Source organism: Thermobia domestica, chromosome 10, assembly GCF_964235325.1.
Source record: "Thermobia domestica chromosome 10, izTheDome1.hap1.1, whole genome shotgun sequence".
NCBI classification, from domain to species: Eukaryota; Metazoa; Arthropoda; class Insecta; order Zygentoma; family Lepismatidae; genus Thermobia; species Thermobia domestica.
In genome coordinates, this window is record NC_137463.1 from 152,421,354 (window position 1) to 152,493,442 (window position 72,089).

Below are 72,089 nucleotides of genomic sequence, written 5' to 3' on the forward strand. Positions count from 1 at the left end.
TCAATTAATCTACTCATTTAATTATTTGTGCTAAAGAAAATAAAGGTTTGTTCTCTTACTTTCCCGTTCCACCATTTCTTTCATCATCATTCACTTGCAATTTCATCCATCTCCTTTAGCAGTTGCATAACTCTGGGGCGCTAAACTAAAGATTTCATCTTTTCTTTCATTACTACAATCTTAAAGTTTGCACGTATTAAAGTATGCACGACATTATTAATTGTTGAATTGGTGGATTTATAAAAGTCAGTGCTAAATCATTTTAGGCTCGATAATCTTTCCAAGGCCCCTGGAGGCGCTAAGCTCTGAGCGTGCCATTTAGGGAGGAACGGTGGCTCAGCGATAGAGAAATTGCCTTTGTTCGAAGGGTCGCATGTTCGATTCCCGTCCAAGTAAGTTCGTGGTGGAGGACATCGTGTTCGTGGGTTTTCTGGGGATTCTCCAGTTTCCTACCACATTCTCATTCAACTATTTCTTTCATCATTCACTTCTGTCTCCTTTAGCATTTAGCTTGCATAATCGTGGAATCTTAAACTAAAGATTTCATTTTTCATTTGACTTTACGTATTTGTAGTGTAAAGAATCCTTGAGACAACGTTTGAAAGATATCATTTCATAATTGTGGGAATTACTGAAAATAAACTTTCCAACAATGACAGCTGCCAAAAATGAACCAAGACCAAAGTGATAAAGTGCACAAATTGGCCCCTAGGGTAGTTTCTTAAGACAAAGTTTCATATTTATGGCAATTATTGAAAAAAATTAAAAATCTTAACATTGTTAAGGTAGCACAAATGTATCTCTATTAGTGCTGAATATTAACAATATTTGAGCATCGAAATTAACCTTACAAGCACATTGACACATTTCAGTTTATATTTTAAAATACCAATTAACTTAGATTCACATTCAAATCAATGAAGTCATTCATGTTATAGGTTAGAGTGGGTATAGATTTCCGAATGATAATTCAACAATAGTGTTCTGAAGTGTTTTATTTGTTTGCTGACGGAGTTTCAAAATTAAGCTCTTTAGATCTTTCCCTTTGAATTTGTTCAAATTCCTCAGTTACACTACATACATCAGGGATGGCCAACGTGTTGACTGTCAAATTCTGACAGATAGTCCGCGGCAGTCACTCTACCGCCACTCATCAAACCTTGATTTCACCCTTACCCTCATGAGAGCCGCCCTTGTGTGGCTGAATACTTATACTTGCATCGTAGTTCAAGGAACATTTTGAAGTAAAGGCATTGGATACTGTTGATAAATGATGTAAACGTCACTATCGACCGAGATCTCCATTGTAACAGTTGTTCCATTTTAGCTGTTCCACAGTAAGTTACACGATGATATGTTTAGTTTCCTTTCTTTAGGATGTATGTTAAGCAAGGGCGGATCCAGGACGGACTTCTGGTGGGGGTGGTGGGTTGTAATACTGCTACTTAGAGCTACTTTTAAGAGCTTCAAACTCTGGGGTGCGTTTTATTTGTATATATAAAATAAAGAAGTTTCCTCTTCTGGGGGGGAGCGATCGCCACTGACGATAAGGAAATAATTCAACAAATAGGTTGAATAATTGATGCTCTGATCCTCAGGAAGGAGGCCCTCTCGAGGCCTCCTCACCCTCAATTACCCTCGCCCTCAATGATATGAGGGCGAGGAAAAGTTTTGAGCACGAAGGCGAGGGCGAGCGAGGATAATGGACAACTCCTATCGCGAGGGCGAGGGTGCGCGAGGGCGAGGATAAGCTTCGATGGCGAGGGTGAGGATGCGCGAGGGTGAGGAAAAGCTTCGACGAAAAGGGCGAGGGTGAGGAGAAGCTTCGACAGCGAGGGTGAGGGTGCACGAGGGCGAGGAAAAGCTTCGACGAAGAGGGCGAGGGTGCGCGAGGGCGAGAACAAGTTTCGGCAGCGAGGGCGAGGGTGCGCGAGGACGAGGACAAGCTTCGATGGCGAGGGTGTGGGTGCGCGAGGGCGAGGACAAGTTTTGGCCGCGAGGGCGAGGGTGCGCGAGGGCGAGGACTAGCTTCGATGGCGAGGGTGAGGGTGCGCGAGGGCGAGGAAAAGCTTCAATGGCGAGGGCGAGGGTGTGCGAGGGCGAGGACAAGTTTCGACAGCGAGGGTGAGTGCGCGCGAGGGCGATGGACAATTCCATTCGCGAGGGCGAAGGCCAACTGCTACTGCGAGGGCGAGGGTGAGTGAGGTCGAAGTAAAATGAACATCTATGCTCTGAACTCGAGCAGGAATATCATCCTCAAAAGCCACAGTCCGTACGGTTCTAATTAGGGATGGGCAAAACCATTTTTATATAAAACCGGAAACCGGTTTCTAGAAAAACCGAAATCCAAAAAAACGACATTTGGTTTCCTTCAAAACGGTTCGGTTTTCATCATAGAACCGAACATTACTACTGTTGTCACGAGACGAGACGAGACAGTTTAAAATCTGACGCTCCCGTCTCGTGAAAATGCTGTCTCATTATGAAAATGTTATGACTGTCTCGTCTCGAAGTATAACTACTTAATTAAATGGATCATAGAACTTTCACCTTAATACATGTTTACAGAGAAAGTTAAACATGTAATAGGAGAGTCTGTTATGAAACAAGTAGATAGAGGGGAAAGTCCTATAATGCATTAATTAAGTAGTGATGCCACGAGACGAGACAGCCATAATTTTCGAGACCTATATCTTACATACTATACATCTGTTCTACTATAAGACATGATTTTCATTTATGGTCGTGTTCCAATTCATCCCCTTTGATAGATAATTTTCACTTTTTACTTTATTTATATGGAGTCTCCAGCAGGGATGTAATGGAGGGTATATGCGGGTATACGGCATATACCCACCTCTAAATTTTGGAAACTATCGTATAGCCACCTAAAATTAAGAAAGTACGTGGGTATACGCTACATTCGGTTCATAGTATACTAACTTAATTGAAAAAAAAAACTTTTCATGTATTTCAAAACAAAAAATTTCACTGAAAAGCTGGTCGTCAGGCTGTGGTAGCGATATATATATATATATATATATATATATATATATATATATATATATATATATATATATATATATATATATATATATATTTCGTTTTCGGGGTGTGGGAATCGAGTTTTCTGAGAATCTCTTCTATAATGGAAAACATCACTCTGAATGTTTCTGGGTCGGTAAAACCAGGTGCTCAGACAAAAGACGTTGTGTTTCCTTACGTCCACAATCAAAATTATAATAAACATGACCAGTGGCGGCCGGTGGATTGTGGTTTCGGGTGTTGCAGCACAAACGATTGGAGACAGAAGATACAATGTGGACTCATTGACTAATCAGCATAATTTAAGATACAAATGCTATGTGACATGTTACATTAAATAAAATTCTGTTTTTAAAAAATAAAAAATGCAGAGCATTTTATCCGATTAATCACCTTATATAATTAGTAAGTTCATTCTTCTCTCTTTGATGGGAGCAAATCTGCCTAATACATGCTGGTTGAACTCTAGTATTCTTATTGTCAGGTCTTTTTCGATGGAAAGCATAACCAATGGTGATAACCTTTCTTGGGATATTCAATTCCTTGAAAGTGTCAATTCTTTTTGATGTGAAAAAAAACTTTTCTTCTTTTGCTAACGCCATAGGTACAGTTAATATTAATTTCAGCTTTGTAGATTCACTAAATATTTTTTCTAGATTATTGCGAACAATTCATTCTAGCAAACTCAGTCCCTGACAGTGATCCTAATTCCTCTTCAGTGTAGACTGAAGAAAGCTCGTAGCAGAGATTAGTGTTATAAAAAATGTACATTGAACACGCTTTATTCACAATTTGTCTAGGAAAATTTAAAATAAATTGTGGAAATGTATCTAATGCATACAACATTACTGCCATAAGATGTCCTGTAAATTTAAACCAGTGTTTTTACGAACACTCGCCTGAATTGCACTTTGCCTGTTTTGTCTAAGCCTTAATTGCAAGTTTTTCCTCAGTTGAAAGCTGGGCAATTTTTTGCAAATTATTTACAGAAGTCATGGTATACAATTCATTCAGAATTTGTAGGTTATTTACAGAATTAAACCCAATAACTAATAACCAAAACAGCTGATACAAAAGAGGTACTGGTATATGAATTGCGAATGTCACATATTCATACATAGGGCTGCTATCTGGCCGGCCGGAAAAAAATGCTGTTATTTTGATTAAAGCCGGTGACGGGTACAAACTTCTCACCAGCCCTTTATGACCGGTTTTTTCAAATTTGTATCTAACTCGAAGCAATTTTATCTAGTTCGAAGTATAGATATTGAATCCCCTGTCATTCTTTAAACCCAAAACTGTTACCTTTCACCATCTATCAACGATTAATACATTTTGTTCACCTGTTTAGATAATTTTAGAGATATGACAGGGACTGTATCAGGGAAAATTTGAAATTTACTTTCAAGGAATTTTATACACTTATTAAGTTAGGAAAAGGACTTCTTTAAGTAATTTCCTGTAGTTGAAGTAGAGACAGAGTCGTTTTGACGTGTGATTAGCGTCATATTAAAAGCCTGACTACTGCAGGAAACATATGTTAATCGAACTCTTTAGTATAATACTAATCACACGTCAGAACGACTCTGCATAAGGCCCTATATGTTTAAAGAGTGAATTTCATTTTCCAAATCCAAAATTGTCACATAAAGATTATTATACTTTTGTTCATCTGTTTCGATAATTTTAAAGAAATGGCAGTTACTGGTAAATACAATAAATTGATCAATGCCGATTGATTAATTTCAGTTTCTCATTTATAGCACAATGTATCTATTAAGCTTATTAGTGAATGTTCTAAGGATATACAGAATATATGTGCTAATGTACTTTTGTTCATGATAGTACATTTCCCTGCCATGGATAGATCCGAACAGAGATACTTCACGCTTTTACCTATATCATAGGGAATTTTGAGAAGGTGCCGTTTTTTTTTTTATTTTACAGAGTTGGCAACCCTATTCATACATCAACACACACACATGTGCGTAAAACAAAAAACTACATTCCAAATCATCCGTCTTGGTTTTTACGCAATGCACGACGGACACAATATATTTCCACACGAGACGAAACAAAGTAGTAGTCCCCGACGTATGGCTCGCCGAGTCAGCAAAAATTCCTCGATTCTGATTGGCTGAGAGAGGTCACGTGACGTTAGGCCCCGCCCACGCGGGAAATTCAAATTTTCCAGGTCACGTGGTATGACGTCATGAGTCACCCTGCGGGGAAATCCCTCACTAATTTGTTCCCTTTTACGGGTAAAATGTGTGTTTCTGATTGGTTGATAGCTGTCACGTGATTTTAGACCCTGCGATATTTGAAATTCGTTCCCTTTTACGGGTAAGATGAGTGTTTATGATTGGCTGACAGAGGTCACGTGATCTTAGGCCCAGGGATTTTTTAAAATTCGTTCCCTTTTATGGGTAAGATGAGTGGTTTGGTACCTTGAATTTGATTGATTGATAGAGGTCACGTGATCTTAAGCCCCTGTGACTTTTGAAATTTGTTCCCTTTTTACGAGTAAGATGAGTGCTTTGGTACCTCGATTCTGATTGGTCGACAGAGGTCACATGATCTTAGACCCGCCACACGGTGAACAGAATACGTGGGAAAACCCCTCACTTATTTGTTTTATTTTATGTGTAAGATGCGTGTTTTGGTACCGCGATGTTGATTGGTGGATAGAAGTCACATGATCTTAGCCCCCACCCCCAATGCTAGACATTCAGAGTGCTATGACGGCGATCCATCCTAGACCGGGATCTTAGAATTTAGTTCCCTTTTTATGGTTATGCGTAAAGTTCCCATGAAGGGTTCAACCTCCTCCTTAAATAACCCTTTTTTGGTATCATGATATTGTACTGAAGTTTACATTAAATATTATCGTTCTCTTTGGCAGATAAGATGATTACCAACTTTCTTACCTTGATGGAGATCCTGTCCTTGAATTAGTAGCCTATGTCTCTGGAAGTAACAATGGTGAAAGAGGGTTGTCGCTTGTAGATTTCTTATAACACATTGTTGTGAGTTTAAGCGATTTTTTAAACGCTCAGTAAGCGCTTCAATTATGGAAACAGTGTTGCCAGATTTTTTTTTTTACCGAAACTGCTCCGATTCTTTTCGAAACGGTTCCGCAGAGTGCAAGAAATTTTAAACTAAAAATTTTTTCGAACTAAAAAAAATTGTAACTAAAAAATTTTCAAACAAAAAATTTTCGAACTAAAAATTTTGAAACAAAAAAGTTTCAAACAAAAAATTTTCGAACCCAAAAAAAATTTCGAACTAAAAAAATTGAAACAAAATTTTGTCGAACTAAAACATTTTTTAAAACAAAAGTTTCGAACTAAAGATGTAAATCACATCTAAAAATTTTCAAATCAAACTTTTTATCGAACTAAACTTTTAAAATTTTCGAACTAGAAATTTAAACCAAGTTTTAGAAAAATCCTAAGAAATGTTTCTCCAGGAATCGAACTCAGGTCTTTCAAACCAAAGATGTGTATGCTAACCGCTTAAATGAATTCGGTTTTAATCGATCTTGGTGGGTTTCGAACCATGGTCCTTGAAAAGGATACACATATACTTTAAGAAAATAAATCTGACAGTGTAACGCTTCTCAAATCAAACTTTTTATCGAACTAAACTTTTAAAATTTTCGAACTAGAAATTTAAACCAAGTTTTAGAAAAATCCTAAGAAATGTTTCTCCAGGAATCGAACTCAGGTCTTTCAAACCAAAGATGTGTATGCTAACCGCTTAAATGAATTCGGTTTTAATCGATCTTGGTGGGTTTCGAACCATGGTCCTTGAAAAGGATACACATATACTTTAAGAAAATAAATCTGACAGTGTAACGCTTCTCAAATCAAACTTTTTATCGAACTAAACTTTTAAAATTTTCGAACTAGAAATTTAAACCAAGTTTTAGAAAAATCCTAAGAAATGTTTCTCCAGGAATCGAACTCAGGTCTTTCAAACCAAAGATGTGTATCCTAACCGCTTAGCTATGAATGAATTCGGATTTAATCATGCTTGGTGGGTTTCGAACCATGGTCCTTGAAAAGGATACACATATACTTTAAGAAAATAAATCTGACAGTGTAACGCTTCTCAAATCAAACTTTTTATCGAACTAAACTTTTAAAATTTTCGAACTAGAAATTGAAACCAAGTTTAGAAAAATCCTAAGAAATGTTTCTCCAGGAATCGAACTCAGGTCTTTCAAACCAAAGATGTGTATCCTAACCGCTTAGCTATGAATGAATTCGGATTTAATTATGCTTGGTGGGTTTCGAACCATGGTCCTTGAAAAGGATACACATACACTTTAAGAAAATAAATCTGACAGTGTAACGCTTTCGTTCGTGGATTAAAATAAAATGCTGATAGACTTCTTTGTGTGACGACATAGAAGCACATATGATTGAAAAAATGCAAACGTCAGCGGATCGCATTACTTTTTGTTTTACTACGAACGTGTCAGCATGATTCATGGAAAAAAGCAAACATTGACATTCTCGTATGGAATATGAGGAAAATGAAATGTCGTCACAGTTACGACAAGTAGTGACATGATCCTGGCAGAAGGGAATTGGCATCGGAATTGCGATACTAGATGTTGTAACTATTGAGAAACGTGAATGACGTCACGATCGATTGTTACACATCGTTTTGGTTCGTGATTCATGACAAAAGCAGCGAGCGTTTTGATTGGTTCGTTGTGATGTCATTTTATAAATTTCCTCGTTTCTGATTGGCTGACGGTGACATCGTTTTCGCAGCGACCTAAATAAAAATCTAAATTTCATTTTTCAAATCCTACATCGCTCTCAACTATCGTGTGAGAAGGTTTGTTCTTGAAAAGTGTCTTTATTTAAGAAGCTTTACTGCACCGACTTTGTGTTCATTGAATTTGAGGTAAGTTCAGTGAGATTTTATTTTTCACACAAGATTCGAAAATCATTTTTATTTTATATTTGTGGGCGGATCACGAATACACTGTTTTACTTTTAGTACGAAATATTTAGACTATGAAGAAATTAGTGGAATGGGAAAGTGGGAGTACGAATCAGGAACCTCCACACATTAAAAGTAAGCACGAGAAAATGATATGGTTTAGCGTCCCTTCAGCGAGCACCCGTCGGGAATTGAACCATGGCCAGAAAAATGTGTGCGCTTAGTTTTGAAAAGAATACATTACAAAATTTCAGAAACTATGCCTGAGAATAATATGGTTCGATTCCCTTTGAAAGCATTAGCGGCCCCTTCAGCTTAACGTGATATTCGAGCAATCACCTGGGATTGAACCAAGGCCAGAGGCGTGTACGTCAACCATTTAGCTTAGTTTTGAAAAGAATGTATGATAACGCATGAGAATATTAAATTTCAGAAAAGACTTGACAGCGATCCGATGTGGAAAGCAAACCCACCGAGGATTGAACCAGGACCTTCCACGTTAGAAGCATGTACGCTAACCGCTTAAATAAAAAAGAGTGCATGAATATTTGGTTAAAAGATTTACGCTATACAGATTTTGTTTTGACAATTACGTATGTATAACGTTAATGGTTGGTGAATCTCTTCAACTTGCAAACGCATCATTTAAAGGTCGTTGTGAGTAGAAAAAACATTCATTCATGCATTCTTTTTTTATCACTATAGAATGGTAGGTCAGTTACATGCTGATGTAATGGTTTCGAGTTTGACAGCAATAAAACACTCATTTCAGTAACATAATTATTTTTTAAAAAACTTTGATTTCTAGTACATATGCTTTCATAATGAGATTCTGAACGTCACCGCCAGGAATCAAACTCAGGACCTTTACATGAATTGCTTAGTTAAGAATTTATCATGAATGTTATGATTTCCTGTTTATCAGATGATTAAGATTTTTCTTTCTTCTTTTCTTTTGTAGTAAATTCACGCTGCTCAATTCCTTTTTCCCATTACATATTTGTTTTACCGTACCTGTTTGTTTTCATTTTTAACCATGGCCGAATCGGGTTTTACTGTGCGCAATGAAATCACTCGTCATTATAGACGATTTAACATTGAGGGCAGAATGCTCGAAATTCAATTCAACGCACCGCCCGTAGGAACCGATATTATCCAATACGTGCATAATAGTTTCCAAGCAATGCTGGACCATTTGTTAGCCAATGTCGACGATGAGGCGATGGTTGGTTTATCAGTAATATCGCCACGTAACACGAATAAACCGTTTTGGGTGAGTTTTCGCCAAGCACGAAACTTGACACTGGAAACGATGTGGGCCTCATTCGAAAGAGTGTTACAAAGTAACAATGCATTTCTCCTGCACGAGCCATTCACCGTGCATTTCCATCGTGTCGATATTCCACGTGGCTATGGCGGTTTGCGGCAAGGAGTACTTCAAAATGAAGAATTGTTACGTTGCAAGCGTGGGATTGTACGTGTAAAAAATCAAGATTCGAGGTGTCTGGCGTACGCCCTTGTTATTGCTATTGGCCTGAAAAAATACAAGAATGTAGATGTAAAACGATATACACAGTATCAACATCAGAGAAAATGTATTGTGGACGATGAAGTCGATGCGTTATGTGCAAATGCAGGAGTGAATTTGGATCATGGTGCCAGTGTAAATGAAATTCGACAATTTCAGTCATACCTCAAAGAATATAAAATTACAGTGTATACCAGTTTCACAGGCCGTGATATCATGTACGAGGGGCCCAACGATGAAAATCGCACTCCCATAAATTTGATTTGTTTGGCTGGCCATTTTGACATCATCCAATCTTTAACTGCTTGTTTTGCAACCAAGTTCTACTGTGAAGCGTGCCATAAAAAGTATAGTAAACGTAATGAGCATGTGAAAAATTGTCCTGTAACATGCTCCAAATGTTTACAGAGACCTCTATGTGACAAGAACCAAACGCGGATATTATGCAACGACTGCAATCGTCAATTTTATGGCGAACAATGTTTTAATAATCATCGTAATATTGTATATCATCATGGGGAACCTATATGCAAAATGGTGAAGCAATGTACTAGATGTTACAGAGTATATTCTTTTGTACGAAGTGGACAACGTCTTCATGATTGCAATGAGATCTTTTGCAATGTTTGTAAGAAGATTGTTCCAGGATCCCATCAATGTTTTATGCTTCCTGATCGACAATGCTTGAAACCTGGTGTTCCTTCACTCATGCACGCAAAGAAAGCCTTGTTGATATTCTATGATATAGAATCTATGCAGGACACGAATATTGGCGATAATACGTATGTACACATTCCAAATTTATTGGTTGCAGAACAAGTATGTTATGCATGTGTTGAAAACAATAATATCCAGCAGTCTTGCAGTACGTGTGGTCAGCGCCAGCATATTTTCCAAGGAGAGGATCCAGTTTATAATTTTCTCCAGTACTTGCGGGAACGTCGTCCCAATATAAATAGGATTTTCTGTGTCGCGCACAACGCTAAGGGATACGATGGACATTTCATCCTAAAGACCATGGTAGAACAATGCCAATGGAGACCTGACGTCATATTAAATGGGACCAAGATACTGAGTTTAACCTTGAATAATCTGACGTTCATTGACTCGTTGAACTTCCTACCTATGGCATTAAGTAAATTGTCAAAAGCGTTCAATTTACCCGCAACCAAAGGCTACTTCCCGCATTTCTTCAACACCAAGGAGAATCAATCGTATATTGGACCACTTCCAGAAACGAAGTATTATGGTGCAGATGAAATGGCCGTCGAAGACAGAAACAAGTTCATGCAGTGGTACAACGATCATCGTAATGACACGTTTGATTTTCAGAAAGAAATTATCAAGTATTGTATTCAAGATGTCAATGTACTGCGACAAGCATGCGTTTCGTTTATGACGTCATTTGAAACAGAAACCAAAGTGAATCCCTTCTTGGAGACGATCACGATTGCCAGTGCTTCCAATCTAGTATTCCGCCGGAATTTCCTTAAACCCAACACCATTGGAATTCTACCGGCACATGGCTATCGATGGAGAAGTACCCAATCGATCGCTGCAATGCAATGGCTGGCCTACATTGAAAAAAGCGAAGGAAAACAAATCTTACATGCGGCCCGACAAAAAGAAGTGTTTATTGCGGGATTCCATGTTGATGGTTACTACCAAGATCCTGAGACGTTAGAGGAGCACGTCTACGAGCATGCCGGCTGCTTTTATCACGGGTGTAAAGTATGTTTTACTACAGGCCGTAATCAGCCCATCTACAGCAATCCAGAAGACACCATGGAATTCCGTTATGAACGAACGCAAAGAAAAAATGCAAGACTGCGTGAATTGGGGTACATTGTACATGAAAGTGGGAGTGCGAATTTAATCAGTTCTTAAAACAAAATCCTGCAATGGCGACGTATCTGAAGAATCACCCGTACATGAACCGCAGACCATTAAATCCAAGAGATAGCTTTTTTGGAGGAAGGACCAATTGCGTGAAATTGTACCACCAAGTCGACGAAAAAGCAGGGGAAGTAATAAAATATTTCGATATTGTCTCGCTTTATCCTTACATCAATAAGTGTGCTAAATACCCTGTAGGCCATCCACGAATTTATCTACAGGGTGATGAAAATATACCACCAATAAATAAAGTCAATGGTCTAATCAAAATGACGATATTACCAAGTCGCCATCTTTATCATGGTCTCCTGCCTTACCGATGCAACAAGAAACTACTCTTTCCACTGTGTGCTGCGTGTGCCGAAGAAATGAACCCAGACCCTACAGCAACGTGTACACACAACGATCAGGAGCGATGCCTCACTGGAACATGGGTATCATATGAAATCCAGAAAGCAGTAGAATTAGGATATCAACCAGTGGAAATTTTTGAAATTTGGGACTATGACATTGAACAATATGATCCCATCACGAAAACAGGTGGCTTGTTCACGGAATATATCAATACGTTTTTGAAATCAAAAATGGAAGCGTCTGGCTGGCCTAGTTCCTGTGTGACCGAAGAAGACAAATCAAAATTCATACAAACCGTCCTGGAGCGTGAAGGTATTGCATTGGATCCGTCCAAAATTGAAAATAATCCTGCACGAAGAAGTTTATCTAAGCTTTGTGTTAACTCTCTATGGGGAAAGCTTTGCCAAAGATCAAACTTTAGCCAGACCACAATTATTGATCGGCCGGAAGAATTTTATGAAAAACTCACTTCCCCCGACATTAAACTCCATCAAATTGTACCCATCAATGATACGATGATGTATGCGTTCTGGGAGTACAATGAACATGTGCCTGTTCAAAACCGAAACACCAATGTCGTGTTAGGTGCATTTACAACATGTCAGGCACGTCTGGAACTGTACAAGTACCTGGAAATGTTGCAGGAACGTGTTTTATATTTCGACACGGATTCTGTGATATTTACGGAGAAGCCCGGGGAGCCAACCATTGAACCTTCAACGTACTTGGGATGCTTATCGAATGAGATGGAGTCTTACGGACCACGAGCATACATCAAAACATTTGTCAGTGGAGGACCGAAAAATTACAGCCTAGAAATATACAATCCGGATACCAACGTCACCAGTTACATATGCAAAATTAGAGGATTTACATTAAATTACAATGCAGGACAACAATTAAATTTCAATACGCTAAAAGAAATGATTACAAATCAATGCCGTGGACAAGTCACCATCACTATCCCCCATAAGATATGCAGGACCAAAGACCATACCATCGTCACACGCAAAGAAGAAAAAAATGTACAGTATCCAGTACACAAAACGTCGATTTAAAGAATTCAATTCTTATGATACGGTTCCGTACGGGTATGTTAAAAAACAGAAGATGGAACTGGAAAAAGAAGATGAAGAAGAAAAAACTGTAAATACCCAATAAGGCCGCCATTTCTTTTTTCCTTTTCCTTTTCTTCTTTCCCTTCCTTAACCACAAAGCAGCAACACCAAGAAGAAAATGAAGTACCCACAAGAGTTCATAAATCATCAACATCACCATCAGTGGAAGAAATGCAGTCATCTCGTACCGAAGGAAGAACCTTGACCATAAAGCAGCAACACCAAGAAAAATGCAGTACCCAGAAAAAGTTCGTAAACATCCATCAGTGGATGAAATGGTGTTATCTCGTACCCGAGGAGGAAGATGAGCCTAAACAGATCCATCATTTACGAGTAAGTTTTATTTCTCTCTTATCAATATTGACTCATTTTTATTGTTTCAGAAAAAAGAAATTCTTAAAGTAATCCGTCGTTTCTTCTTTTTCTTTACAGGATACGTCTACAACATTCGAAGATGATGACACGTCCAACATATTCATTAAACTAGATCCTGTATTTATTATGTTAATAAACTTGTATGAGAAGAGCACATACCTTTCGTTAAAATACAACAAGTTGAAAAAAAATATGTTTTATTATTTCTTGAAACCCTGAACACTTGTTTTCAAATAAATGGTAATCTTGAAAATTTAAGGTGGAAAATATATCCAAGATTTGGTTTACATGATTTTGTTCGAAAAAATAATTAGTTCCTTATGCAAAGATCGTTTGAAAACATTTCAAAAGGTACGCTATGACTATTATCAGTTAATTGTCAACAACCGATATCGGGACAGATCCACGAATTTTTGATGGGGAGGGGCACAGGTCTGAAAAATAAATTTGAGACATTTTTCTATATGTGGTTCGCTAACCAAAAATGTGAGCTGAAGTGCTTTCTAATACGTATTTATCGCCCTTCTGGAGACAGCATTGAGGAAAGCCATGTTGTTCAACACGAGAGAATCCAGGATTACCGTAAAAAAATAAAACTTTTTTATTACCATCTATTTATTATTGCATTATTTTATTTTATTATTATCATTATTTTTCTTATACGAGAATGTCAATGTTTGCTTTTTTTCCATGAATCATGCTGACACGTTCGTAGTAAAACAAAAAGTAATGCGATCCGCTGACGTTTGCATTTTTTCAATCATATGTGCTTCTATGTCGTCACACAAAGAAGTCTATCAGCATTTTATTTTAATCCACGAACGAAAGCGTTACACTGTCAGATTTATTTTCTTAAAGTGTATGTGTATCCTTTTCAAGGACCATGGTTCGAAACCCACCAAGCATAATTAAATCCGAATTCATTCATAGCTAAGCGGTTAGGATACACATCTTTGGTTTGAAAGACCTGAGTTCGATTCCTGGAGAAACATTTCTTAGGATTTTTCTAAACTTGGTTTCAATTTCTAGTTCGAAAATTTTAAAAGTTTAGTTCGATAAAAAGTTTGATTTGAGAAGCGTTACACTGTCAGATTTATTTTCTTAAAGTATATGTGTATCCTTTTTAAGGACCATGGTTCGAAACCCACCAAGATCGATTAAAACCGAATTCATTTAAGCGGTTAGCATACACATCTTTGGTTTGAAAGACCTGAGTTCGATTCCTGAAAAAACATTTCTTAGGATTTTTTCTTAAACTTGGTTTAAATTTCTAGTTCGAAAATTTTAAAAGTTTAGTTCGATAAAAAGTTTGATTTGAAAATTTTTAAATGTGATTTACATCTTTAGTTCGAAACTTTTGTTTTTAAAAAATGTTTTAGTTCGACAAAATTTTGTTTCAATTTTTTTTTAGTTCGAAATTTTTTTTGGGTTCGAAAATTTTTTGTTTGAAACTTTTTTGTTTCAAAATTTTTTAGTTCGAAAATTTTTGTTTAAAATTTTTTAGTTTTGAAATTTTTTAGTTCGAAAAATTTTTTAGTTTAAAATTTCTTGTACTCTGCGGAACCGTTTCGAAAAGAATCGGAGCAGTTTAGGTAAGAAAAATCTGGCAACACTGTTTCCATTAATGAAGCGCTTACTGAGCAATAAATCGCTTAAACTCACAACAATGTGTTATAAGAAATCTACAAGCGACACCCCTCTTTCACCATTGTTACTTCCAGAGACATAGGCAACTAATTCAAGGACAGGATCTCCATCAAGGTAAAAAAGCTGGTAATCATCTTATCTGCCAAAGAGAACGATAATATTTAATGTAAACTTCAGTACAATATCATGATACCATAAAAGGGTTATTTAAGGATGGGGTTGAACCCTCCATGGGAACTTTAAGGATAACCATAAAAAAGGGAACAAATTCTAAAATCCAGGTCTAGGGTGGATCGTCGTCATAGCACTCTGAATGTCTAGCATTGGGGGTGGGGTGTAAGATTATGCGATTTCTATCAACCAATCAACATCGCGGTACCAAAGCAATCATCTTACCCGTAAAATGGAAACAAATGAATGAGGGGTTTTCCCACGTATTCTGTTCACCGTGTGGCGGGTCTAAGATCATGTGACCTCTGTCGGCCAATCAGAATCGAGGTACCAAAGCACTCATCTTACTCGTAAAAAGGGAACAAATTTCAAAAGTCACAGGGGCTTAAGATCACGTGACCTCTATCAACCAATCAAATTCAAGGTACCAAACCACTCATCTTACCCATAAAAGGGAACGAATTTTAAAAAATCCCTGGGCCTAAGATCACGTGACCTCTGTCAGCCAATCATAAACACTCATCTTACCCGTAAAAGGGAACGAATTTCAAATATCGCAGGGTCTAAAATCACGTGACAGCTATCAACCAATCAGAATCACACATCTTACCCGTAAAAGGGAACAAATTAGTGAGGGATTTCCCCGCGGGTCATCATACCACGTGACCTGAAAATTTGAATTTCCCGCGTGGGCGGGGCCTAACGTCACGTGACCTCTCTCAGCCAATCAGAATCGAGAAATTTTTGCTGACTCGGCGAGCCATACGTCGGGGACTACTACTAACAATGCTTATAAATATCATACGTTCTGGAAAGCAACCTTGAAACCCACCAGATGTAGAAACAGCATGTTAGCTGGGAGGGTTCCAAAGTATTTGAGGGAGGTTCAATACGTCTACGTAATATCGAACCTGTCTTATACTGCATCCGAAAAGACCATAAGTAATTCTTAATTACTGTCACTTATATTTTTAGAGAAAATGATAGAACGATTATTTTTATAAGAAAAGAAACAGTATATGATGAGACGTAAAATAAAATATTTAGCCGATATCAATATTTTCTCTGTTAAACAACTATAGTTCGTTAGGACAGTCTACAAATGTTAGTCTAGTTTCGAAATTTTTGGGAGATCCGGACCCGGTGCCCGCCCCCCAGTGGCTACGGCCCTGAGCATTGATAACTAGTCCGAAATTCAATGTGGTGTTCCCCATCATACAGTTTTATGTGGAAATTATCAATAGTATAAAATGTACTTATTTTATAAAATAAATATGTATATAATAAAATACTATCCACAGAGCTGGGTGGGTTGGATTCTACATATTGACTTATTAATACTTGGTTCACAGATTACTGTGTAAGAAGCCTTCATTATCTATATAAGCAAGAATTAACTTGTAAATGCGGGTCTACTTTCATATGTTTTCTGCTCTACTACATATTTTCTTTCTTATTTTATAATTCTGCAATCACTTTTTTTAATTGTCATTATATTGATTTGCTTCAGTATAGTCCCGTAATTTAAAAATATGAATGCATAAACGCAAATTGCATTTGTTAACTGCTAGTGAAATAAAATTCAGAAATCTTATTTAGCGCGAAAAATCTTCTCATTCACTGGAAACCGTGTTGTGTTGCAGAAGCACTGCAACGACCAGAGCCTTTAACTTCTGACAAGTGAGATAGGGGAAAGGAGACTTAACATTCGCTCCAATTGCCGCGCTGAAGGAATTTGGTCGTTGTATGCTCGCTGCAACGCAATATAAATTAGAGACTCTCTGACGGATTATTTTTCGCTTTTTAAAACAGATTAACGAAACGGACAGTTACAGAAGTAAAAAATATGTTATTTAAAGTATATATGGGAGTATTAGAAAGTATGTTTTCTGTTCTTTACTACAATTGCTAATAATATTTTTTTCTTGAAATACTTTGGTCGTTGCGCAACGCTGCAACACTAACACTAGCCACCACTGAACATGACACAGTTGTAATAATAGGTGATGCAAATGACGTTGCTTGTAATGAAGCTGAAAGTGCACTAAACATACTAATTGGCTCTACAGAAACTTTCAGGCACAAATGTAGTGGTAGTAAACTTGCCGTATCGCCATGATTTAAATGACTCATCGTGTGTAAACAATGTAATAAAAGTAACAAATAAAAAAAATTGATGTGTTGTGTAAAAGTTTCAAAAATGTCCAACTTCTTGATATAAGTTGTGTGCCCCGAAACTATCATACTAAAAACGTTCTCCATTTAAACCGTGTAGGGGAATTGTTTTTACGCAACGCACTGTACAATATCATTATGTCAAATAAGTTTAAACCAGAGTGCAGAGCTGATAGTACGTTAATACCTATCAATTGTGGAAGTACATAAGCAATAGTGATAGACGGAAATGGAAACGATTGTGAAAGTGATCAAATTTCATCTGAACAAGGGAGACACAGTTCGACTTACGACGGAGGAAATCGGGATGAGGGTGAAGTGTTAAAATTGACAGGAAACTCACACGTAAGCCATGACAAGGAGCCAGGAGTACTTTTGGCTACTGAAAGTGAAGAAATTGATCGAATATCGTTAATATAAGGCTTACATAATACAAATCATGGTACGAAAGAACCTGGACCGGATGTTAACAGATCGCAGCAAGTATCCACAAATGGTATAGAACAAAACGATCCACCTAGTACAACTCAGCTAAAATCAAATAGAATAAGAAAGGTTCCTACAAAGTATAATAGTTTTTTAATGCAAGTCCCAATAAAAATTCCAAGCTCTTAGCCAATAGAGGTAACAGTGACTACAATGTAATAAATGTATATTACCATAACGTGCAAGGTTTAGCTAATAAACTTGATTTTTTTTGATGTATTAGTTGATTAGGATCTTAAAGGTATGCATGTCATGTGCTTTAGTGAACATTGGTTATCTGCTAATCAGATGAATATGGTACACTTAAATAACTATCAATTAGCTACAAACTATTCAGCGCTAGTAGGCAACATGGTGGGGTATGTATATTTGTAGGTGACCATTTACGTTTTAAGGAAATAGATTTAAGTCAATCGTTGTTCAATTGCATTTTGAAATAGCTACTATTTCAATTGAAAACATGTGTATAATTTGCATCTATAGGTCATCAGCAGGAAATATTAATGTATTCTTTAGGAATCTTGAAACTACTCTTGAGTCTCTGTGTAAGAAATATAGTACGGTAATAATTTGTGGTGATACTAACATTGACTGGTTGGTTCAATCAAGAGAAAAAACAAAATGTCAAAATATATTAGATATGTTTGGGTTGCAGCCCCTTATCAGAGAACCAACCAGAGGGAAATCTGCGTTAGATCAAATAATAATAAGTAAACAATACACAGAGTCAGTTACCTCTTTGAATATCTTTAAGCCAGGCTTTTCTGACCATGATGCAATAATAGGGCAAATATGCACATCTCAAATATTCGTACCTACTCAATCAAAAATTATAACAAAAAGATGTTTCTCAAAAACTAATATTAATTACTTTCTACACTTGCTAGCACAAGAAACCTGGCACAAAATATATGAAATTGGTGATACGGATGGTAAATTTAACTGTTTTCTAGATACATTTCTCTTTCACTTCAATGTTGCGTTTCCCAGAAAGAACTACGTAAGGTTAGTATGGGGAAACCATGGGTCACTATAGGAATCAGGACTTTTAAACTCAAACTGCTTGAGTTATAAAAAAAAAACTAAAAACATGTAAAGATGTAACACCTCAATTTATTGAATATGTAAAATACTATAGAAAGACGTACAAAAGAGTCATAAAAACGGCAAAGCTTTTATACAGTACAAATTTCATCTTAGCAGCGACAAATAAAAGTAAATGTATATGGAAGTTAATCAATGGTAAGATGAATAAGGTAAAAACAACAGGAATTCATGCAATAAAAATAAACTCTCAAGTAGTATGTAACCCAGATAAGATTGCAAATCATTTTAATAAATATTTCTTAACTTTAGAAACATTTAACCCAATCAAAACAGCTCATCAAGAAAATAACTGGAAGCGACAGAGCTTAATACCTAAGTCGTTTTTTTCTGAAACCAGCTACACCAGAGGAAATCTTACAAATAATAAAAAGCTTCGTCCTATTTTAGTTTTGTCGTGCTTTTCTAAAATATTTGAGTTAGCAATGAGAGCGCGACTAAATAACTTTTTCCTTTTAAATAATATAATATCCACAAGCCTCACGGGTTTCAAAGCCAGAAATCAACCAACACAGCAATCTTTAATTTCATCTTTGATGTAGCAATGGATATAAATAAAGAAAAGCATGTAATTGGTATTTTTGTTGATTTATCTAAGGCGTTCGATTCTATAGACCATGGCATTTTGCTAGAAAAATTGTATTCTTATGGCATCAAAGGTGTGGCAAACAATTGGACAAAGTCGTATTTATCTGAACGTAGTCAAACTGTTGGCATCTGTTAAAAGGTAAATGGCAGAAGAAAAATGTTTAAATCATCTATAATGAAAGTAACAAAAGGAGTACCAAAAGGATCAATATTGGGTCCACTTTTGTTTGTTGTATATATTAATGATTTGGTTAACAGTGTAGGCTGTGAAGTCAATAGTGTATGCTGATGACATAAATGTTCTTGTCATTGGAGACTCAATAAATTAAGCAGAAAGGCTCACTACAAAGACACCAACAAAAATTATTAGTTGGTTAAACATAAATAAATTAACTATGAATTTAGAAAAAATAACATTGTCAAATTTCGATTCCCGGCCAAAGAAATGAAGTTGTACCAATAACTGTAGACACTGTAGAATTATGTCAAACAACATCTATTAAATTTCTAGGAGTATATGTTAATGAAGATTTAACATGGAATACTCATGTTGAACACATTAATACTAAACTCAGTTCACTCTGCTTTGCATTCCGTAGGTAGCAAGGTAGTTTGTGCAAGGAAGCTATCATGTCCTTATATTATAGCAAAGTTTTCTCAATAATAAACTATGGTGTTATATTCTCGGGGAATTCGAGAATAACTGCTAGTACATTCCAAATACAGAAAAAAAAATATTAGAGTAATGTTTAGTATGCCTGAACGATCCTCATGTAAAAATGTTTTTAAAAAATATAAATTATTGACATTACTTAGTTTATATATCTATATCTATCTATCTATCTATATATATATATATATATATATATATATATATATATATATATATATATATCGCACAATTATGTATGAAACCGAACACAAGGATTTATTTACATTAGCTAATACGATTCACTCGTACAATACTAGGCAGAATTGTAATATGTATATTATCCAACAGAACAGAACTATGCAAATTGTAGCAAAACTGTATATATGAATTGTATAAAATTGTATAACAAATTACCAACAAAGTATAAGGACATTAACGAAAAACGGATATTCAGAAATACTCTGTTAGAATTATTGTTAGAAAAAAGCTATTACTCTGTGCAAACTTATCTTACTGATAACATACTTACTGAGAATGTAAACAATATCTGACAACTGTAATGCTTAATTGGGGATTGTCCTCATTTGTAAGCTATGAACAGGCAAATAAATATGAATATGTACCTGCAGTCATTTTTCCTCAAGATGTCGCATGCTGTGTCCTTACCTTCTGAAAGTTGACCTCTGATACCATAATAAGATAAAGCCAAGCTGTTTCTAAATGTTTTTCTTGGAAACTCTTACAATTTTTTTGTTTCTAAAGATCAGTGGGAAATAGAGTTGAGTGGTGAGGAGGGTACGGAGTAGGACGTATATCCAGGTGGTGAGGTTGAAGTTGTTCTGTTTTGACATAGCAATGACCACAGTTTTCACGCCCTCTTTGATCCAAATTCAAAGTCTACCTTTGGATACAATTTGAGCAAGACAATACGGGATGGAACCAGTTTCTTTCCAATCGTATAAGGAGGTTCCGAAGGAACGAGTCTTTACTTTAGTTCAAGGGGTAAAAGGAAATTAATGAATATATTTGCACCAAGAAATCGTTGACCCTTACAAAAATAACAAAACCAACGTGACCTATCGTCGGTCTAGTTGAAGCGTTCACTGTCGTTCCCAATACCACGAAATACAGGGAGCGGCACGTAAAACCGGCCCGTCGTAATATTCTGGTATGTTGTTTTTTTGGCAACACTTAAATAATCTACCTTCCTACCTTTATACACACTTGACGGAAGAGGAGCGTCAGTTATGTTACTTTCAGCAGGACGGTGCAACATGCCACACATCAGCTGCATCATTGTCCCTTGTGCATGAGAGGTTTACACCAGAGAGGACAATCAGCAAAGGCTTGTGGCCTTCTCGGTCACCAGACTTGTACACGTGTGACTTTTACTTATGGGGACTGTTAAAGGGAAGAGTATACGAAACATATCCACACACAATTGAAGAACTCAAGACCAGGATCCAGGATGTCACCAATAGCATTACAACACAAGAACTGACAAGGGTATATATGAATCTCCTCAATCGTGCTCACATGTGTGTTGAAGTGGGCGGAGGACACTTTCAGCATCTGCTGTGAAGGTGAGTAGTCATATTCAATACATTACATTTCATTTATGTGTTGTAGTTAATCATATTCAATACATTACATTTCATTTTATGTGTTCACTTTACGGGCCGGTTTTACTTGCCGCACCCTGTACAACAGCGAACTTCGGATTAGTACTGCTCATTTGTATCCGCAATTGGCATCAAAGAAAGTGGCGATTGATTTTCATAAATACTCAGCAGCTAGTACTAGTAGTAGTTTTTCCACAACCTACTGGGCAAAACAACAACAAAAGGATGGGGTAAAAATACACATTTTTCCTTGCTGTTTCGTTTTCGTTATGATAAAAAATATTTGAAGAAAATTTGTTAACAGGAGGACGTGGAAAACAAAAAGTCAGGAAAGACCTAGCGTATGAATATTAGGGTGCATCGAATTTCCACTTTTTTTGAAATCAGCTTACCCTTAGTGATATTTTTTTGCGAAATGGCCTCCATATAACGTGTAAAAAATTGCAAGTCGATTGGTCAATATCTTTAGGTGCCACCAACGGCCAAAAGTTTTAAAAGTTTGTTAAAAAATAAATGTTATTTTAAAAAATGTAAAATATCTAGTTTTATGAAATATGGTTATCCTATGTGGTTTTGTTTCTGTAAAAGGACAATATTTTACGTGAAAAAAAAAATCAGCTTGATGAGTCAAGTCATTCAGGTGCCACCTTTGGCTTAAAATATGGACAAATATGTCCCTACTTTTTCATTTTTTTAAAATTAAGTTGCATTGTTTGTGATTCATCTGGATTGTTAATTAGATAAGAAAGATTTTGTTTTACATCTGCAGCTCTTTGCTTATTTCCAAACGTTAATGATGGAAATAACCCAGAACTCACCATGAGGAGGTGGCTGTAGTTCGAGTTCCGCCCACCCGTATATACTAATGTTGCATATGGTAGTGCAAGTCATATTGTTACTCTTTTACCTCAAACTGTTTCTCTTCTCTTTTTTGTATTACATTCTGGTATGTTTTTTCTTGATTATAGTGTTGATAGGACAAATCTATGTCGTGCTTCTTGCCCACATACCGTTGATGCCGCTTCTGTCCCCCACTTCACCATTCTTTCCACCGCGCGAGTGTGACAAGGTAAGGATGTAATATATTCATTAGCCATTGGAGCCGTCTTTACATTTTCTCTTAGCTTCTGCACGCTCAAGTGTTTTGTCAGTGGTGGCTCCGCCAGCGTCATGTTGACCAATTAATCATATCACCAATTAATCATCATACACACGAATGAGCTCCCATTTCGACATTTGATTGAATTTATAGACGGCAAGTCTACTGGACCAAATACATTTAAAGGACCAATAGGATCAGCACTTCCAATCTGCGAAGAGTTGTCACTCCAGATTTTTCAGCCCGTTACAGTAGACTGGAATCTGAGGATTCATTAAACACGGATCAAAAGTATGTACTGAATATCTGCCAAGCGGTTTCTTCAGAAGAATGGCCCATTGAGTTAGCTCACATGAAGCCTAGTAAAATTCATCAAGCCAGATGGGTAATTACAGCAAATAGAGTCTTAAGTTTGTGTGTAGGAACGAAAGAACCCACGAATGAACTTAAAACCATCGTCCAGTACATCATGATGGTCTACGCTCCACTCTGGTTTGCTGTGATCCGTAATACATCGTGTGCAGAAGAAGCTCGTCATTTGTGGCAACTCATCATGACTTCTCGCCACATGGAAGCGAAATACAGAAAAATAATTGATCCAGTGTCCGTAGAAATGCGTGGTACGGTCATCCTGAGAACTTACTTCTATCAATGTTGACTGACCAAGATGCTAACGTACGAGAGCTCAGCTGGAGGCGAGTCCTAAAAGCAAGACAAACGACCCAATCTGGTGATCGCGTACCGGTACGAGAATTCGTCATCCCTGAAATCAACTTAGAAGCGACAAACTATGTTGATATGATTAATTGGTCAATATGACGCTGACGGAGCCACCACTGACAAAACACTTGAGTGTGCAGAAGCTAAGAGAAAATGTAAAGACGGCTCCAATGGCTAATGAATATATTACATCCTTACCTTGTCACACTCGCGCGGTGGAAAGAATGGTGAAGTTGGGGACAGAAGCGGCATCAACGGTATGTGGGCAAGAAGCAACGACATAGATTTGTCCTATCAACACTATAATCAAGAAAAAACATACCAGAATGTAATACAAAAAAGAGAAGAGAAACAGTTTGAGGTAAAAGAGTGACAATATGACTTGCACTACCATATGCAACATTAGTATATACGGGTGGGCGGAACTCGAACTACAGCCACCTCCTCATGGTGAGTTCTGGGTTATTTCCATCATTAACGTTTGGAAATAAGCAAATAGCTGCAGATGTAAAACAAAATCTTTCTTATCTAATTAACAATCCAGATGAATCACAAACAATGCAACTTAATTTTAAAAAATGAAAAAGTAGGGACACATTTGTCCATATTTAAAGCCAAAGGTGGCACCTGAATGACTTGACTCATCAAGCTGAAATTTTTTTCACGTAAAATATTGTCCTTTTACAGAAACAAAACCACATAGGATAACCATATTTCATAAAACTAGATATTTTACATTTTTTAAAATAACATTTATTTTTTAACAAACTTTTAAAACTTTTGGCCGTTGGTGGCACCTAAAGATATTGACCAATCGACTTGCAATTTTTTACACGTTATATGGAGGCCATTTCGCAAAAAAATATCACTAAGGGTAAGCTGATTTCAAAAAAAGTGGAAATTCGATGCACCCTAATGAATATGCACAGCAATCTTTGAACATTTCAGTAGAGCCGTCACTTGTAATAGCCGAACTTTATTTGCTTAGTATTGTTTAAACTTTCTTTTTGGGTTGACGAATTAAGAGTTGCTTCCCAATTTGCAAGATCTCCAAGAAGATGTTAGAAAAGTGGTTAAAAAGGAAAAGAGACAATAGCTGTGACGAAAATGTGAAAGCAAAGATATCAAGAAATAGGGAAATAAAATCCAAAGAACAAGATAATTTGCCAGCTATTACTTCAGAAACAGATGTAAGTAAATTTATTTATTAATTTATTGATTTCACATTATAAAGGTTGTTATGGCAACTCCGCCTTGATGACGAAAATATCAGAGTGTCCTTCATTAAAGACACTGCAAAGGAGACTAATTGTGACCAAAAGTTAGGCACTATTCCGATATTTGCGTGGTGCGAATGAAGAAAAACCTGTCAAGATAGCTGATCTGCAAAGGGTTTCCACACCTTCTTCACCTATTATTATTATTATTATTATTATTATTATTATTATTATTATTATTATTATTATTATTATTATTATTATTATTATTATTATTATAGGAATTTACACCTGTGTCAAACTGAAAACAGCTGTGCGAGTAATTCTAATTTAAAAAAAAATATAGCCGGCCATCCTCACTGTTCTTTCCAAGCGTTCCTCTGACAGATTAAGTGAATGCTGGAATAGTACATCAGCTTATAAGTTCGGGTAGCGTTCTTTCCAAATCTTCTTGTCTGACAGTGTGCACAAGTTTTAATAATTTAATAAGCAGTGATGGAACACCTTTCAATATCTGAGAAAATGTCTCATCACGGCAGTTGTAACCTACTCGGAGAAACTGGACTTGTGGGTTTTCTTACTTGCTTCCTCAGTTTTAATTTCTAAAAAAATCTTAAAAACTCAAGTTTGAATTTAAAAAGTGGAAAAGCTCTCATGTTTTTAGTTTACAACTTTATATCTTTTAGGAAATACTTTTAGGAGGAGAGCAATTTTGTCTTTATCTATTTTTCGTTTTTTCCAGGGTGTGTATTTGTTTTATTTTATTTCATTTCATTTAAGAATCACCAGATACAGCTAAGAGGTCATTTTATACTGGATACCTAACAAAAATAATAACAATGGATAGAATTTTGGAAGATATCGGCCATGGCCTGTTAAGTAGGTACTATCCCGGGATTTGCCTGGTATAACTAAGGAAAACGCCAGTCAGGATGGTCGGCAGTGGGAATCGAACCCACGACCTTCCGAATGCGAGGCTAACGCTCTAGCAATTGAGCTACTTCGCTCGATAAGATTGTCGTTTGTGACTCTCTTCAAGTGTCTTACATAGACAATATAGTTGTCAATGGTACTACTACTACTACTACTACTACTACTACTACTTATTATTATTATTATTATTATTATTATTATTATTATTATTATTATTATTATTATTATTATTATTATTATTATTATTATTAACAACACCGTGCGGTTTATATCTGAATACTAAAAAGGTAGTTGATTGCCAGCCTCGGTAGTCGTGAAGTCTAGGAGTGAATGACGTTGTTCAGGAGCTTCTGAATTTGGGTTGAGGGTCTAGGTTGCGCATTCGGGCTCGTGCCAAACATTGTTAAATGTTATAGGGCACTGGTCAAATATGTTCAAAACTGCTCGGCCCGGGTTTAGAATTGTCAACGACTCGAGCAGATCGGCTCACAGCTCATTCACTATCGACCCAAACCGAAAAGTGAGCCGAGCCAATAGCTCACCCAACTGAGTCGGCTAGAGCCCTTCGCTCAGTTGACTCGAACCGAGCAGATGGCTCATCCCAACCAAGCCAGCTTAAGCCGATGATTCACCCCAAGCGAGGCAGCTCGAGCCATCGGCTCAGTTAAGCCGAGTCGAGCTAAGCTAAGCTTGTTGTAAAAATCTCTTGTAGTCTCGTATCGAGACGAGACGAGATGCGAGCAGTGTACCTCTCGTGAGCAACACTAAAATTATTCCATATTACTGCTTAACTTTTTTTCTCATGGCTTTCGCTTTCCAGTGTAATCAGGCCATGATTTCAAAACGAGTTAAAACGAGCGAGCCATTTATCAAACTCTACTCGACTCGAAACTCGACGCCGAAAACAGTGAATCGGCTCGGAACTCGACTTGGATTCGAGTCGAGTTTTAGCTTGACTCGTGTCCATCCCTATGCGTTAGAAAAAATGGTTGCTTATTATTATTCTGCTAAATTAATTATACAATAATAACAATGTTGCTATGTAAAATTAAAAATACAGAATATAGAGAAACATTACACTACGACTAACAAAATGAGAACACATAAACTGGGGGTGAATCAAAACTTGCCTGTAACTCTACATTCTGTTACATGCTTTTTAAAGCTAGTTGTTCCAAACTCTATAATTAACGGGACTTCAGGATACGCAAACTGAACTAAAAGAACTCCAGTATTACATACAATCAACATTACATCTAAAAAGTAGGCCTACTCATCAGAACACAGTTTATTCATATTAACCCCTTACTATATGTCGTTAATTATGGCACCCTAGTTGTTCATAAATATTTCCCATCGGGGCACCACTTTACTTTTAAATTCTGTTCACCATCATCTTCAGCTTTTAAGAAAAAGTATTCTTTCAAATGTTCGAACGATAAAATATTTCCGTTCTCCATCTTTACAAAAACAACACCAATCAAAGTAAAATAGTCTACCAGTACAATTGCACTCGTAGTTCATTCACTGAATATATTGATTTGGAGCTGTCAAGATCTAAGACAAAATCTTCCAGATCTTTGCAATCAGTGTTTTCCCTGAGGCTGTCCTCATCTTCCAAAAACAGCAAATGGTACAGTCAGCGACAGTAAAAAGTGGAGGTTGGATACATAAGAAATGATAGCTTTTTCCAGTAGCAGGATAGTTTCACTCTATGTCTGATAGTTGGACAACCAACATGACAGCAAATACATGCCCGCAAACATAACATGCCAGGATATTCCTCCATTTGGAGGAAAAAGTATTACTATCTGAGAGCATCACTTAGAGAAACAACCACGAGATAAATCTGCACAAATTCCATTCACTTTAAGATCAAAGAGATAGGAATTAATGCAAAGGAAACGAAAAGAATAATACGCATCATGCAGAGACCGAAAAAGTATCGAAAGCTAAACAAAATGGGAAAAGAAGGAAAGAGGGAAAGGAAAGAGCAAAAGACATGGGAATAAATTAAATTTTAACACTTAAGGATAAACAGTGTCCGTCTTTCCTCCTGCCCCCTGTATCCGTCCTGGTTTTTCTCCCTTCATAGGATAAACCTCATTCAGCATCAAACGCGAACATCATTTATAGTGTTTAACTCCTTGAAAAAAAAATGTAACTGAGTCCAGGCCGAGACTCGAACCGCGGACCCTTAACATAACAGTCAGACGCTGTAACCACTTACCTACATTTTTTTTAAACCTTCTTTATTGAGAAGAACAAACAAAGTACATGAACATATAAAGAATTAAAAAAAAGTGAATTGTCATTTGTAAAAAAAATATGGTAAAATAAAAAAAAACGAAAAGAAGAAAAAAACTGACATAATGAACAAAGACAATGCATATATACATAGGTGTCTGCACGGGGCAGGCAGGTTACATTATTATTAGTAAATTTACCACGAGTTATTCCTACATTATCATGAGCTGATGTGTCAAAAGTGTATTACAGATTTGTCATCTTTCTCTTTCTCTTTTTTTTTTTATAACATTACATACATGGACAAAGACTCTGTAAGAACAGTTAAATAGTTTGCAAAAAATTTCCTTTTTCGTGCAGGTGAGAGAAGGCTGGCCTGATATTGCAAATATTGCTTGTATAATTCTATATGATAAGGCCGATTAGTATGCACAAGAAACATAATTGTCTGTATAGTTATCCAGATAACAGCATTGTTTTTAAATGTCGGAAAATAATTAAAAGCAGGCCACAAAATAAGTTCTGTTACAGTAAAGCTATGAGGTGAAAGACGACAAATTTTACTAATTAAAATACAAAAATACGTCCAAATGATTGGTACGTTGGAACAGGCATGAAACTTATGTGCTAGTGTATCAAGATTGTTGCAGTATGGGCATATATTACTATTTACAATACCTATATTGTGAAGTTTTTCCAATGTTTCGTATACATTATTGACTATGAAATACCAGGTTGTACGTTGGTGGTGGGTGAGAAAGGAAGCGTTGATGTTTTTCCATATAGCATTCCAATTTTTGTGTGGGTGCTTTAAGACAACAGTCGGTATACTAGTAACCCACAAGCGAACATAGCGCCAGTAAAGGTTGTTGACCGAACCAGTTTCAATTGGATCTTTTGCTAGCAAGGCGTATATCATATCAAGTATGACATCACGTAAATGAGGAAATTTGTAGCTCCAAGGAAACACGTGTACTGGCGCCTGAAGGTCTAAACAGTGGAAGCAGACATTGATAACAGCAGCCGTAATCGAAGTCTCGTGTTCACAGACCAGCTTACAACTTCTGTGCATAAGAAGGGCACGTGCCTGTGCTTCTATGTGCAAAAAGCCTATGCCTCCTTCACGTGAGGGGAGGTAGAGTTGATTCTTAGCCACGCGTAAGATTTTGGAATGCCATAAGAAAAACAAAGCTTGACTGGTTAACTGGTTAGATATTTTAACTGGCATTGGTAAAATCTGTGCAATGTGGCTGAAAATACTAAAAACAGACGTTTTGAGAAATAAGTTTCTACTAAAAATGTTCATGTTTCGCTGTCTATAAGTAATAAGAAGACTTCGGATTTTATTTGCTGTAAGATTATATGACTGTTCTACTGTTTGATTGATATTATTGTACCACCATACACCAAGTATTTTGACACTTTGAACCGTATCATAGTAGTTGCTATATGAAGCATTGTATTCTGGATGAATACATAATATTTTTGTTTTTCTGTGATTGAGTTGCGCTCCAGAAGCCTGTTGATATAAGGTTAATAACCGTTGTAGGCAATTCATGTCGGCCGGATTTTGTAAACAATAGTGGGAATCATCTATATAACTTTGTACAGTTAGTTTGGTATTGTAGACAGACACACCAGGGAGTAAACGTTCAGTCGCGTATATAAGTGGTGCAAGGGACAAACTGAATAATAAACTTGACATTGGGTCACCTTGCAAAATACCATTATTAATGTTTATTGGGTTACTTAAGCCACCATTAACTTTAATTTTTGACAATCTATGCGTATAAATTCCTCGTACAAGAGAAATATTTTTGTTTTTCTGTGATTGAGTTGCGCTCCAGAAGCCTGTTGATATAAGGTTAATAACCGTTGTAGGCAATTCATGTCGGCCGGATTTTGTAAACAATAGTGGGAATCATCTATATAACTTTGTACAGTTAGTTTGGTATTGTAGACAGACACACCAGGGAGTAAACGTTCAGTCGCGTATATAAGTGGTGCAAGGGACAAACTGAATAATAAACTTGACATTGGGTCACCTTGCAAAATACCATTATTAATGTTTATTGGGTTACTTAAGCCACCATTAACTTTAATTTTTGACAATCTATGCGTATAAATTCCTCGTACAAGAGAAATAAAGGAGGACCCAAAACCATATTTCTCAAGGACTTTGTGGATTCGTGGTAGGAAATGAAATCTCTAAGATTTGATAAAGCCTTATAGATCGGGTTCTTTTGGCCTATTCCATATTGATGTGAACTTAGCAGTTTGTCACTAAACACTTTTATTCGTGCAGTAAGACAGCGTGTTAAAATTTTTAAATCCGTACACAGAAGGGAAATAGGTCTTAAATCATTAACACTGGAAGTGCGAGAATGTTTAGGTACTAAAACTGTAACACCTGTGCGGAGAGATTCACCTAGAACAAGAGTCTGCCTATATTCATTGAAAAGGTTTGTAAGAAAGGGTGCTAGTATATCGATAAAGGTTATATAGAATTCTAGAGGTAGGGAATCAATCCCCGTAGATTTTCCTCGACGGCCGGAAGCAATGGCTGATTTAACCTCGTCGACTGTAAATGGACTAGATAGATATTCTTGATCCTGTTCCTGCAAGACTGTAGGAAGATAGTTGAGAATTTCAGGACTGTCACAGAAGGAAGTAGGTTTGGCATACAGCTGTTTATAATGATTTGTGACACAATGTATTACTTCCTCACCGACATACACGTGACCTGTGGCATCTTTAAGCTGAGATATAAATTTCTGCTTTCCGCGCATGAGTTCTTTGCTGATTTGTACAATTTCGGGAGTTTCTAAGTCGTCATATTGATGTAGTTTACTGCGAGTCGTGAAACCTTGGATGCGGCGTTTGTACATGGCTAATAAGTGGGCTTTGGTTTCTTGAATTTGAGGTCGAAAATTGCTACCTTGAAGTTGCTCTTTCATGTAGTCTCTTAAGAGATTGGTGTAATATTGATACTGGGTACAATATGAAGCATTCCGATCCCGACAATATTGTTGGGTAACCACACGAAACTTCGGTTTGACTCTCTGTTCCCAGAAATCCATAAGGGATCCTTTGTAATATTGATGACGGTGTAAAAGGGCTGCCCATTCTTCGTGAATAAGATGGATGTAGTCAGGCTCCTGGAGGATGGATGTATTAAAATACCACAAACCACTTCGTTTTAAAAATTTTGAGACGGGTAGATCGATGGTCATTGTAACTGCCAGGTGGTCACTAAAGCAGATGGGGGTAATTTGTACATCTCGAACCCCTTGAAGAAGAGATTTACTGATATAGAATCTGTCCAATCGAGAGGAAGACGATCCAGACGTGAAGAATGTATGTCCTGGTTCATTAGGATGAAAATGGCGCCACACATCCACTCAGTCATAGGTTGTTATTAGTTGACGTAGAGCAGACGAATCACTGAAATGAGGATAAGCATCGAGGGGAGAAAGGGTGCAATTATAATCCCCGGCTAGAATGCATGGGGAGCGACCATTATACAAAGCCGGTGGGAGTTCAGTAGCAAAGAAATTATTTCGTTCTCGTTTATACGAAGATCCAGATTTAGCATAGACACTGCACAAACGAATATTTTGTAAATCTCCGGTGGTAATACGTTCACTGGGATGTTGTAAAGGTGCCAAGAAATTGAGATCGCTGCGATAAATAATGGCGGTTCCTGAAGCTGTTTCACTAACACTGCTAACATGAGAATGATTGGGTAGGTAATGGAATTCCGTGACTGCGACTTCCTGAGCGAATAAAACATCGATTTCTTCTTGATGAATAAAATCACTCAGGGCATGTTGCTTAACTAGAGAAGTGAACTTATTGAGATTAACAGTCGCTAAACGGAACGTAAACATAAAAACGAGGAGAGACCAGAAATATATGCAAGCGCAACACCACATGAGAAATAGGATGTAATATTACTGCAAAAAGAATAAAGAAAAATAAAACAATATAGTATTATGATGCCACTACAATTTTAGGGACCCCCTCCTTCGGAATTAACCACTGATTTCAACTTTTTTGTTAAAGCTCGCGTTTGGCGTGCATGATTGAGAGGAAGATCCTGTATGTGACGCAAGTCCTTACCACACACACTACTGAGTACTTTTTGCTTACTGAGTTTGCGTTTATCACTATGAATCATTTCTGTATCTGAGTCACTTGTGGAGTCACTACCGCGAGAGCGTGATTGTAAGTTTAGAGTTAATTCTGGTGGAACAGCTAAAGGTACAGTCTGAGAGACGGGACAAGTTTCTTCGACTAAACCAGAATCACTTACCGTAGAAACTGATGTTACGACTGTTGAAACAGCTGGTGCGGTGCTGGGTGTTATGGGTGCTGGAACAATTTTAGTATCCTGAGTTTCTTCCACTTCCATGGTATTAGAAGGTGCAGCTTCTGCAGGAGCCGATTCGGAGTGAATGTCGGGATCTGTTAGCTGGTTGTCTGCGTTATTCGGTGGATTTGAAGAAGTTGATTCCAGAACATTCTTATGAAGCACGGGAAAAACACTGTAACTACCGGTGTCAGGAGCTGATGGATCCACTGGTAAATTATGAGGTACTCGCACAATGGGAGAAATGGAACTGGTTGATGAAGATGGCACAGTAAGACGTGAATTCCTCTTCTTGGAACACCCCTGTACAAAATGGTCGGGGGAGTTGCAGATGGCGCAAGTTTGAATTTGACCAGGAAAGCTGGTAAACAAACGTAAACCACAGACCGTGATAAACGAAGGAATGTTTCGTTTAATAGTCATTTTAACAAGCTTACGACCCGTTCTGGTAGCATAGACATGTTCCTTTGAATATTGTTCGCCGACAATACTAGTGACATCGCCATATTGGGAGAGCACATGGGATAATTGCATGTCACTAAGTTCCATGGGGCATAAGGACACCTTGACTATCACCACAGAATTATCCGCCAAATCAATAGGCAACACATGGTCCCCATTATTATCTGAGTAGGTCACTACTCCATTAGTATTAGCTAGGATTTGTTCACATAACACTTTGTTAATTAACTTCAGATATAAATTCTTACGTATAAAGTCCATTTCAATGGACAACACCTGATCAACAGTTAACTTAAATACCTTACGTATCCATTCATGAACGGCAATAGACGTGGGCTTTTGACTCACCGTGACAAAATTGATGCGCAATGTATTTGCTCGTATGCAACTCATGGCACTAATTCGACGATAAACGTCACCAAACTATGAACAATAATAAATATGCACTGAAAATGCTTATAATGTTATAACTTTAAACTGAAAGTAAGTCACACTGAAACTTTAACTTCGCACAAGAAAGTAGCGATATAAAGAAACACGCGCAACTGGAGCGACGGCAGAGACGATGTTACTCGCCTCGTTGCGAGCGCTGAACTACCTACACACGCTATAGCAAGTGTGTTTATAAACCAGCCATTACCCGCGCTGTTATCAAACGTCTTAAATCAGCCATTGTTGGGAGTTACCCCAGTTACACTTGAAGTTTGAATTTTATTTACGTCCTTTAGCCATCTACGGCAACAGGCCCCATGTTTTCATTAAAAGCATTTGTTCTGTAGATTAAAATCAAGAATAACTTAATCTATACTCTTACTTACTGTTGTCAATATATATATATATATATATATATATATATATATATATATATATATATATATATATATATATATAGTGAGAGAGAGAGAGAGAGAGAGATCGGTATATAAAAGTCGGAATAATGGGGGTTAAAAGAGTGATTTCGTAACTGCGAAATGGGTCTTCAAGACGGTGATCGCACCACTACTGACATCTGGTAGCGGTGTTACGTAACACACACATTAGAAATAAAGCTTCGAAACGACAGGTTGCACGTTGTGCCGTGGGTAATTCGGTAAGGTGTCTGTTTATTGAGTAGGCAACTCGAGTTGGAGTCTTGAGTACACCACTTCCTTTTTCCTTCAAAATACATTTCTATATTTTTATATATGTTATTAATAATTGCTTTCCTCCATTTTTTGTAAATTATCTTAAATTAATGAAGGTTCAGTAAAATCAAGAAGGTTAAAATTCATATATATATATATATATATATATATATATATATATATATATATATATATATATATATATATATATATGATTGTTTTATAAGTATGTACAGTCCAGAGATGGAGCGGGTCGGGGGTCCGCGGGTCAACAGAACATGACCCACTGCAACCCCCACTCTGACTTAACAACGTATTACGACCCACAGACTCATTGTGCTCAGTGCATTGTAGACAGCTTCTAAACACTGGTGAATTTGTCTACTTTCAAGGCATCCTTTTTCTTTTCATTTGTTTCTATTGACAAAAGAACTTCAGGCAATTTTAGATATTGATATTTGCAACTGTCATAATAGCAATAGGACTTATTTGAGACGCAGCCTGTGATTTCTTGGAGGAGCTAACTACTGGGAAAAATGTTTCAATCGTGTGTAATATATGAATTATTATATAAAAATAGAATGTAACTATGTGTGCATGATCATCATATCCAAATTGCAAAGTCAAATGAAATGATTTTTGGTATATACTTAGGCCTCAATCTCAACTAGAAAGTTATCATACATTCGGTATCGGTTTCATTATATTACATATTCTAAGAGGGACCGAATTTTTGCGAAAAATTTAGTATCTCACAAGCCGTTCAAGTTGGAGAGCTGATATTCAGTATATTAATTCTTTATCTAATATAAATAAAATAAAGAGTTTGTTTGTGTGTTTGTCTGTCTGTCTGTCTGTCTGTCCGTGTGCGGCCTGGGAACCAGACGAGTGGACCGAGAGTTACCAAATTTTGGTCAGGGGTACCTAGCCCAGGCCCCAGATCAAAACGAAGTCGTTTTTTTAAATTTCGAACCAGGGGGGTCTCAGGGGGCTTTTACCGGAACCGGCTTGGGAACCAGACAAATAGACCGAGAGTTACCAAATTTTAGTCACAAATACCTTGGTCCACGCTCCAGATCAGAGTTAAACGTTTTTCTCAAAATTCGAACCAGGGGATCTCAGGGGGGCGTTTATCGGGACATGTAAAAGTAGTAGAAAATTTCCGATATTAGTGTGGAATTCATAGTTCTCGCGGTCGCTGAAATCAATGGTGAAACTCTGATTAACTTCCAAATTCACCTTATTCGAGCCGGGAGTCAGCGGGGAGGGGGGGTTACCGAAAAATTTAAAAGTAATCTAAAATGACCGATATTAGTGTCCAATCCATAGTTTTCGCGCTCATTGAGATCAATGGTGACACTTCCATTAGCGAAGATTTGCAAATTCAGCTAGAATTGTATGCAAGCCGGGAGTCAGCGGGGAATACTGAGAAATGTAAAAATAATCCAAAATGACGGATTTTAGCGTCAGTTCCATAATTTTCGCAGTCGGTGAGATCAATGCTGACACTTTCATTAGCGATAATTTGCAAATTCAACTACCATTGTATGCGGGCCGGGAGTCAGCCGGGAGGGGGGATACCGAGACATTTTAAAGTAATCCAAAATGATCGATATTAGTGTCACATCCAAAGTTTTCGCGGTCGCCGAAATGAATTGTAATACTTTCACAAGCGTTGACTTCCAAGTACTGGCCCCATGCGAAGAACGGGTATATTCAGCTGGTATATATATATATATATATACTTCTTTAGTTCTTTAATACCAAATGTGTATGTACTTTGCCAGTACATGTCCCATAGCGTTAGTTTTTGTTGGAATATTTTATTCCCCCCACTCAGACTACGTTAACAAAATCGTAGTCGTAATTATTCGTACTAACTAACAAGAAGTAACTATAAAGTTATGTAGCTTCCTTTGTATTTATATAATTGATATTTGCCTACAGTCTTCTTGTTCTATAAAATCCCTATGTATCTGCTTAAAACAATTTGAGGATATATATATATATATATATATATATATATATATATATATATATATATATATATATATATATATATATATATATATATATATATATATATTTAATATATATATATAATTTTGTGTATATTTACATTGTTATAATTTATATCAATGCTTGTTAACTTCTATCTTAATATCACATTCATATTGAACCAGAATAGTCAAAAATGGTAGCGAGAATTGATGAGATTAAGTAACTACGAACGCCATGATAGTACATTAACGAAAGCTACAGACACTTTCGTCGTGATCCGACTTGTTGAGTTGACTTTTGTTAGTTATTATTCATAATGGAACCTGAGCAATCCGAAGTAGCATTCAAATCAGTTAGTGTTAAATGTTTTTTCTAATGGCTGGCATGGAATTTTTATTCAGAAAAATATGAATACAAATACTCAGATAGACGACTAACAATTGTCTTTTGGCGATATTTTTAGTCCTCTCGTAGAAACAGAGAGTGATCATAGCAATTGGTTGCTTAGTAGCGATAGCGTAAAGGGACGGGTTTTGGTTGACAGTGTGTGTGTGAACACAGAGCCAAAGGTCGTTCACGCGAGTGTTTTAGATGGCTTGGTTGATAATTCATTCAGGGGCTCGTGCGAATCAGCTGTTTTTAAGTCGAAGGAAAATGAAAACAAAAGTTATTTTTCTTTAAGCTTTAAACCTGGAAGAATTGTGTCTGGTGATTCACGTGTAGGGAATTCATTTATGCCTTTTAATACTAATTTAGATAAAGTAAGTGTAGGCATTGCTTCAGAGAGCTTTAGTAATTTATATAAACAAATCCCTATTTGCGATGGACAAGATGATTATGTATTATTTCAATTTCTATTGTCAGTTTATAAAATAGCTAGATTAAAAACCTTCCCTGAAGAAAGCATTCTCACGGCACCTATAGGAAAAGTCATAGCCCATTCAGCCCTGACCCACACAATTATGCACGTAGAATGAATGACCAATCTATCCATCTTTCGTAATTATTAAAATAAAACAATACTGTTTTTGTGGAAAACTGAATTTGTGACTTGTAACGTAGCCTGAGTGGAAGATAAAATATTTCCACAAAAACTAACGCTATAGGACAAGTACTGGTAAAGTACATACACAATTGGTTTTAAATAACTAAAGAAATATATATATACCGGGTGAGGCATTTAAAACTGTTTTTTTGAATATCTGGAAAACTACAAATCGGATTTTGAAAAAGTTGTAATAAAAGTTGTTCGTCTCGAAGGGGGACATCCAATGATACCACACTCGACCCCCTGCCCCCACCCCCGGGGGCGGGAGGGGGGCAACTTTGAAATCTTAAATAGGAACTCCCATTTTTTATTGCATATTCTGATTCTCCGTGAAAAAATACGTAACTTTTGTATTGAACATTTTTTTCGTTGCGTGATAGATGGCGCTGTAATCGACAAAAATCAAAATGGCTCACAAACATTTGAAAAATGAGGCATTTAAAACTGTTTTTTTGAATATCTGAAAAACTACAAATCGGATTTTAAAAAAGTTGTAATAAAAATTGTTCGTCTCGAAGAGGGACATCCAATGATACTACACTCGACCCCCTGCCCCCACCCCCCGGGGGCGGGAGGGGGGCAGCTTTGAAATCTTAAATAGGAACCTCCATTTTTTATTCCATATTCTGATTCTCCGTGAAAAAATACGTAACTTTTGTATTGAACATTTTTTTCGTTGCGTGATAGATGGCGCTGTAATCGACAAAAATCAAAATGGCTCACAAACATTTGAAAAATGAGGCATTTAACACTGTTTTTTTTTGAATATCTGGAAAACTACAAATCGGATTTTAAAAAAGTTGTAATAAAAATTGTTCGTCTCGATGGGGGACATCCAATGATACCACACTCGACCCCCTGCCCCCACCCCCCGGGGGCGGGAGGGGAGGCAACTTTGAAATCTTAAATAGGAACCCCCATTTTTTATTCCATATTCTGATTCTCCGTGAAAAAATACGTAACTTTTGTATTGAACATTTTTTTCGTTGCGTGATAGATGGCGCTGTAATCGACAAAAATCAAAATGGCTCACAAACTGAAAAATGAGGCATTTAAAACAGTTTTTTTGAATATCTGGAAAACTACAAATCGGATTTTGAAAAAGTTGTAATAAAAGTTGTTCGTCTCGAAGGGGGACATCCAATGATACCACACTCGACCCCCTGCCCCCACCCCCGGGGGCGGGAGGGGGGGCAACTTTGAAATCTTAAATAGGAACTCCCATTTTTTATTCCATATTCTGATTCTCCGTGAAAAAATACGTAACTTTTGTATTGAACATTTTTTTCGTTGCGTGATAGATGGCGCTGTAATCGACAAAAATCAAAATGGCTCACAAACATTTGAAAAATGAGGCATTTAAAACTGTTTTTTTGAATATCTGAAAAACTACAAATCGGATTTTAAAAAAGTTGTAATAAAAATTGTTCGTCTCGAAGAGGGACATCCAATGATACTACACTCGACCCCCTGCCCCCACCCCCCGGGGGCGGGAGGGGGGCAGCTTTGAAATCTTAAATAGGAACCTCCATTTTTTATTCCATATTCTGATTCTCCGTGAAAAAATACGTAACTTTTGTATTGAACATTTTTTTCGTTGCGTGATAGATGGCGCTGTAATCGACAAAAATCAAAATGGCTCACAAACATTTGAAAAATGAGGCATTTAACACTGTTTTTTTTGAATATCTGTAAAACTACAAATCGGATTTTAAAAAAGTTGTAATAAAAATTGTTCGTCTCGATGGGGGACATCCAATGATACCACACTCGACCCCCTGCCCCCACCCCCCGGGGGCGGGAGGGGAGGCAACTTTGAAATCTTAAATAGGAACCCCCATTTTTTATTCCATATTCTGATTCTCCGTGAAAAAATACGTAACTTTTGTATTGAACATTTTTTTCGTTGCGTGATAGATGGCGCTGTAATCGACAAAAATCAAAATGGCTCACAAACATTTGAAAAATGAGGCATTTAAAACTGTTTTTTTGAATATCTGGAAAACTACAAATCGGATTTTAAAAAAGTTGTAATAAAAATTGTTCGTCTCGAAGGGGGACATCCAATGATACCACACTCGACCCCCTGCCCCCACCCCCCGGGGGCGGGAGGGGAGGCAACTTTGAAATCTTAAATAGGAACCCCCATTTTTTATTCCATATTCTGATTCTCCGTGAAAAAATACGTAACTTTTGTATTGAACATTTTTTTCGTTGCGTGATAGATGGCGCTGTAATCGACAAAAATCAAAATGGCTCACAAACATTTGAAAAATGAGGCATTTAAAACAGTTTTTTTGAATATCTGGAAAACTACAAATCGGATTTTGAAAAAGTTGTAATAAAAGTTGTTCGTCTCGAAGGGGGACATCCAATGATACCACACTCGACCCCCTGCCCCCACCCCCGGGGGCGGGAGGGGGGGCAACTTTGAAATCTTAAATAGGAACTCCCATTTTTTATTCCATATTCTGATTCTCCGTGAAAAAATACGTAACTTTTGTATTGAACATTTTTTTCGTTGCGTGATAGATGGCGCTGTAATCGACAAAAATCAAAATGGCTCACAAACATTTGAAAAATGAGGCATTTAAAACTGTTTTTTTGAATATCTGAAAAACTACAAATCGGATTTTAAAAAAGTTGTAATAAAAATTGTTCGTCTCGAAGAGGGACATCCAATGATACTACACTCGACCCCCTGCTCCCACCCCCCGGGGGCGGGAGGGGGGCAGCTTTGAAATCTTAAATAGGAACCTCCATTTTTTATTCCATATTCTGATTCTCCGTGAAAAAATACGTAACTTTTGTATTGAACATTTTTTTCGTTGCGTGATAGATGGCGCTGTAATCGACAAAAATCAAAATGGCTCACAAACATTTGAAAAATGAGGCATTTAACACTGTTTTTTTTTGAATATCTGGAAAACTACAAATCGGATTTTAAAAAAGTTGTAATAAAAATTGTTCGTCTCGATGGGGGACATCCAATGATACCACACTCGACCCCCTGCCCCCACCCCCCGGGGGCCGGAGGGGAGGCAACTTTGAAATCTTAAATAGGAACCCCCATTTTTTATTCCATATTCTGATTCTCCGTGAAAAAATACGTAACTTTTGTATTGAACATTTTTTTCGTTGCGTGATAGATGGCGCTGTAATCGACAAAAATCAAAATGGCTCACAAACATTTGAAAAATGAGGCATTTAAAACTGTTTTTTTGAATATCTGGAAAACTACAAATCGGATTTTAAAAAAGTTGTAATAAAAATTGTTCGTCTCGAAGGGGGACATCCAATGATACCACACTCGACCCCCTGCCCCCACCCCCCGGGGGCGGGAGGGGGGGCAACTTTGAAATCTTATATAGGAACCCCCATTTTTTATTCCATATTCTGATTCTCCGTGAAAAAATACGTAACTTTTGTATTGAACATTTTTTTCGTTGCGTGATAGATGGCGCTGTAATCGACAAAAATCAAAATGGCTCACAAACATTTGAAAAATGAGGCATTTAAAACTGTTTTTTTGAATATCTGGAAAACTACAAATCGGATTTTGAAAAAGTTGTAATAAAAATTGTTCGTCTCGAAGGGGGACATCCAATGATACCACACTCGACCCCCTGCCCCCACCCCCCGGGGGCGGGAGGGGGGCAACTTTGAAATCTTAAATAGGAGCCCCCATTTTTTATTCCATATTCTGATTCTCCGTGAAAAAATACGTAACTTTTGTATTGAACATTTTTTTCGTTGCGTGATAGATGGCGCTGTAATCGACAAAAATCAAAATGGCTCACAAACATTTGAAAAATGAGGCATTTAAAACTGTTTTTTTGAATATCTGGAAAACTACAAATCGGATTTTTAAAAAGTTGTAATAAAATTTCGTCTCGAAGGGGGACATCCAATGATACTACACTCGAGCCCCTGCCCCCACCCCCCGGGGGTGGGAGGAGGGCAAATTTGAAATCTTAAATACGAACCCCTTACTGCAATGGGTGAAGTTGGTACTGTTGAAAGAACATAACTTTTATTTTAACAGTTGTGGAATTTGAAGTGCCATTCATTTGGATTCTTCATATTTTCTTACGATACTTACTTCCAGTTGTACAAGGCAGTTCCGTCAAACATCTCGATTATTATTAATGATTACGGAACACTTTAGCATATCCTTTAGGCTGTATCATTGTATCACGACCCTTAAGCTCAAGCTCAGTCCTATTATAAAACCCGATGAGAAGTGAGATAGGAGTGTCCTGGAGAAGTTAGATATAGTGCATTCATTCAGCCAATGGAACAAGATGCAAATCTTAGCAGAGTTCTTATTCTGCCTTGCATATCCATCTACAAAGTGTCGAATTTCTGATACGCCTTCACATGACGTGTTTTGCAGACGATGAAACACTACTGATGCAATTTCCGATGATCCTTTGGCTACGTGTGCTTCTGTCCAATAATATACTGTGTAAACAATTTGTTCTTTGCCTATCGGTTGACGTTCCTTCGTAAATCGTAAAATTAAACAACTAAAATTGTGCTGCTGTAATAGGCGGTTTGATCTGGAACTCGAGGAAGAACATGATTCTTTTGCGAGTCGAATAATAAAGTGATTGCATCATTGTTTCTACTTTTCAATAAGGAATGAAAGGCTTCACCTTTCTCTTATGTATCGAAAATTCAGTTTCACAAGAGGTATTCCTTGATTGAAGTCTCAACTCAAACTGCATACATTTCGAACATTTATTTACAGCAGGACTTCCAAAACTTATATTGTATTCAGTTACAAATAAGAGTATGGAACCCGAAGATCGTTTTCCACATCGTTATTGTACAGTTGGTGAAGTTTTGCTACAGACAAATAACTTGGCAGCTAATGCTTCTTTCCATTTTCTCGTCTGCAATAATGTTTCTGTACAGGAATTAGTCTTTCACAGGCCCGTTTTTATAATATTGTGCGCCTATGTGCCCTTTTGCTGCCTCCCCGCACAATTTTGCCGCCCCCTCAAAAACGACCAATATTATTATAGTTGAATTCAGTTATTTGGGTGGGGGGTCGCTGAGATGTATAACGACAGCTTTAATACATTTCAACTTCAAGGTCATATTCCACTCCCCAGGAAGGGGGCGAGATTTTAAAAGTAATCGAAAACGACAGATATTAGTGTTGAATTCATAGTTTTCGAGGTCGCTAAGTTTAACGGTATCATTTTTCATGATGTTTTAAGTTCATCCTCACCGCTTGGAAGGGTGGTGGGAAAGGATGACTTTTTTAACATATTTTCTCGCCCTTGCGCGGGACTCTGCAGATTGCTAGTTTTAAATATTACTTTATTGTGAATCTTAGAGAAATTCCAAAATTTTGCCGCCCAATAAATTCTGCCGCCCTGTGCTCGAGCATAGAATAGCACTTACCTAAATACGGGCCTGGTCTTTCAATGAATGTTTTAACAGTTTTCTTCTTGGCTTCAAACATATGGGACTTATGGTCTCCTCCTCTGTTTTCTGATGCCAGCTATCCACTTTCAAAATTCCGTTTACATATTAGCTTAAACCGTTTCTCAGATACTCCTAACACACAACAAAAAAATTCTTACACACTATCAGCAGTGTTTTGATGTCACTATCACATTTCGGATCGTAATATCGAATCCAAAGCTGTGTTGCTTCTTCCCTGTTGTTGTTTGGTCTTTTTCGTTGTGGTGTTGAAGGTTTCGTATGCTTTAATATGAAATTGTCTTGGATTATTTTATTTTTAACCAAATAGAAGCATTGGTGAAATTTGCAAATATCTTGCATACACATTTCTGTACATCTAAGTCTTTCCTCCTACATGGTTACAGTTAAAGTGTTTCGTGCAAACATTTGGGTGAATAGGTTGACTCTTTTAATTTTTACGTTTTGCGTTTCCACTTGTCAGGATTACGCATTTTCTTCCTGCCGTTTCCAGGTGGACTTGGTGTAATAATAACATCATCCTCTTTCAAATCTTTTAATCTTTCCATCTCCGTGGACATTTACGCCGGAAAGCTTCTTTTTAATAGGACAGAGTGATTTCATTACACTCTTCAAGCTACTTTTGCTACTCCAACAATGGCGTCGTAGTAAATAAAACCAACCTTATCGTTAAAACCTTATCAAATTTTCAGTTATAGCCGGTGATAACACAATATTCTTTCTTGAAGGAGAAATGAATGTAAATCCCGTGAAATTTAATTGTTTATCACTATTATCTTGCTTGCTGATGCAATGCATAGCATTGGGACAAAAGACAATTTGAACCGAAAATGGCAACTAGTCATTCAATGGTTATAGAAAAGAGCCGTTTTATAATTAAAAAATCCTTTCCTTATCAGTGTGCCATGTTGTTGTGGACAATATCACTTATGAACAAAAACCTACTTTTCAAATTACTTTTTTTAAAATGTTTTAGACAGTTTTGGCAAGAAACCAATTCATAAACAGAAAGATACGACCTCAAAGATTTCAAAGCTACTGATATCTCAATTTAAAAAAGAAAAAATGGACAAAATCCGTTTTGAAAATAAACTCGACAATTAAAACTACTTTTAGCGTTACCCAGGAACAACGACGTGGACGTAGTAGTAATTTGTTCCCTTCGGGGTGCTTTTTTAATGTGAGTCCCCTTGCCTCTCACCATCGGGGTGCTTGTTTCAGGTGAGTCCCCTTGCCTCTCACCATGGGGGTGCTTGTTTTAGGTGAGTCCCCTTGCCTCTCACCATCGGGGTGCTTGTTTTAGGTGAGTCCTCTTGCCTCTCACCATCGGGGTGCTTGTTTAAGGTGAGTCCCCTTGCCTCTCACCATCGGAAGCTCCATATTTTACCGAAGCAAATGTTCAAAATGGTGTCCGTTTTCTGCAATACACATTACAACTCTGTTTCTGAAGGACAATTCTACTGCTCTAAGTGTCTCTTCGCTAATGTTTGCACATGCATTGATTATGCGCTGCCGCATATTTTCTGGGGTTGTTGGTTCTTCCGTGTAACATTTTGCTTTTAGCGTTCCCCACAGGAAAAAGTCGGAAGAAGTTAAATCAGGGGATCGTGCAGGCCAATTTTGAGGACCACCTCGTCCAACCCATCGATCAGGATATTTTCTATTCAAAACCTCACGAGATATCCGTGAATAATGCGCTGGACATCCGTCTTGTTGAAACCAAATATTCATTCTTGTTTGAAGTGGGACATCTTCCAGTAGTGTTGGCAAAATATTATCTAAAAAATCGGCATACATTTGACCATTCAAATTCCCGTCTATGAAGTATGGGCCAATTATTCGAGTACCTAAAACACCGCACCAAACGTTCACACTCCATGGACGTTGACGCTCGGCTTGCCTTAACCAATGAGGATTATCTACTGACCAATAATGCATATTATGCCGATTCACTTGACCAGTATTCGTGAAAGTTGCCTCATCAGAGAAAAGTATCTGTGAAATAAAATCATCATTAACTGCTAATTGCTGTTGTATCCAATTGCAAAAGTTCAAGCGGTGTTGAAAGTCGTCCCCATGTAGTTCCTGATGCAACGAAACGTGATATGGATGGAATCTGTGTTCATGCAGTATGCGCAGAACACTTCTTTGCGACATTCCTGAACTTCGTGCGATTTGCCGAGAACTGGTGTGAGGATTTGCAGCAACTGCAGCTAAAACATTCACTGCGGCATTTTCGTTCGTCACAGGCCGTGATCGGACTCGTTGTCTGGGTTGAATTCTTCCAGTTTCAATAAATAATTTAATAATACTGACATAACCCTGAATAACATGTGAACGTACTTTGTGAGTACGTTATGTAACATTGTCTTTCTTGGCGCTGTCTAATAGATGGCGCTCTAATAGACAACAATCAAAATGAGTAAACACCGCTGACAAGTGATAAGAAAATGTTCGAAATTGTGACTATTTTTTGCGATATATTTTGCATTATTCAAACTACCGTCTACGAAGCAAGAACTGCTACCACGCGTAGCAGTCCATGGTTAGATTTCCTGTAGGTGTAACACTTGCAATTAGGGATGGGCACAAGCGAGTTCGAGCAAGTTTTCTTTGAAACTCGACTCGAAAAACTTCCTCCAACTCTACTCGAAATTCTACTCGAATTCGGGTTAAGTTTCGAGTCGAGTCGAGCCAATTCGAGCTAAATCCTGTGTGTAGTTCCAAATACTCTTTTCAAATATCCTTCGTAGATAATATAATTATCAATGATATTACTAGTAATATACTACCACTACTACAACTTATTATTATTATTATTATTATTATTATTATTATTATTATTATTATTATTATTATTATTATTATTATTACTATACGAAAGATAGGCGGTTTGTATCTGAATACTAAAAACTAGTGACTGTCTATCTGCGTAGTCGACAAGTCTTTAGGAGGCAAGGACATCGGTCATGAGGTTCTGGGTTTGAGTTCCGGAGGAGCAAGCCAAAAATTGATAAAAGTTATAGGGCGTCGGTCAAACATGTTCAAAACTGCTTGGTCCGGGTTTAGGGTTGTCATCGGCTCAAGCGGTCGGCTCACAGCTTATTCACTATCAAGCCAAACAGAAAAGTGAGCCAACAGCTCACCCAAGCGAGTCGAACCGAGTCGATGGGCTGCTTTTAATGGAGCTGGCTCGAGCCGATGGCTCACATGAGTCGAGTTGGTGGCTGATCCGAATGGAACCGGCTCGAGCCATCGGTTCAATTGTGCCGAGTCGCTGGCTCGTCCCAACCAAGCCGGCTCAATTGAACCGAGCCGATGGCTTTCCATCCCAACCGAGCCGGCTTGAGCTGTTCGCTCAGTTGAACCAGCCGAGCCTATTGACATCACTGCACGGATTGGGCTTCTTCTGGGGCTCAAAAAGTCGACCGTGCAGGTCTAAGCCTAGACGGTAAGAACTACAGTATATACTTATATTGGTGCTCACGAAATTTGAAGCTGTCTCGTTATAAAAATCTATTGTTGTCTCGTTTTCGAGACGAGATGACATATACTAAACGTACCCCCACCAGATGTACTCCCATGCGCAAAAAATATTGCGCGTATATTGTAACTCACAATTTTTCGCAATTATTCCATTTTCCATATGTTTATTGGTAAAATTCAGTTATTAGTACGTGGAAATAATAGAAAGCAATCCATCTAAGGAGATATTTCCAAAAAATATAATAAAATAATAAAAATATAAGCAAAAAACAAAATTATGTTCGGTTTTGTGTATACTGGCAATAATGTTTTCGAGGGAATTTTTGGAGTAGCACAGCACGATTGCAGAGGGAATAACAAGATTAGTAGGAGAACAGCTGAATCAAGGAACTGGAAATTGGAGCAACATATTGCATTTATTGGCTTAAATCTAGGGTGTAAATTGTCTGCCAAATATAAATTAGCTTCTGTAAGCAAGATGTTATACGGAAAATATAAACAAAGAGAAAAACTGTTGTCTTAAGTTTGGAAGTGACATGCTCTATAGCCATGAGTATTTATTTCTTAAGAAAAAGATAAGCAACAAAAGAAAATTTGTGTGGTCAAGTGGGTAGAGTGACGGACTAGTAATTCTTATACTGTTTTGAAACCAGATCGAATCCCATCCGGTCCTGTTCAATTTTTTTTTTTACAAAACATTGTAGAAAGTGTATAATTTTTATGTTAATAAAACTGAAACAATACAATTAGGAAATAACTTTTTGTTTCCTCTGATGACGTATTTATTTAGAATTAGTGTACTATTAGTAATACCGATTGCTTTCAGTTTATGGTGTTGTATAGCTTCCTTTATCATCCTCTTTTCTTGAAAAAAAAATCTCCAATAAAGTATGAAAAATATATATAGTCAGAAACAGACATCTTAGTATCAAACATGATTTATCGTGATGAAATAAACAAGTTTCCCGTTATTAAAAAATAAAACTATGGATAATCATTGAATTTGGTCTTTAGGTTTTTATTATGCTATATATATTCTTTATAAGACTATACTTTATAAGGCAAGATGAGCGATCATACCCTCAAATTTAGCTAGTGAGTGAAAGATGTTTTCGGCACAAATATTTTACAGGTTTAGGTGCATGAAACACCAATACGCCATGGTCTTGACCTTCGTTTATTTCACATTATTATCCGACATATCATAGCAGGTAAAAAGCAGCATCAATCGGCAAGAAGAGCTGCAAGTTGTGGTCTTAGTCTGTTTCTGATGCTCCGGACTCGATCGCCTAGCACGCTCGTCTATACCTTGACTCATACGTCTATCATTCAGTGCAGGCACATATCCAGCTTTTCTTTTCGGAGAGGACCCGACACGAATCCTCGTAAGCACGTAATTCTAATGTTTCCAAAATATCAATAATAATAATAATAATAATAATAATAATAATAATAATAATAATAATAATAATAATAATAATAATAATAATAATGCAACAATTCTGTATTTCTCTTAAACGTTTCTTACTTGTCATTTATGAACCGGTCAAACTTAATTCTAACTCTCACGAAATCAAAAAATATTTTCTAGAGACATGTAAGGAAAACTGTTTGCTACGTATATCACATAAAAAAAAATAGCAAATGGCAATGAGTGTATCGTTCTAATACAGTAATGTTATAAACAGACCGGAAACGAAATTGTAATCCCATTTAAAAGTGTTCTTTAATTCCACCTGGTATCAATGGCATTACGGTATATTCTTACAAGTAACACTTCCCAAGTGTAACACTCCGATTTTGATAAAATTTGACAGGCAGATACTACACATAAAATAAACGAATACATGTTTTTTTTATTTTCTGCGGAAAAACTGTTTTACGGGGGCCAAAGCACTCACCCAAAATTTTGAAAGTTGACGCCCGAAAGACAAAAACAAGTGGACCAAAGTGTACGAAATTGTGCACAGATATGGCAGACGTAAAATGAAGGAATACGTGTTTTGTATTTTCCTGGAAAAAACGGTTAGGTGGGACGCAGACCCCTCCAAACCTTTGATCATGAAATATCAAAAGTGCTAGTAACAATATGTCTGATGTGTGTAAAGGACGAAGAATTCCGATGACACTTTGTGTATGGACAATACGCAAAAACTAAACGAATGCCTGTTTTAAGGGACAAAATCCCCCATCCAAAATGATGAAAGTTGACGCCCGAAAGGCAAGAAGAAGTGAACCGAAATGAATGAAATTGTGCACAGATATTGTAGACGAAAAATGAGGGAATATGGGTTCCGTATTTTCCTGAAAAAAAAAAAAAGTTTCGGTGGGACACAGACCCCTCCAAAACTTTGATCGTGAAATATCAAAAGTGCTAATAACAGTATGTAAGAAGTGCTTAAAGGACATGAAGAATTGGAACGACACATTGTGTAGGGACAATACGCAAAAAAAAAAAAAAAAAAAAAAAAACGGGTTTATTTTCTGCGAAAAATTGGTTTTAGGGGGCAGAATTCCCCACCCAAAATTTTGAAATCGTGCACAGATATTCTAGACGTAAATTGAGGTAATTGTGTTTCGTATTTTCCTGAAAAAAAGCGATTGAGTGGGGCATGGACCTTCTAAGCTGTTGATTAGGAAATATCAAAAGTGCAAATAAGTATGTATACGTCAGAAGTTCCTAAAGAGTATGGAGAATTGCAACGAAACTTCGTATAGGGACAATTTGCAAAACAATAAATGGAATGCATTTTAATTTGTATGAAAAAACAGTGTTGGGGCCTAGAGCCCCTCCAAAAAAAGTTAATATTACCGTAAAAGTGCAGGAAGGAGTGGACCGAAGCAAATGAAATTGTGTGTAGATATTGTATAGACTGTATGTAAAATAAGGACTTTCGTGTTTTAAAGATGTCCCTATCAATTTTGGCACATCAACAGCAAACAGGAAATTAATCGGCACGTGTTTTTGTTTATGCGGAAAAACATTGTAAGGGTTAAAGTTGCCTCGTAAAATACTACAAAATACGCTATACTGTTTGTGCTTGTTGTTGATCTGCCAAATTTGAAGAAATCTGATGGAGACACTTGTGAAACACGAGAGGCTTTATTTTTCATATCCAATATCTACAGACAATTTCATTCGTTTCGGTCCAATCCTTCCGACACTCAACGCCTCGGTCCACTCAAAAGTTTTTTTCTCTTTTCAGGAAAATACGAAGCACGTATTTCCTCATCTTACCTCTACAACATTTGTGAACAATTTCATTCAGTTCGGTACATTTTTTCTTCCCTTTCTTGCGTCAAATTTCAAAATTCATGCGGGGGACCTTTTGTCCTCTAAAACCGTTTTTTCGCAGGAAATAAAAAAGCCGAATTTGTTTATTTTTTGCATATTGTCCTAACACAAAGTTTTGTTCCAATTCTTCATGTAAATTTAGGCACTTCTGACATACTGTTATTAGCACCTTTGATATTTCATGATCAAAGGTTTGGAGGGATCTGTGCCCCACCTAACCGTTTTTTCCAGGAAAATACAAAACACGTATTCTCTAATTTTATGTCCGCAATATCTGTTCACGATTTCGTTCACTTTGGTCCACTTGTTTTTGCCTTTCGAGCGTCAACTTTCAAATTTTGGATGAGGGCTTTTGCCCCCTAAAACCCTTTTTCAGCAAAAAAAAAAATAAAAAAGCACTTATTTGTTTATTTTATGTATAGTATCTATCTGCCAAATTTTATCAAAATCGGAGTGTTACACTTGGGAAGTGTTACTTGTTAGAATTATAACAACAACGCATTGTCCACAGTTTGGACACTGACTCAAAGTAATCTGACATAAATTTAAAAAAAAAATCTCAAAAGGGAAAAAGTAGGTTTATTAAAAAGTGCTTGAGGTTTGGTAAGGGACAGCTTCCAGGACCTCACGCTGGATACGTCACTGAGTCAATGCATTATATTTGTTTCTTGCAAAGATGATAATTAGATGCGTAATGTGTAAAATTATATCATAGTTTGACTTTTTATAGGTCTTTCCTTAACACATCCATATTATCCGGCGTTCTGCCTGCCTGTTTTATGTCGGATAAGCGAAACTCTACTGTATTTTCAGATAGCATATACACAGGAGCTAGAGGTCTGCACGGGCCGGAATTTTTAGAACGGACCCGGCCCGTCCCCTTTAATTTATAATCTATAGGCATTAGCGGTTTAAGGGCGGAGCCAATGGAGCCCAGGGCCCCCAGCTCAGGGGGCCCTTTAAAATCCCTCTGTTTAATACTTACGCTCGCGGTATCGCTAGATTTAAGTCTTTGCATCAGCAGCATTTACCTGTTAATAATGAATGAAATTATTTAATTGTTAATAATGAATTTAACTAAACTAATTATTGTAAACTTGAAGCACATTCAAATATTACAGCATAGTTCTCGGTAGTTCCATAAGTAATTTCAGAGACCACGGTGTTTCAGTGGTAGAGCGTTCACCTTTGGTGCATGGAGTCCTTGGTTCGATCTATGCTCGCGCCAAGTGAACCTTGTGCTGGACAAACACTGTGTGTGTGGGTTTTCTCGAGGTTCTCCCGTTTTATCCCACTTTTTTCATTCCACCATTTCATTCATTTCTTATCATCACTGTCTCCTTTAGCCTATCCGGCATAATCGTGGGACGTAAAACTTAAAAACTTCATTTCAAATAATTTCAATCAAAAAACAGTTGCAGGAAGTATGTAATTTCGAATAAAACAAACTACTATATACAATTCTGAGTATATTATTCTTTTATGAAATTCTCGCGAACCTTATTTCTAAATTGAAGGGTAAGAAGACTAAATTCATTCTCTTATTATTATAGACCCATTTCAATTGAAGCAGTTGGAATAGTTGAAAAAAAAAAACATACCCTATATTCCAGTGTGCCACAATCGGTATAACGCGCCACACTGGTGTGTCCAGCAAAGTGAACAGTGTGACGCAAACTTTTTCCTATTATTTGCAAGAATATTTGTCGAGTTCCTGTTATTTATTATTATTATTATTATTATTGTTATTATTATTATTATTATTATTATTATTATTATTATTATTATTATTATTATTATTATTATTATTATTATTATTATTATTATTAACGATTTTTCCATGGATCAGCTGTCTGTATACGGTTAAGCAACCACAAGTATCACATTGAAGGAATGAGTGTAATTATTTACTTTAATAGTAATACAAAAGTCTATTTGCTTGTATATTCTACCGGTAATAACTGCATCCGTCTAGAAAGCTAGGACTAACAACAAAGGGATACCAAGTTGTGACCACACACCGCCCCAAATCGTGGGTGCCACAAATTCTCTTCTACGCCTTAGAACAATAAGGGCTGTAGCGTTCAGGGAGAGAGGAAAACAACTTAATTCCATTGCAGTTATATGCTTATTAAATGTTAACTTATATTTATAAATTATGTAAGTGATCGTATCGTTTTCTGTTTATTATTATTATTATTATTATTATTATTAATAATAATAATAATAATAATAATAATAATAATAATAATAATAATAATAATAATAATAATAATTCTTATTATTATACATTTCTTAATACGTTGATTGCCATGTGTATGGAATTCCATACACACGGCTGTCCTGTACAGTAGAGCGTGATTATTTTCCATACGCAAACAATGTAGATATTCCAAGTTTGTTGTGTTCGTTCTATAGGTGTGTATGTAATTAGATACATATGGCGTAGAAATCAAAATTTAATGTCCATGCCACGTATATGAAAAACCATACACAAAGACATTTATGAATAAAGACATTGAGTTTGAGTTTAACGTCTCGTTCAGCAACGAAGCTATATGAGACGTCGGCCTACTGATTAACTTGGACTCCGAACCACGTGAGCTCTCGCCGGGAATCGAAGCCGGGTCTTCCACACCAAATGCGCGTACGCTAACCACTAAGGAGCTTATGAACAGAGACATTTATGAGCTAAAACAAAGGCGAAAACAAAGATGTGTGATGTGATTTTGAGTTTATCGTCCCTTTCAGCAGCAAGGCTATATGAGACGTGGACTTACTGATTAACGTGAAATCCGAACCACATGAGCTCCCGCCGGACGAAAACAAAGACCTTTGGAATTGACAATTGTTTGGGCATTCCAGTCGAACCTACCTAATATTAACAACGTTTCTACGATAATTTCGTAACATTGTATTATTTCTTTTGTTGATTAGCTTGGTTAGGCTTATTTAAACACTTTCTTCTTTGCACCGACGTGTCACATCTCTTGGATGAAGATACACTAGCTCTCACTGGAAATCTAATCCAGAACCAATGCACTTGAACCATTTGACCACAACAAGGCACATTTAAAAAGAAGTTTCGATTTTGTTCGGAAAATTGTGATTAGGTGTAACATTTAAAAATATATTTAAGAAAGGGTACGGAGTAAACGCACTGTACTTTCTCGCTCGAATATTTTACACTGACTTATGTTAGGCTGCAACTGTTATTGATACATTTATTTGGGAAATTGCGAATACAATAATGTTTTGGAAAACTTTGCTAGAAGAAACTTCAGGCCCAAAAGTAAAGTACCCATTGGTCATATTTCCGTTAGAAATAACTTGATCCATATATTAGAATTATAAAGGATATAATTGTATGTGAACTATAAGCAAAAGCGTCTGAGTAATTTCTGAGAAAATTATGCAAAAAGTCACCCCCAAGAATAAATTATCCCTTGTGGATCTTTTCAGTATAAACGAGCTATGCTATATTGTTAGTGTTTTCATAAAACATTTATTTATGAAATACGAACACAATCACCTGAGTCGTTCTTGAGAAAATCGCAGGGTAAAACTTAGTAGACTTGAAGCTATAAGTCGCAGACAATAGATTTTATTGCCCCCTTAATTGCTTTATTACCTAACGACTTTCGATGTCAATATGGCCGTGTCGGCCTTGGAGAGGCCGGTCCCGTCCTTGGGGGAGGTTTCTGGGGGAAGTGGTTTTATTACTTGTGCAATAGAGGTTGTTTGGAAAAGTGGAATGACCTTCTTTCTTGTTGAAACACGCTCCTATACGATTCTTGAATCGAAATTATAATCAAATTAGAATTAAAACTATGATTTAGATAATTAGAGCATTGGTATACGTCATTGAACGCGATCCCTAGCTTCAAACATGAAACAACACGATTTTTGATTGAGGATACGGCTTTGAATGCTGTTCTTAGCTTTAAACTTGATTTAATACGTTTATTGAATCGAAATTATAATCAAATTAGAATTAAAACTATGATTTAGATAATTAGAGCAATGGTATACGTCATTGAACGCAATCCCTAGTTTCAAATGCGATCCAACACGGTTTTTGATTGAGGATACGGCTTTGATCGCTGTTCCTAGCTTTAAACATGATTTAATACGTTTCTTGAATTGAAATTATAATTAAATTAGAATTAAAACTACGATTTAGATAATTAGAGCAATGGTATACGTTATTGAACGCGTTCCTTAGCTCCCACAAGGTTTTTTCCCCATTAATTTAATTATGATCTGACTTGTAAAGCTCGTAACTAATTGAACACTCTTATTTGAACTAGAAAATTATGAATAATGAATATGATTACACCCTTTAAGCTCCAATGTTTAGCAATGATTTTTAATGGTGCGTTGTTTTACGGAGTAAAGTATTAAGATGGGAGGGAAAAAGGAAGGAAAGGAAGAAATATTTATTTATTTTCATCTATTTTTTCTTGTTGCGAACTGCACTTCTTTCGTTTAGCTTGCTTGGCTCTTAAATGACAGACTTAACTCTGCTATTTTTCAGCGTTGCTCAGTACGAAATTCGCAGATACGCAAGGTTCTGTGTTCTCTCCAAGCGCCATTGCAATACTGAGGGTGAAGAATGAAGTTCAGTTTCTCACACCCTATGCAAACAACCTTGCGATATGATTGGCCAGGAAAAAACCAGTTTGCTCCGCCTGCAATGTTTAACCATGGGGGCCAATCACTCCCTCTAGTTTGAGTGAACGGGAGAACCCACCCGTCCCCGCCTCTCTTTCCCTCATCAATGTCTTGTGTGAACAAGTTTCTACCCGCTCCCCACCCTTCCCCCGCATCTCTTGACCGCATTCTGTGTGATCAGGTTTCTACCCTGCGACAAGTGACACACATTTTTTCCCCACCCCTCACTGCCACTCTTTGGCTGCATCCTGTGTGAACATGCTTATACCTTCTCTCCCCCCAACGGCGATAACTGACACATTTTTCCTCACAAAGGGTGTTTTTCAAACCAGTTCTGGTGGATGGTTTGCGGACAACAACCTCTTCCCCGCCCACTAACCCGTTGGACAAACAAGTAGGATGTCCTTGTACTCATTGCCAATAACCTGATGAATAAATGGTTGTCCTTCATTTTGACTACTGCAAAACAACACACACACAAAAAAGAACCTGTAGAATTACAACATACAATAATTGTCCTGTTCTTTTCGGCAAGATACAAGTTATTGAAACAGATGTTGAAATGATAGCTATATAGCTTACTGAATAAAGCCGGAATTTTAAAATTTAGGAACATTGTTGCCTGAACCCAACTAACGAATTTTATTGCTTGGTAAACAACTATTTGCTGTGAAAAATACGACAATTTGGCGTCTTTAAGGTATGAATTGAGACATGATGGCGATGTTTTTCAAACTTTAGGCATTGTGTGAAAATTCCTTGCTATTACTTCTATAGAAAAGAAATATTTCCTTCGATTCGGCAAGAGACCGACAAAGGAATTCTTTTTGATTCTTTGCAGAGCGAGGCAATGCTGTATTACAAGGCAAATTCATTTACTTTATTTTTTCTCCCCCTATTCCATTCCCCTTATGTTAATGAATAAATAAAAAATATATTATATAAATGGAGTACACATTTCCTGTATTAACAATTTTGCTCGTGAAGGCTTCTGCCTTGCTTCTGCCTTGCTTCTTTAAAGTGTTTTTCTGGATTTTTTCTGTGTTTTGTTCAAAGAAGAAGATAATATATTCAAGTAAGTTTTATATCATTATAATTGATTAGATATATTTGCATAAGTATCGAATGGTGGGACTCCTCCTAGAAAATTAACACATATTGTTTTTTCTTATGAAAATAATTAACACGGTGTAGAAACGAGCTATGAGTTTGCCAATATGTTTCAACTTGTGGGGAGCATAGCCCCCCAAACCTGAGGGAACCGCGTTTGACTTATAACAGCTTCTGTGTTTGCCAAACAGGGGAAACCATACATGGGGGCATAGCCCCCCAAACCTGAGGGAACCGCGTGTGACTTATAACAGCTTCTGTGTTTACCGAAAACCGAGGGGAAGCATACATGGGTGCATAGCCCCCCAAACCTTAGGGATCCGCGTGTGACTTATAACAGCTTCTGTGTTTACCGAAAACCGAGGGGAAGCATACATGGGTGCATAGCCCCCCAAACCTTAGGGATCCGCGTGTGACTTATAAGCCTTATGTGTTTACCGAAAACCGAGGGGAAGCATACATGGGTGCATAACCCCCCAAACCTTAGGGATCCGCGTGTGACTTATAACGCCTTATGTGTTTATCGAAAACCGAGGGGAAGCATACATGGGGGCATAGCCCCCCAAACCTGAGGGAACCGCGTTTGACTTATATTGCCTTTTGTGTTTGCCAAACAGTGGGTTTACCAACACCGGAAAAGCTAGCTTCCTGAACGGTCAGCACGAAGGAACGAAATATATATATATATATATATTTTTAAATTGTTTGAATACTATGTTTGAGTTTTGATTCCGTTTCGGTTGTGTTTTTGGACAAGTTAACCACAGGAAAGAGTGAAGAATGGAACTAGCATTATTATTATAGTTAAGAATATGTGGGGACACGAAAAATATCTTGGCAGTGTTAATCTTTTTAGAGAAAAAATGCGTGGTAACATCCCTTAAGAAAACGCCAATGAGATACTTTATAGTTTTAGAAATGCGTGGTGACGTCCCTTAAGAACTGTCAATGAGATACTTTATAGTTTTAGAAATGCGTGGTGACATCCCTTAAGAACCGCCACTGATGGACTTTACGGCAAAAATCAAGTGTGCAATTTCTTTGAATCTTTATAACTGAAATTGTGATTAAACTGAATTGCGTACTGTCAAAACTGTATTTTTGATGGTAGATTTTATATAAATACATTGTGTCTGAATGATTTGTCATGAATCTGTATTCATATTGGGATGTCTATTCGGAAAATAAGCAATTTACACATAAAGAACACTTTTAGAACAGATACATATTCAATATTTACTACAGATAATGTTCAAAATATATTGTTTAGTGTAAAATAATTAAGTTCAACAGAAAAGATAGACATTTGTTTGCTTGTATCCCCAATATTTAGAAAATCAGTCAGTATTAAGTGTACAGATGTATTCACAAAGTGTTCAGAAGTGAACAAAAAGTGTTTAGATCCGCGAAAAAGTGTTTTAATGTGTTTTCACACTGAAAAATGTACTTATATAAAGAGTTCTTAGTTGTAGTGGATGCAATTTCCAAGATACATGTGAATATTGCAATTTTTACGTAAATGTGTAGACTTTTCTTTCCCACAGTTAGACTCGAAAGAAAAGAATTACGTTCATTGATTCATTTTTCCCTTTGAATTCGTGTTAGAATAGCTTGTTTATCACGAAACGTAGTGAATACTCAAACGGTTCTTTTCCAAGACATGACAAATGAAAGAATGTAATTAAGTGAGAGAAATTTAAGCTAGATGTTCTTTTATTTCTGAATAAGTCTTGGGAATATATTTGAAAAATGAACTTGCGTATTTAAACATGTGATACAGTATTCAGAATCTTAATCATATGGTAGTCACATGGTTTTTGTACATACTAACTCTATATTAAGCAAGGTAATGAGTGAGAAAAATGAATATTGGTTTTGTAAAATGAAATGAAATACGAAATATTTTGTTAGGGGTTGCAGAAAGAGAATCCAATGCAGTGTGAACGCGCTCGTTTGCGTGGAGGAAGAGGGGTGACTATACCCGGAGTGAATTTCCCCTCATAACTTTTCCAATTACTGAATGCACTCTTTTGCGTTGGGGAATAGGGGGCACTATGGCCGGACTGAATTCCCCCTCATAACTTTTAATTACTGAATGCACTCTTTTTACGTAGAGAAAAGGGGGTATACCCGTCCTTAAGAGTAATGCCTCCCATTACTGAACGTTACTTGTTTTATATATGGATTTGGAGTGAGAGATCTCGGTTTTATCCCGTCTTTTTTTTTTTTTGGCACTAGGATTTCAATGTAAATGTATGCAGCAGTACTAGTAGAGGGGGTTATCCCCCTGAAAGACTGGGGTTCATATCCCAGAAATGATGTGGTACCGCACCACTTAAGTAAATACTTGTTCTGTCACTGAAAGACATGGGTTTATATTCCTTATTTAACCCAATAGTTTTACTTATATGCGTTTGATCTTCAATAGTTTGATAGAATATTAAGACCAACAGAATATACAAGCATGTGCTATGGTTTATTACACATTGAAAACATATATACTATACTCACCTGAGAAATATACGGAACTTTGTCGCACACGCGTCAGCACTGCGGAACTTTCAACGCACAACTAATCTTTAATTATGACTTTTGCCGATAGGTGTCACTAGTAGTAGTGGTTGTGCAATACATGATAGGACACGATATAACATGCATTTGGTGTGTAGGGGTATCATTTCCTTTCACGGCAGCGTACGTGTAAGATCAAGGACAAGCTTTAGCACATCTTAATTAATTAACTATATAGTTTTAATACTATTAAATAAAGTATAAAGAAATTGATTCAAGCCTATTGTATTCCAGACATTGAAGCTTTGCCGAACCTTGAGTGGTGGTAGCAGCACAAATAGAACACCCAAACATTTTTGTTTAGCCTTACAGCGACACAGAGTCGACATTTTTTCTTCTTTTTCTGGTGTTGTGAACGAACAACTAAGGCTTGAAAGGTGTGTATTTCTTCACTTATTGTGATTTTTTTTTAAAAAAAAGAAAGAAATTATACATATTTGAGCTGTATTTAACCAATATTAATGAACAGAGAGATACTTATTGTGTTTGGATATTTTAAAAGAATAGTTTACAACTCAATATATTTTTATTGATTTTTTTTTTCATAAATTAAACAAATTGTTTTCTATTTACATATCATTATTTGACTATAGATTGAAAATAAGTGAATGCTTTTTATTTACATATCATTATTTGACTATAGATTGAAAATAAGTGTTTGCTTTTTATGTACATATTATTAAAATATAACTATAGGTTGAAAGTAATTGAATGTGCTTTCTCTCTCTCTCTTTTATATTCAAGTGATATATTATCGTCAACTTGATAACTCAAAATAGTTTTTTCTTTGTTTTATTTCTTTCAGATGGATTTCTTCTGCCCAAGCGAAGAATTGAATATGGTTGATGAAATTTATCTCCAGGAATTGGTGCGCGGTTTCAACGAGTACCCGAGGGTCTTCAGTACCTGGAAAGCCATCATGGAATTGAACAGGCTGGGATATCGGGGCTCGGGGAGATGCGATGCACTCCTACGCGCCCTTCGTGCCTTCGAAGGTAATGATACATTACTTCTCCAGCATTGTGTAAGCAGTGCTGATATAATAGATCTATTTTTGTATGGATTTTTCCGTACATGTCATACTTACGAATCGGCGCAGTCAAAACTCTTTTATTTATTATCATGTGGGGAAGGTCAGGTGGATAGGATAAAAGATACAGAGTTATCGGACTTTTTTGATTTTGGCACGCGCTTTGTTTCGGAACCGTGCTTAATCCCATCCACAAATAATACCATAGTCATGCCCGCTCAAGAAAATCATAACTTGAGTTCTAATAATGTATATCAATTAACAAATGAAGATTTAGCTTTCTTGGATGAAGTAAATGGGATTGGCACTCAAAATTCCGATGAAATACCAGCTAAAGAAATGAGGAGTTTGGTTCAAAACGAGGACAATGCTGTGGATATACCCACGCAACAAGTCCAGGGAGAAAATCCTGTATACAATCCACCTGAATACTGTGTACAGGATAATCATGACTATGGGGACCAAATGATTTTTACTCCTCAGCCTGACCCGTCATATACCAATGTTCCACCAATGGTTGGACATGGCAACATAAATAACAATAGTACAACTGTTACTACTAGTAGTCCTAATAGTGGTAGTACAGGTGGTAGTGGTAGTGATAATAATAATGGCGGGGATAATCAAAGAAATAGTAATTTCGAAGTTATAAGAGAAAGCAGACAAAGGTTTCGTAAGTTCCATCTTACGGGACATGAAATTGCCGTCAGACCTGTGGGTGATGAAAGGAATATTAATAACCCAGAGGCTTATATCGAAAGCTTAGTTAATTTTGCGTTGGAACATGTGATCTCCAATGCACGCCCCTCGGACTACATTGGCTTATACATAGAGAGTAGTAATAGTACCAACAACAAACCAGTGTACGTTCCATTTAGAAGAAAGGGCAATTTCTCTGCTAGGACAGTCCTCACTTCAATCGAACGTGTATTAAATTCGAATGAAGTGTTCCTTTTGGGGCAAGAACTATTGTTTCGATTCCATATCGCTGAGAGTATGCACGGCCAGGGAAGAAATAATACAACGAGTGCCGTCGACAAATATGCAAAATACCAAGATTACTTAGAAAAACGATTAATTCGTATTGAAAATAGAAATATTTACTGTCTCCCTGTGGCCATTGTATGGGGCCAAGTAAAGCTCCAGGGTACAAAACATGATTTGTATAATTTAAGAACAAGAAGCCAAGATACATGGCTTCTTAAAGCAGAAGTTCTCTGCGAGATGGCAGGGGTTAACGTTGAAAGTAAGCAAGGTTGTGACTTTTCAGATCTGGACCTCTTTCAAGCATATTTGAAAGGGGAATATCAAATCGTAGTTTATGAGGAGCATGAAAAGAATAACCGGGAATATATAGTACGTTACCCGGGAGAACCGGCAGAAAATAAGATTTTTATCCTTTATCGAAGAGGTAACACTATTGGTCATTTCGAACCCATTCGTAACATTAGAACTTTCCTCAAGGCACGAAAGTATTGTTATTATTGTTTGGAAGCTTATGATGAAAGGTCACGTGCACACAAGTGTAAAACTCGTTGTACTTATTGCGAACATACTCACGAACGCGATTATACTGCGAACAGAATTAAATGCAATGCATGCAATAGAGAGTTTGCTGAAGGTGAATGCTTTAATAATCATCTGACACCTAATAAAGCGGCTAGATCTGTATGTGATAATGTAAAGCTCTGCATCAATTGCGGTGTCATCTTTGATAAGAGAGGGCGAAAATCTGATCACATGTGTGGTGAACATTATTGTTCAACGTGCCGCGCATATGTTGATACAAACCATACATGTTTTGTTCAGAGACAGCGGCCTGTTCATACGAAAAGGTTTATGTACATCACCTATGATGTAGAGACGATGTTGAAGGCACCGAATGATCGCGGTGAAAGGGAACACGAAGTTGTACTGGTGTGCTGTCGTCATGTTTGTCACGCCTGTATAAGAAAAGGTATTGATGAGCCTTGTAAAACGTGCGGTGACAATGTTGGAAATCGTTCGTTTTCTTTTAAGACAATGACGGCTTTTATTAACCATGTGTTAGTGGAGCGTCCTGTCTTTCAGAAAATCGTGGCAATCGCCCATAATGGTAGTCGCTACGATGGTCTCTTCTGTCTTAGAACTCTAATAGAAGACCAGCATATTGTACCTAGTGTCCTTATTCAGGGTCAAAAGATTTTTAATATTAGTATAGGTAATCGTATCTTTTTCCGCGACTCTTTCCTTTTTATTGGTACAAAATTATCCAAATTACCAAAAACGTTAGGCCTTAGTCAAAATTTAAAGAAGGGAGATTTCCCATATTTATTCAATACTGAAGAAAATCAAAATTATGTTGGTCCCTACCCTCCGATTGAGTACTATGACCCTGAAGGGCGAAGCACAGAAGAAAGAAAACAACTGGAAGCCTGGCACCAAGAACGTGCGGAAAGTGGCGAGGAGTTTAACCTGCAGAGGGATATGCTGGCTTATTGTGAGAATGATGTTAGAATTCTAAAAGAAGCGGTCATTAAGTTTAGCGATATCATCGAAGAGAAAACGGAGGGTTTGCAATGTTTCATAACATCATCTACCATTGCAAGTCTCGCAATGCGGACATATCGTACCTTGCACTTACCGGAGAATACTATTCCTATCATTCCCGCGTTGGGATTTCATCATAAGACCAAGTATAGTACAAAAGCTATGCAATGGCTTATGTATATGGAAGACCAATTAGGGATAGAAATCCAGCATGCTAGGAGAGGTGGGGAAAAGTATATTGGTAGGTACAAGGTCGATGGATGGCACGAAGGACTCAACGCTGCCTTCGACTTTTACGGGTGTTATTTCCATGCCTGCCGCCTTTGCTTCCCCTTTAACCGTGACGCGGTTTTGCACGATGCCCAGGACTCGTACAATACGATGGAGAAACGATATGAGCAAACCATGCGCCGCCGTAGATACCTGAAAAGTATAGGTGTAAATCTATACGAAATATGGGAATGTTCTTGGGACAATAAGGTAAAGATGGATAAGGAAGTGCAAAAGTTTGTTCAAGAACGTTGTACTAATCTACCTGATTTTCTTATTCCTAAGAACTGTTACAACGGTGGCCGCACGGAGGTCTTTCGTTCCTACGTCAATTGTGCGAGTGATGAGCGAATTTCCTACGCCGATGTAACATCGTTATACCCGTGGGTGATGGCACGTAAACCTATGCCGGTTAAATCACCTAAGATTCACACGGGACCGGACTTTCCAGATGTGGAAAGTATTCACGGTGTAGTCAAATGCACAATCGTCCCTCCAAAGGACCTCTACTTTCCGATCTTACCATACGTTGCGGGAGGTCGATTACTTTTCGGCCTTTGCCGCACATGCATGGAAGAAGAAAACACTAACGAGTGTACCCATAGCGATGCTGAGTGTGCTCTCACAGGAACATTTTGTACACCAGAGTTACACCTTGCTCTTAAAAAAGGTTACAAAATAATCGATATACATGAGATATGGGAATTTGAACTCTTAGATCCTGAAGAGGGGAATTCAGGAGGGCTGTTCGGGACCTACGTGAATTCCTTCCTTCAGATGAAGCAGGAAGCCTCTGGTTTTCCTGCTTACTGTACCACTGAAGAAGACAAACAAAAATATATCGAAGAATATTATGCCCATGAAGGCATACGATTAAATTATGACAATATTAGGATGAACCCGGGATTGAGGCAATGTGCGAAGCTATACCTCAATTCATTGTATGGTAAGTGGGGGCAACGCACAGACATGTCGCAGAGTATAATCGTTAGTGATGAGGTTACTTTTCTTAGGTATTTAACTACGGCAAGGTATGAAATTCAAAGTGTGGTGCCAATTGATGGTGACCATCTCATTCTCACGTACAGAGACATTGAAAATGAAAACGTTCCGTTGGAGTTTTCCAATGTGATACTAGCCGCATTTATTACTTCGTGGGCTAGACTTAGACTTTACGAACTACTGACGACTGTAGGACCTGACAGAGTAATCTACTGTGACACTGACAGTATCATGTACTTACAGAAAAAAGATGAGGAACCCTTGTTACCGCTCGGAAACTATTTGGGTGATCTGACGAATGAAATTCCTGAAGGTTGGGAGTTTACAACCTTTATTGGTCTTGGCTGTAAAAATTATGCTATGCGGCTAACAAATGCCCAAGGGGATGTTCGGCATATATACAAAATTAGGGGGATAACACTAAATGATAGGACCTCTCAGAAAATTAACTTTGAGAGTTTCTATAAATTAGTGTCTGGACAATTAGAGTCCACAGTAATAGAAAACCCAAATAGCATCGTTCGTAGACCGGGGTTCCGTATCTTTAGCTGTAGAGAGACAAAGACACACCGTGAGGTCAACAAAAAACGAAAACGGATTGACGAACCTGACATGACCGACGATGAACCAATACGAAAACGTGCAAGTGTACCTTACGGTTATAGGCCCACGAATGAGTGAATGTGACTTGTATGAGTGTCTCTTTCGTGTAATGAAACCCCGAACCATCATCAAATGTGAAAATATTTATTTTTAATTTATTCTTAATTTATTCCTAATTTATTTAATTTATTCCTAATTTATTTAATTTATTCTTAATTTATTTTATTCTTTTTATATTTTCGTTTGCTGTGCAAACAATGTATAAACTAGTCACTTCAGCTTTAATTTTATATCCCAGTGATTTTTTATCCATTTCATTACTATGTATACTCCGAACAATCAACGATTGTGAAAATATTAAAATTCCCTTGGAAACTTGATATTCAATGTGTGAGTGTGTGAGTGTGTGTATATAAAGCAAAGTCTCTATTGTATGCATTCATTTGATTACAAGATGTTAAAGTTTCAACATCCCTCTACTATTTTAATCGCTGGTCCTTCAAGGGCTGGTAAAACTTGTTTTGTAAATCGTTTACTTAATGAACATGATCAAATGTTTAGTATAAAGTTTAATGATATTGTTTGGTGTTATGGTGCAGTAATACCAAAATTAGATGCAAATGCAAAAATACGTTTTGTAGAGGGAATACCTGACATGAATAATTTTGAAATCAAAGAAAATTCATTATTAATACTTGATGATTTAATGTCAGAAACTAATGGTGATGTTGCTAATTTATTTACAAAGTATGCACATCACAAAAAGTTAACTGTAATATTTATTATTCAAAATTTATTTCCAAAAGGAAAACATGCACGTGATATTAGTTTAAATGCACATTATATTATAGTATTTAAAAATCCACGTGATAAATTACAAATACAATATTTAGCAAGGCAAATTATGCCTCGGTATAGTAAAGAAGTCGTGAGTGTGTTCGAAGAAGTAACACGAGAGCCTCACACTTATTTATTATTTGACTTGACACAAAAAACAAACGATGCATTGCGAATACGTACAAATATTTTTCCGAATGAAATCATGTATGTGTACGCTAACGTAAAAGACATGCATACAGAAATTTTTGTTTAGTCTGCATCAAGATGTTGAAGGTGAAACAACACTACAGCACGCTCCGTGCGCTGTGCAAATGCAAGAATACCAAACGAAAACAAATTTTACAAAATGCTTCAGGGGATTTAATAAGAACAATATCTCAAGTAGCTAAGAACACAATAAAAGGAAACATCCCTTTAAATTCTCGTCAGAAGCAACGTTTACGTAGACATAAAAAGATCTTACGTGCTCTATCTCAGCAACGTACTGCATTGAATAAAAAGAAAAAGTTGTTACTACAGAAAGGTGGTGCTCTTTTACCGTTAATCTTGGGACCACTTCTTGCAGCAGTGGGAAGCAGTATTTTTAGTCGTTAAGTATGTCAGAATTACGTAAGATGATTTTAGTTCCTGAAAATGCTGTACATGAAATTCAATCGAATCTTAAATCCATAGATTCGCATCAGTCACGTTTAGATGAAGAAATGAATAACATCTTAAAACGTCGTGATCTTAGTGTACAACAAAAGTGGAAATTATATCAACAAGCTTTGCATCGTTATTTACAGTATACATCTTCTTCACATAAACCTATTACTTTACCTATCATTCAAGAAGAAGAAGAAGAAAAATCATCATCATCATCATCAACTTCCAAACAAGATAGCAATACTTCTATTTTACCATTTGTATCAGACATTTTACAATCAGTACCGAAAACACTTCGTAGGAAAACAGATCTATTATTAAAACAGTTGACAAGTTGTAATAAAATTCAGTGGGATAAGTCTGGTACAGTACGTATTCATGAAAAAACAATACCAGGTTCAAATATTATAGATTTAGTAAATGATGTTGTTCGTACAAGAAAATATTCAAGAAATCCTATAGGTATTCATGAATTTAAAAATTTATTAGAAGATCTTAATGTTCCTAAAGAATTTATTGGTACACCTATTAGCACGCCAGCATCAAAAGTGAAAAGTAGTAGTAGTAGTAGTAGTAGTAGTAGTAGACAACGTGTTCGTAAAGTAAGAAAATCTCCTAGTCCTGCAGTAGTAGCTAATTTATTTAAACATTGGAAAGAATATAGTATGTAAAATGACAAAATTATCAAAAATATATTATGATTATTCAAATCCTGATTCTTTATCAAGTATACAAACATTACAACGCAAAACAAAGTTATCTAAAAAGAAAATTAAAAAATGGTTAGCTTCTCAAGATGCTTATACATTACATGCACCAGCTCGTAAAGTTTTTGAACGTAAAAAGTATTATGTTAGTGCACCAAATGAAACATTACAAATGGATTTAGCAGATATGCAAAATATTGCAAAGTATAATAATAATTATAAATATATATTATGTTGTATTGACATTTTTTCACGTTATGCATATTGTGTTCCGTTAAAAACAAAGAAAGGTCCTGAAATGGTAAAAGCAATAACAAAAATTTTTAAAAATTTCAAGTTACCTGTGTTTAACGTACAAACAGATTTAGGTGGTGAATTTTATAATCGGCATGTAAAACAATTGTTTAAAGAATATGAAATTAATCATTATAGTGTTCATTCCGAAATTAAGTGTGCGTTAGCAGAACGCTTTATACGTACATTAAAAGAAAGATTGTATCGTTATTTTACTGCAAAGAATACTTATCGTTATATTAATATATTAGATCAAATTGTGAAAAATTATAATCATTCATACCATTCAAGTATTAAAATGGCACCTGCACAAGTAAATGATTCCAATGTGAATCAAGTGTGGGAAACATTATACGGAAATAAAAAGAATAAGAAAAATATAACTTGTAAATTTAGTTCGGGTGATTATGTTCGTGTTAGTAAGTATAAACATAAATTAGAAAAAGGATATTTACCTAAATGGTCACAAGAAATATTTATTGTTGACAAATGTATAAAGTCAGATCCTGTCACTTACAAATTAAAAGATTGGAACGGTGAAGAAATTAAAGGAATATTTTATGCAGAAGAATTACAAAAAGTAATTATAAATTCAAAGAAAACATATCTTATTGAAAAAGTATTGAAACGTAAAAATGGGTGGATGTATGTAAAATGGTTAGGATATCCATCAAGTATGAATTCGTGGATTAGATCAGATTCTATTCAGTCTGCAAAATGAATTCGAACTTTACACACGACTTTTACGTTACTCTTCCTTCAAATGCAAGTAGCAATCTTTTTGATAATAATACAACATCATCATTTCGAGTTAAATTGGCACAACCTATTGATTTACGTGATGGGGAATGGGGTGTTGCATTAACACAAATTAATATTCCGTGGAGTTTTTACAATGTTGGTGAAAATGAAGAAATTATAATTACTAGTGTTATCGATGGTAAAGTTGAACGCCACCATGTTCCAATTACACCTGGATATTATTCATCAATTGAATCTATTCTACAATTAATTCCTGAAAATGCTCGTATGTTACACTATTTAAAAAATAAAAATCAAATTGTTATTAAACATTCTTTGAAATTAGAAGATCAATGTATGATTGGTGTTACACCAGGATTACAACACATTTTCGGATTTATTAATGAAAATACGTATGATGTTAAAAAAGTTGTATACACAAAAGTTAGAAATGTTGATTTAATATTAGCACGTGGAAAATTTCCATGTGATTTAGATTATAATATTCCCAATACAATTAATGTTTGCATTGATATTGTAAAACAACAACAAAATATAGGACCATTAGTTCGAAAACTTAGTGTATATAATGTACAACACGGTCATGTAAAATCTTTTGTGTTTCACGCGCCACATTATGTTAAAGTTGAAAAGAAATATTTTGATACGATAGAAGTAAACTTAAAAGATGAACACGGGTTAAAATTACCATTTCGTTTTGGAACTTCAAACCTAACACTTCACTTTAAACGAAAATGATTTCTGAAAGTATTGATGATAGTTTTTACATTACACTAGTTTCAAATGCTAGTGCAGATGTATATCCTACAAATAGTCCAACACATTTTATTAATCAATTAAAAAATAATATTCGTTTATCAGAATCCGATTGGTATGTAGGATTAAGTGAAGTACATATTCCATTAACATGTTATAATGTTACCGATGGTGAAAATGTTATATGGTACAAATTTAAAAATGCAGAACCTATGAAAAGTAAAATTCTTGTTGGATATTATCCATCCATTCATCATTTACAGTCTGTTACAAAATAACTGCACCACCTAAAAAAATATATACATTTTGCGAATTGTTATATATAGTATGAAAGATATTAATAGCAATGGTTTCAAATTATTTCTCATACATCGTTTGGTGTTCTATCTACTGCATATATAGAGACAAAAGATTCAAATACAATATATTACATAATACTATGCTACAAATAGCCATTATTACAAAAAGTACGAATATATTTGTTTTCATTAATTGTGTATGAACGCATGTTAACGTCTCATTAATGAACAAGAAATGAATGCGAGTTCTTTTGGACAGTACTGTTAAGTGTATAAAAGCCATAACTGTGTATATACCTCATTCAGTACTATGTATGTTTCCCATGTGCAGCTTTCAGTGCTGCCAACCTACTTGGCATGCTGTGTACGAGAGATTGGCACAAGGATTTGTCTAACTCATGGAACCAAACTTTCACCATAGCTTCAATAAGCTCCTTCCTTGTTTGAAAGCGCTTCCCTGAAAGCTTACGAGACATGATATGCCATAAATTTTCAATAGGATTCATGTCTGGAGAGTTAGGTGGCCACCACAACCTTTGGATATGCACGTCTGCAAACCACTTCTTAACCACAGCAGCTCTGTGACACGGTGCATTATCATCTTGAAATATGAAGTAATCTAAGTTTTTGCATGAGAAATGATCCCTTGCTGTTGATAGAAGTTTAAGGTTTAAAATGTCCATGTAATACTGTGCGTTAACTGACCTGTTGCAAATTTCTAACCTCCCGACACCTTTCGACGTGAAACAGCCCCACACCATTACATTCTCACCAAACTTCTCTGTCGGTGATATTCAGTCGCTATTAATTTCTTCCCCACTTCTCATCCATAGTCGGACGCCACTATCGTTCCCAAGCACCCTAAACTCTTTCTCATCGGAGAAAATCACATGTTCCCATTCTTCCACACCCCACGCTTCGTACATGGTAAGAAAGTGTTTCCTGGTTCTTACGTGATTTGTGTTAAATATCGGCTTCTTTCTAGGTGTTTTCCTCCGAACTCCTTGTTCCTTAGCCGTCTAACAACTGCCACGTAGCTTACACTAACACCTGTATCATCGGAGACAGTTTGAGCAATCTATCGTGAAGATGATCCTCTGTTTGTCAGAGCTAGGGGCTTTATTTTTCTGTCTACACGAGGGTTTGTTTTTCGCCTTCGTCCACATTTTCTCTCAAAGAGGACTTATTATACATTGTTTGCTTTTTAATAACTATACCAACCGTTGTATGATGCAGTTCAAGTTGTTTTGCAATTTGACGTTACGAAATAACCACGATAGTTCAACGCCAGTATCTTCCCTTTTTACGGGGGGATGTGTCGTTCAGTATTTTACCCATTTTTTGTATGTAATCGCACTAACTACTGAGGAACAATCACAAAGCACTAAGTATCATATACAGATAATAAACAACAACCCACAGGCACAAAACGTCAAGTATGGAACAAATTTTCATTAACAACGATCAGCAAATCACCATTCAGCTGCTCATACATGAGGTAGCCATTTGCAAAGTGAATGCACTGCCATCTCTTGAGCAAAGATCACACAAAATCCACGAGTAGTAATAAACAAAAATACATCAAAATGCATTGGCTAACAAGTGTATGATACGTTAAGCCGCTTTAGAGATAAAATTAATCAACAATTTTCTAAGGAAAATTAAAACCTTGAAATTTTAGCAGGTGGTGCAGTTATTTTGTAACAGACTGTACTAGAGGAATTAAACGCAATATCAAGTTTTATAAAATTTAGTTTTTCAAATGTTGTGCATGTTGAATGTGATGAACGTGTAGAATCAGTTACATTGTCGCCTACATTAGCTTTACAATTAGGTTTTTCTGAAAAATCAGATCTTGTTAAAGAATCTCGTGGATTCAAACAACCATATGTAGATATCGGATATCCACATCAAATTTTTATTTATACAGATATTATACAATATCAATTTTTAGGTGATACAAAAGCACCATTATTACGTATAGCAACAATCTCTGATATTAAATACGGAAAAGTTCAAACAATTACCTTTGAAGATATTCATTATATGCCACTTGCAAAATTTTGTTTTAACACAATTGAAATACTATTAAAAGATCATGCAGGGCGAAATTTGCCATTTCGTTCTGGGACACTGACCGTAACACTACATTTTAAACGCTCTCCTGCATCTGCTAAATAATAATTATAGGAAAAAGATGAGAGCAAGACGTGTTACTTATCACCGTGGACGTGGAATACCATATTTTTCAGGACCTGTATATCAAAGGGGACATGGTATAGGTAGTTTCTTTAAAGGATTATTTCGTTTTGCTTTACCATTTCTTAAACAAGGTGCAAAAACTGTAGGGCGTCAAGCATTACAAACCGGTATGCAAGTTGCGGGTGATGTATTAGAAAATCGCCCATTTAAAGAATCTGTTCGTGCGCGTGTAAAAGAAGCTGGTAATAGTTTAAAGACAAAAGCAATTAATAAAGTTGGGCAGTTGCTAACTGGTAACGGCAAGAGACGGTCACGCAAGAGGAAAGCTCCTGCAATTGTAAAGTTTGGACCACCAACAAAACGTAAACATATACACGACATCTTTTCATAATGGCACTCCTAAATTCAAGTAGTTTTGAATGTTGTACCAATGAATTTGATTTCTTTTCTATACCAATGACACAAACAGCTATTGAAGCAACTACAAATGCTGAATATCGTCCTATTTCCACATTAACCTCAGAAGGACCTATTGAATTTGTTATTCCGGGAGAAACAGGGGAATTTATTCATCCTGCATATCTATATCTTTATGTCCGTTGTAAAATTACTAAAGCTGATGGTACAACTTTAGCTAATGATGATACTGTTGCACCAGTAAATAATTTCTTACATTCTTTATTTAGTCAAATTGATATTTCATTAAATGATAAATTAATTAGTTCCTCATCAGGATCTTATCCTTATCGTGCATACATTGAAACATTATTAAATTATTCTTATGATGCTTCTCAAACACATTTAGCATGTGGGTTGTGGCATAAAGATACTGCAAAAAATTTTAATAAATTAGATAATACAAATGCTGGTTTTCAAAAACGTGCTAATAAGGTGAAAAATAGTAAATCTTTTGAAATGTATGGACGTCTTCATACTGATATTGTAAGTTTAGATCGTATGCTTCCTAACAAAGTAAGTTTACGTGTAAAACTACATCGTAGTAAAGATAATTTTTGCTTAATGTCTCCTGAAAATACAAGTTATAAAGTTGCACTTGAGGAAGTTATTCTTCATGTACGACGTATTGATGTAGCTGCAGATTTAGCTATGCAATTAAACACACGAATGGGTTCGGAAACGGCCAAGTTACCTCTGACGAGAGTGGAGACAAGATCTTATACTATACCTGCACAAGTAAAGTCTTACAACATTGATAATCTTTTCCTGGGTAATGTTCCTAAAGGCCTGGTTATTGGTTTCATCTCCAACACAGCCTTCAATGGGAAATCACATCTTAATCCCTTTGAATTTCGAAACTTTAACGTTAACAAACTGCAATTACAAGTCGGGTCAAAATCATTTCCTCCCAACCCCCTCACTCCTGATTTTAATAACAATTTATACCTTCTAAGTTACTATACTTTGATTTCAGGTACTGGTATATATTATCAAAATTATTCACATACTGTTACTCTTGATGAGTATCCAAACGGATATGCTCTGTATGCTTTTATTCTATCTCCAACAGGAACTTTAGACGACAACACGTGGGATGTGGTACGCGATTCCCCTGTAAATTTAAAAGTATCATTTTCAGAAACTTTAACTGAACCTGTTACATGCATTGTGTACGCACAATTCGATTCTTTAGCACAAGTAGACAAAGATAGAAATATTTATACTGATAACACCTTCTAATTTATTCAGTTGAGTAGGATGAGGGTTGTTGTACACTTCTCGGCGTATCATGATAACGAAGATGATTTTATTGTAAAAGAATTAGCCATTGTAAATCCTGACGTTCCCTTTTTCCAAAATTGGATTTTTAAACCACCATTTCCTTTAAATAAGTTAGCTGAGCCGATCGTAAGTACAAACAAATATCTAGGTGAGAATGTGTATGGCATTACCTGGCACGAAGGCGATGTAGAATATTCCCATCTTAAGGAAATACTTCAATCATATTGTTCAAATACTACAACAATATATACCTACGGAATAAATAGAAAGTGTTTTCTTCAAGAAATTCTTCAAAGAGAAGTTACAAATTTAGAAGAAATAAACTGTCCAAAGTATACTGCATTAAGTTTTCACGTTCATCGGTGTGCACATAATAAGCATCGTTTCGGACAATATAGGTGCAGTGTTCATGAAGCATTACTGTATAGTGAATATGTAAAAGTGTATGACTATGTCTTACATGTGAATAACAGTGATAGTTACATACCTACTACAATTAAAAATAATAATCTTCATCATGTATATTGACGAATTGTTAAAAGTGTTACTAAGTGATAAAGTGACTGGTGCAAGTGTTACTGGAATTTACCCTATTGACAGACTTCCTGTAACGGTAGAACCTCCTGCTGCACTTGTGATTAATCTTGATACATCTGATTCTGCTGGTTCCCACTGGGTCGCAGTGTACATCAATAAGAAAAAACATGGGTACTACTTTGACAGTATTGCTATGGACATTCCCAAAGAAATAAAAAACTTTTTGTCGAAAAATACTAAAATGTACTTTACGAATAATCATCAATATCAACATGATAATTCTGTATTGTGCGGGTATTTTGTCTTGTTCTTTTTGCATCATATTATCCGCACTCAA